General features: G+C 40.8%; 1 protein-coding gene and 1 pseudogene across 2 annotated transcripts; one reads left to right on the forward strand and one right to left on the reverse strand.

Moving 5' to 3' along the window:
* The first annotated feature begins 14,422 nt into the window (after positions 1-14,422).
* Positions 14,423-25,743, forward strand: LOC309601965 (pentatricopeptide repeat-containing protein 2, mitochondrial-like; annotated as a pseudogene). The gene is made up of 8 exons: positions 14,423-14,532; positions 17,224-17,355; positions 19,635-19,725; positions 20,382-20,486; positions 20,900-20,950; positions 23,636-23,710; positions 24,905-24,996; positions 25,738-25,743. The product of its transcript is annotated as a pentatricopeptide repeat-containing protein 2, mitochondrial-like (transcript).
* A 26,616-nt stretch (positions 25,744-52,359) lies between these two features.
* Positions 52,360-67,927, reverse strand: LOC309601905 (zinc finger protein 366-like). The gene is made up of 5 exons (XM_082335164.1): positions 67,858-67,927; positions 64,214-65,538; positions 61,900-62,091; positions 55,654-55,828; positions 52,360-53,093 (listed from the first exon to the last, which is right to left on the reverse strand). The coding sequence occupies exons 1-5, from the start codon at positions 67,880-67,882 to the stop codon at positions 52,576-52,578; spliced, it is 2,235 nt and encodes a 744-aa protein (XP_082191290.1). The 5' UTR covers positions 67,883-67,927; the 3' UTR covers positions 52,360-52,575.
* Between the last annotated feature and the right edge of the window lie 4,162 nt (positions 67,928-72,089).

Raw genomic sequence — 72,089 nt, forward strand, 5'->3', positions numbered from 1 at the left:
CCCCCTAAGGTTGATACATGTGTTCTGTTTGTAGAAGAATCTTTCTTTTCCCCTTGTTTTAAACATGAAAGGTTTTAAAAATCCAAATGCTTATCCCTTTAGTGTCGCCAACATGAAAAAAAAGATTAGTGTTGAAGGAAAGTCTTCCAGCTTTTTCTGCTTTTATATGCAGTGCCTAGAAAATTCTTGTCCAGTTTCTGCCAAGCTTAAAGGAAAGCTTATACAAAAGGACAGATGAACTATGAAAAGCAGATGACTGAAAAGATCTGTGTTACAAGAAGAGATCCTTCTGAATGCTTTTCAGTGTTATATTTTTATTGATGGTTCTCCCCCACTTGACAGAGCAGTTCCGCTGACTGAATACACCTACTTGAAATGAGAGATGGTTACAGGATTAGACTTGCTGAAATTTGGCTCTGGGTTCTGAAGTGTAGTTGCTAGTTATTTTCTCCAAAGATTCCTATAGCTCAGACTCTGACAAACCACGGACAGACAATGACAGCGGACAAACCATGAAAGATGATGGGGAGAGTAAGCATGTGTGCCCCTCTGTGCAGGAATGAGTGAATGCTGGAGCCAGAAGAGCAGTGGAGTCTGTAAGACCAGAACCCTTACACCTGACAGCACTGGCTTGGATAGTGACCAACAGTTCTTCCCATGAAGCAGCATCACACACTGGCCACCATAATGCAATGGCATTAAAAACAGGTATTTCTGTCATTCACTTGTTGTCCCAAAAGCAGGGTCATTCGCCTGGCGCGCAGACGCCAATTAACACACAGAGCAGTGGTATTTTATTTCATGTCTGCGCAGAGATGGGTGCTAGGTGGTAAATCCACAAAGCTAACACACCTTCGTACAAAACTACAGCATATTTATTTTATTACATGATTAGTATAATCCCGCCTAATTTTACACTTATTGGTTAGTGATTAACATTTCATACACTATTGGTTTATTATATTAAAATTAGCCTCACTTGCTATGCAAATTAGCATGCATGCTCTTTTCAGGTGTGTGGGGGAGCAAGTCTTTTTGGTCCTGAATTGAGTCGGTGGTTACCATCTCCCCTCGCCACATTTACCTTTCACCCAGTTACTGCAGGTTTATCAGACTTCATGTTTTTCTGGCCACCATCCAGTCTTTGGTGCCAAGCTGTTCCCTTTTATCAGTCCAGTAGCAATTCTTCAAGGGTATAGTCGTTGATTTTCCACGGTTCGTTAATTAAACAAATATTCTTATATCTTTTAGCTCCCTCCCAAATTCCTTTCCCAGAGCACATGTGGTTCGTAGTTTTGCTCAGTGGAAAATTTTCACTTTCTGTAGGATATCACACTTGCAAATCACTTGAACATTCTAATGAGGTAAACCTCTCTGGTGCTTCCCTTCCTTGTGTCTCCCATCCTGCCAAAGAGCAGCTCAGATCTTTTGCAAATGAAGTTATTTTTGATTGCTCAGCTGAGGCTGGTGTCCAGACTGGTAAAACATATCATTCTGGATACAAAGTATATTTTTCCCTCAGACGCTTCCACCACTTCTCAATATCATTTCAAAACATAACTTGAATAATAGGCAGGTATTTCTGACTCATTTATTTCCATATATCTATTTTTTCACCCACATATTTCTGTGGAGGGAGCAAAAGCCAAGACCTGATGAACTAATGAAGTCTATGTCAGCTACAGCCTTAGGACAATGAAAACACCTCAAAGGAAGAATTAAACATCTTGTAGTATTGTGTCTATGTTTCTTCTCCTTTTTCGATTTGTGCTGGAACAGGTTAATGGCATTCATTACATCTTGGAGATGTATATACAGAAACAAGGTATCTTATTAGTGGGAATGAATGACATGCATAGTATATTTCAGGAGTCAAAATTTTTTTTGGTCCATTGTGATCATTTATTATAAGCAATACTTCAGAGTAACTGAACGTTTTCAGACAATGTTAAACTGCTCGATTGGCATGAAAATATCAAAACCTGCAACTTCTGCACCTGAAAAACAGACATGCAGATATACAGTGCAGGTGAAACTTATTTTGCATGTGATGTTGGACTAACTACTGACACACTGGCATTGCAAGGAATAAGCATTATTTCATACATATGGAGACCGCTATAAAATCATAGAATGCTTTGGGATGGAAGGAACCTTTAAAGGTCATCTAGTCCAACCCCCCTGCAATGGGCAGGGACATCTACAACTAGATCAGGTTGCTCAGAGCCCCATCCAGCCTGGCCTTGAATGTTTCCAAGGATGGGGCATCTACCACCTCTCTGGGCAACCCGTTCCAGTGTCTCACCACCCTCATCGTAAAAAATTTTTTCATTGTGTTTAGTCTAAATCTACCCTCCTTTAGTTTAAAACCATTACCCCTTGTCCTGTCGCAGCAGGCCTTGCTAAAAAGACTATCCCCATCTTTCTTGTAGGCCCCCTTTAAGTATTGAAAGGCTGCAATAAGGTCTCCCCGCAGCCTTCTCTTCTCCAGGCTGAACAACCCCAGCTCTTTCAGCCTTTCCTCATAGGAGAGGTGTTCCAGCCCTCTGATCATTTTTGTGGCCCTCCTCTGGACCCAATCCAACAGGTCCATGTCCTTCCTGTGCTGAGGGCCCCAGAGCTGGACACAGTACTCTGGGTGGGGTCTCACCAGAGCAGAGTAGAGGGGCAGAACCACCTCCCTCGACCTGCTGGCCACGCTTCTTTTGATGCAGCCCAGGATACGGTTGGCTTTCTGGGCTGCGAGAGCACATTGCTGGCTCATGTCCAGATTTTCATCTACCAGTACCCCCAAGTCCTTCCCCTCAGGGCTGCTCTCTATCCCTTCATCCCCCAGCCTGTATTGAAACCGGGGATTGCCCTGACCCAGGTGCAGGACCTTGCACCTCATGAGGTTCACACAGGCCCACTTCTCAATAGTCCCAAAATGATTTAATGGCTGAAATCAGGCTTCAAAAATGTAACTTGCTGCCATGAAAGATATAACAGCATATCTAAGAAGAACTTCTAATAGTTTGATATTGTACCATTTTGTGATTACAATCAAGTACTGACCCCAGGCAATAAATACTGAAATCTGCAGAAATAACTCAATTTCCAACAAACAATTATCAATGAAAGAAAGGCAATGAAAAATTCCAGGTAGATTGTGCAAGAATTTGGAGAGCACATCCACACACAAACATTTACATTTTACAGACAGCGTGTATACTTTTTTCTACACTGTGGTCAGGGGTTTAATGCAATTAAAAAAACTTCCCGAGGAATCTCAAAATAAAACTTTCACAATAGCATTCAAACACATTGAAAATCTTTGTTGGCATAAAATCTACACACAGAATCAGCAGAGTTACCTCACCACAAAACCTCTCTCCATTATGCTACCGTTTCTATCATCCAAAAACCACCCTGACGTGAGAAGACATCTGAGTGAGACAGGACAAAGTAAGGCAAACTACAGGTCTTTGATCTGGTTGAAAGTGCTCTGCATTCTGATTAGAATTTCTGCTGGGATCCTAGGAGATGAAAGGACTTTTAAGTCTGACAGTTAAAAGGGGTGGAGGGGAGGTATTCAGAAGAGAACAAAAAGAGGAGCACTGAAAGCAGATGACATCATGCCTCAAAATGGCCTTTACCATCTTACTGACATGTTCTACAATGTAGCATAGCAGTTTCCACACAGCTGTTCTTGAGAGCTCAAGATACTCTGTGGAGACAGTATGGCTGGAGATCCACTGCTTTAAAAGCATGGAAAGTTGAAACAGGTCTAAATATAATAGGTATATTGTATTTTGGGGCTCTAAATAAATTATGGTAATGCTCCAGAATACTGCTTTTCAAAACTATGTTCTGCCTGACACAATACAAGGAAAGTCTTCAGTCTACAAAGCTTACAATTACAAGTTCTGGCACTCTCATCTTCAGGAAAAACCCACACAGCAAGCATGGAAATACCATTTATTTCCCTCCGATTCTTCCCACAGGCACAGTTTGCCCTTATGTATCAGGAACATCTTCCAACCTTGCAGGGGCCTTGGAAGTGACTGCCCTTCACCTCAGATTTCCAGAGGCACTCAACACTGGAGAGAGATATCATCTCCCCCTTATATTCTACAGGCAGTTAAGGAGAAAAACACAGGACTTTGGGAGCGTTCTGCTTATTTAAGTTCAGGCAAATGTACATACAGCCAACTTACCAGGCAATGCACATGCCATTTGTTCACAATGGATACCTTAGAAGATATAAAAAAGCTTTTCACTGATACTGCCTTTCTCTTTTTTAAAACCTTACTCTCCTTACATAAAGTAAGGGGACAATGGTACATCCAGCTCAGAGGTGTCACCAAGGTTAAGTCAGCCTACGCCCTGCATCAAAACCGCTTCCATAAAGAAAAAAAGATGGGTCATTGTCATAGGAGACTCTCTCCTGAGGGGAACAGAAGGCCCAATATGCAGACCAGACCCACTTCTTAGGGAAGTCTGCTGCCTCCCTGGGGCCCGGGTTAAAGATGTGAAGAGAAAGCTTCCTACCCTGGTACAGCCCTCGGATTATTATTCATTATTGGTTTTTCAGGTAGGCTGCCTTGGACTTCCAGAGGGCAGACTTTGGCCTGTTTAGGGGCCTGGTTGACAGAGTCCCTTGGGAGGCAGTCCCAAAGGGCAAAGGAGTCCAGGAAGGCTGGACATTCTTCAAGAAGGAAATCTTAAAGGTGCAGGAGCAGTCTGTCCACACGTGCCAAAAGATGAGCTGGCAGGAAAGACGACTGTCCTGGCTGAACAGAGAGCTTTGGCAGGAACTCAGGAATAAAAGGAGAGTTTATGACCTTTGGAAGAAGGGGCAGGCAACTCAGGAGGACTACAAGGATGTTGTGAGGCCATGCAGGGAGAAAATTAGGAGGGCCAAAGCCCAACTAGAACTTAGTCTGGCCACTGCTGTAAAAGACGATAAAAAATGTTTCTACAAATACATTAGCAACAAAAGGAGGGCTAAGGAGAATCTCCATTCTTTATTGGATGCGGGGGGAAACATAGTAACAAAGGACGAGGAAAAGGCTGAGGTACTTAATGCTGCCTTTGCCTCAGTCTTTAATAGTCAGACCAGTTGTTCTCAGGGTACCCAGCCCCCTGAGCTGGAAGACAGGGACAGGGAGCAGAATGAAGCCCCCATAATCCAAGGGGAAATGGATAGCAACCTGCTACGCCACGTAGACACACACAAGTCTATGGAGCTGGATGGGATCCATCCAAGGGTACTGAGGGAGCTGGTGGAAGTGCTCACCAAGCCACTTTCCATCATCTATCAGCAGTCCTGGCTAACCTGGGAGGTCCCAGTTGACTGGAGGTTAGCAAATGTGACGCCCATCTACAAGAAGGGCCGGAAGGAGGATCCAGGGAACTACAGGCCTGTCAGCCTGACCTCGGTGCTGGGGAAGGTTATGGAGCAGATCATCCTGAGCACCATCACGCGGCACGTATGGGACACCCAGGGGATTGGGCCCAGTCAGCATGGGTTTGTGAAAGGCAGGTCCTGCTTGACTAACCTGATCTCCTTCTATGACAAGGTGACCCGCTTAGTGGATGAGGGGAAGGCTGTGGATGTTGTCTACCTGGACTTTAGTAAAGCCTTTGACACCATTTCCCACAGCATTCTCCTGGAGAAACTGGCTGCTCATGGCTTGGACGGGCGTACGCTTTGCTGGGTTAAAAACTGGCTGGATGGCCAGGCCCAAAGAAAGAGTTGTGGTGAATGGAGTCAAATCCAGTTGGTGGACAGTCACAAGTGGTGTTCCCCAGGGCTCAGTAGTGGGGCCAGTTCTGTTTAATATCTTTATCAGTGATCTGGATGAGGGGATCGAGTGCACCCTCAGGAAGTTTGCAGACGACACCAAGTTGGGTGGGAGTGTTGATCTGTTGGAGGGTAGGAAGGCCCTACAGAGGGACCTGGACAGGCTGGATCGATGGGCCGGGGCCAACTGTATGAGATTCAACAAGGCTAAGTGTCAGGTCCTGCACTTGGGTCACAACAACCCCATGCAACGCTATAGGCTGGGGGAGGAGTGGCTGGAGAGCTGCCTGGTGGAAAAGGACCTGGGGGTGTTGATTGACAGCCAGCTGAATATGAGCTGGCAGTGTGCCCAGGTGGCCAAGAGGGCCAATGACATCCTGGCTTGTATCAGAAATAGTGTGGCCAGCAGGACTAGGGAAGCGATCATCCCCCCTGTACTCGGGGGGGATATACCTTAGAATAGAACCTCCATCCATGAAATCAAATTCTGGTTCCTTATTAATGTCTCACTCTGAGGTTGCATGAAAACAATACTTTCAATTATTGTTAAATATTTTAACAGAAAATAATACATGGAAAGGTTCTCGACACAATGATTTTAACTTATTAGTATAACTAATATAACTTATCTAAAAAACCTGAGCAGATGATGTCTTGAAAATTCACACTTGCTTTCGAGCTTAGCATATGCTGGACAGTGCTTTTAGTGTGGGTTTGTCCTTTATGTTACAGTAAAACAATGAGACACAGAAACAAGCAGTACCATACTGATAAACCCTATAGTCACAATCCAAAGAAATCCTGTTAATCAAACTGGGCACTGTGCCAGTACCTTATTAACTTTATAGTATTCTGCTCCAGCAGTCATATAACAATATTAATTTGACCATACAGGAACTTTAAGCTTCTGACTGTTGAACAGGTAGCGAAACATTGAATTTAATTAATTTAATTGGAAATTAAATGAATTTAATTTGGAATTTTAGTTTTGTACTGTTCCTGGAAAATAATGATGACTCAGGAAGAGTAAGCTGTTTATTCTATGTGTCAGCTGTTCGATTCTTACCTGAGACATGAACTGATGATATCCAATCTATAATATTTGGAGACTTCAATCATACTCTTTCTTTCTATTCTCCCGCATTTTCCAGGAGCAGGAATCCAACATATTCTCTCTGCATCACTAGCACCTCATTTCATCCTTTGCACCCCAAGACTCCAACTGTTACTAAACCAGCCTCTCCTTTGACATCTTTGGATCAGTCCCACTGGCCACGCTACAAGAGCTGATAGGTTGGTTCATTTTACAATTAATTTTCCAAAATGGTCATCCAGCCTCCACACCTGTCAATGAAATGTGAGGTGAGCACAACTTGCAGCACCACATCAGAATCGACTAAGCCTTCTACTCTGGCAAAGTTGGCAAGGACAGGAAGCAGCATTGCACCAGTAACATGCAATGTCTCCGAGGGATGCAGTCCATGTATGTTCTGCCCACAAAACAAGTGATATCACTATTCATCATTTTAAAAACATGCCTGTACTGCCAGTGAATACTGAGGGGTATAGAGTTCTAACAGCACAAATGGCATTCAATGCTACTCTGACCTTAAAGGTACTCTCTCAAATTAAAACACACACGCAAAGATTTTTGCTGCAGTGAAATGATAGAGCCTTGATTTGGAATAAAATGGTTGACTCATTTTGGATAATGCTGCTGTCCACAACATATCAGTATTTCACATTTATAGAACTGGTTTTGGCTGGGATAGAGATAATTTTCTTCATAGTAGCTAGTATGGGGCTATGCTTTGGATTTGTGACCAAAACAGTATTGATAATACAGGGGTGTTTTAGTTACTGCTGAGCAGTGCTTACACAGAGTCAAGGCCTTTTCTGCTCCTCACCCCACCCCACCAGTGAGCAGGCTGGGGCTGCACAAGAAGTTGGGAGGGGACACAGCTGGGACAGCTGACCCCAACTGACCAAAGGGCTATTCCATACCATATGACACCATGCTCAGTATATAAAGCTGGGGGAAGAAGAAGGAAGGGGGAGGACGTTCGGAGTGATGGCGTTTGTCTTCCCAAGTAACCGTTATGCGTGATGGAGCCCTGCTTTCCTGGAGATGGCTGAACACCTGCCTGCCAATGGGAAGTAGTGAATGAATTCCTTGCTTTGCTTTGCTTGCGTGCGCGGCTTTTGCTTTCCCTGTTAAACTGTCTTTATCTCAACCCATGAGTTTTCTAACTTATACTCTTCTGATTCTCTCCCCATCCCACCAGGAGGGAGGGAGGGAGCGGCTGTGTGGTGCTTAGTTGCTGGCTGATGTTAAACCACGACAGTCTTCCTTCCTGAGGCCCTTTAATGTGTTCTTCAAAACACAAACAGAGCATCTTTGACATGCAGTTATCTCTGGCTGAGGGAATGCAAGCATTTCATGACCATGAAAGCAAAGGGAAATCTGGAGCAAGGATGCTGAGGCAAGTACCAGCTTCTATGAAATACAATACAGGATGCTGAGATGATGTGGGCCACCAAGCCCATGCTATACCACATAACTACTAGAACAGCAGAACAACTTTTTTAATGATAAAGAAATTTCTGTGGGAATATCCTTACAAGAAGTGTCTGCATTTCACTCTTTACACTCCACTTTTCACTGGAGAGGGTACACCTCTCCAGCACTCATAAAGGTCATGATGGAGCACATAGGTAAAGACTTTGGGGGCATTCCCAGTAGTGCTAGAAGTTAGAGAGAACAGACTGTGCAGCCAAGTCAACTTGTCAGGAATCAAGAAATGGCTAGATCCTTGCCTAAACATGCTAAGCCAACTGTCAGCCAACATTCTTCATCTGCATTTTGAGATAGCTGAAAAAAAGTATTCACTCCGAAATCTGCTATGTTTGATGACACGGTAATGTGGACCTGAGACAGACAACTGCACAGGTTGGGAGTTCATTTATATACTCCAGAACTATTTGTGTTATGCATCTCCTTCAGAAAACTAGGTGATACCTAGGACCATTTTGGGCCATACTCAACCCCTGAGCTTGGCACTTCTTTTGTCTAGGTGCTCATGAAGATGAAGAGTCCATTTCAGGAAACAATGAGTACTTAAGTAGAATACAAACCAAATGAATACAATGCCATGAGTGCAAGATCTTAAGACTGTTAGCCATTTATACACAGGCCTCCTCTGGGAGAGTTCACATGCAGAATTTTAATGATTGACCTTTTATGCTGTCTACAAAGCTGGAATTCTCCATCAAAACTTTAGCATGGAAAGCAACATGAAGCACTTATCTATCAGCTCCAGTATAAGTCACAATAAAATGAAAGCTTATTAAACCTTAAAGAATAAGAGACAAATCAGGTTTATTGGAAATTTAGCTGTTTCCAGACAAATTGCAGTTTCTGCTGTAGTTTCTAGATATGAATAATTTGCAGTGAGCAATTTTTTCCTGGTTTGCTTTTTCTGAAGAGCACCTAAAAGCAGATTTTTTTTCTCAGATTCATGATTTGAAATAATTCAGCTACCTTTTGTGAACCAAGTTTACTCTCTAAGTTGCTATTCTATAATCAAGATTAAAGCTTGTTCCTAGTTAAAAACATCCTGACAGAAGTACTAGAATGCAAGAGCATGAATGCCCAAGTCTCCTAGCACCATTGGTAGTAAAACTTGAGCGCTAACATGGGTGTAGAAACCAAACAAATGTTTTAATGACCAAAGCAAAATTCTATGTACATTCTGACAGATATATGTTGCAAATGCTTTTACGCTATTTATCTGCTAGTCATTATCAAAGAGGACACTAGTATATATAATCCCTCATACACGTTGCCTAAAAATAAATTTCTACAAGATAAACTTTTACAAAACTTTAATTTCTCTACAAACATATTTTTGCATATTGAAGAGCATCATGGATTTAAACAAACTAACAAAACAAACCAACAAAACAAACCATAAGTCTGAGCTGAGGTCACTTAACTTTTGAACATGACTTCACAGTTGTCTCTAGAACATTAGTATCTAGGATTTCATGTTCACTTTTTTCTTCATTTGTTCATAGAAACTCAATTTCTTGCTTCCTGCAACAGGGTGATTCAGGACAATGACTGGGAAAATATTGTCCCTCACCTTCCAAGTCACTAGTTATGACATCTAATACCTGTTTGGTGGCCTAGGAAATCAATACAGTTTCAGTTTGATTCGCAGTGTGTACCTATCCACAGCATGTAGCCACTCCAACAAGTGGCGCATTTGGTCACCATGTAAGGTCACAGAATATGAACTCTTCTCTTATTCTTAGAAGTGGTCCATCCAGGACAGGGCTGATATCCAGTGATGGGACAGCAACGGGAAAGCGGGTACAACTGTGACCCAAAGTTTACTTGTCCTGGGAATGATGGGCAGAGCTAATACCTTAACTCACAAGCTAACACCTTAACTCACAAGCTAACATTTAGTTTTCTATTTACAGAAAACTTTGATTTATTTTAAAGAAACAATTAAAATATAAAGGAAAGCTGAGGCAAGTACTTTGCCTTACAAATTGATGTGTTTCACATTTCTCAGTATTTCCACAATCCTAGCAGCTTCTGGAGAGGACTACAGCTTTGTACCAAAGAACACTTTTGAGTGGAAATTATTCAAGTCTGCAAAGGCAGCACTGCCACCTGTTGTTGTGGATGAGCCATTTTGGGTACCATGAGTTTTTCTAACAAAAAAGACATTTCCTATCTCACTTGGATTTTGCCATCCCCTGGGATTTTGGTAATTGCTATTCTTCTCATCAAGATGCTTACTGTCACTTCATTTTACCCTTGGTGACAAACCAACTGAAACATTAGAGAATCTAAGTCCAGCCATGCCTCCCATTTCCTTGATATCTCATTTTTAATAAGTGGAGTCCAAATTACTTCTAAACAAGTATCTTCCTACCAGCAAGCAATTTGTAAATTCCAAATTAAGGCATTTTCTATCCTTACCTTTTTGAACAAATGTGCTTCTGTACACAGAATACAATCTTGTTCTTTCCCACACTTTTTTCAGTACTGAAGTTTGCTAAACTCACTCATGCTTGGAATGCTCAACTGAGACTGTGGAGAAGAGAATAAAACATATCTTATATGGACACGGTAAATGTGTTTGAGTCTGGGATGGCACCACATCACTGCAGCAGAGAAATGGAACTGACTTTAAATCAAAAATACTTTCATCTTTAAATCAAAAATACTTTTTTCTGTAAATGTACTCTCATGACATAGTTTTGCAGAATAACAGTTCTGAAACAGTGTTTGAAATACACAAATAAAAGAGCATCTCCTCAACACAAGGAATTCACTCTAGCTACAATCATCAGTTATTACACACAAGATTATATGTGCAACCATACAACCAACAGCTACAGAGCAGACATCTGTAGTGCTGTCTTCTCTTTGAAAATGCTAATACAGCTGACACTGTGTTAACTTGTTTTCTCTTTTCTGTGAACACAAAATGAAAATGCAAAGCAGTTCTTTGAAAAGCACGGAGCAGGAATCTGCTTTGGATCAAGATCTCCAGCAGAGCAGCAGCAAGAACTGTGCTTGCCAAAGAGTCACAAAAGGTCTTGCCAGGCCTGGGGAAAGCCAAACATAGACTGTACAAGCACTTGCACAACAGTGTTTTCTTCTACAATGGATTTCTATTGCCTATGACATTTGTCAAAATAAGAACCCTTTTCCATCTGGAGGTGACTGGTTCAAATGCATCCCAGGGCGCTAATCTGTGGCTCCAATCCAAAAAACACTGCATGAGCACTCCTGTTGACAGACCCTGTTACCTTTAGGGTAACCTTTAGGGTTACAAGGTATAATAGTCTCTGCAGGATCCAAGCTGCAGTCATGAGCACCCACCAGCTATTTCTGGCCCATATACAGTAAAACATGTTGACAATACCAACCTAGCTGTTTATAGGCAAATAACAGAAACAAATTAGTGCATAAAAAACATTACTTGTCATTTTGTTTGTCTTCCTGCCTGACAAAAGCCCTTGAATTTCACCTGCTGATTCTTCTTTCTGCCTCATAATCTGTGTTAAAATTAACAAATACAGTTCAGGGGCCCAGGAATGAAAAATGGAAGACAAATATTATTATGCATTAAGGGGTCTCTAAAACAGTTTCACTCATGGTACAAAATAATGCATATGTATCTTTAGCATAGAAAAAAGTTTTCCATGATGCTTTCCATTCAACATAGTCACCAAAAAGATGGTGGCATATCATTTGAAATATAATCTAGCCAAAGAATTTAGCTATGAAATTCCCATGAGAGATCTCAGTAACATATGCAGATATAGTTTAATGTACAACTCTGAAATAAAATGTTTAGTTTCATTTTTCCCCAAAAGAAAAATCTGAAATTTCTACAAGACATGTAAGTTTCCCTCCTGTAAAATTCTGAAAATATTCTTTTAAAAAAAACATTTTTAAACAGGAATGCCTTGTAATATTTATATAATAAGTCTTCTTTCGCACTGCATTACAACTGAAAAAATTTCAATGAAGAGAACACTCAGAGACAGTCTTAATTTTCAGACATAAAAATATGACATTCATAAAAGCTTTGGATTTTGTGAAAGAAAAAAATCAGCTTGTAGAAACCAAACATTAATTAAATGGGCAAATCCTGACTTGTTTCTGCATTATAGCTTTGAATATACATGACATTTTTAAAATGTTGGGCAGATTTTGACATAGTACCTCAGAAGCATTTTGCTCCACACATTTTCTTATTTTGAATTATTTATAGATGATGAGCTAGTCTAAAATGATTTCAGGTTGCAAATAATTAGTCAAAGTGCAGAAAATAAAGAAACTTTTCTCACTCAGGTTATGCTCCTTTTTTTGTATCTGAATAAGCTGTTACCTTGTCATTTTTAAAACAGAAGTTTTCCCCTAAAAGTTTTTTTCAGCATGAAACAAATTTTTCCAAAACTGAACTCTGTATTTAAGAAAATGATAAATTTGTAAAGGTAGAAAAAAACCCTAACAACAGTAAAGGACAGCTTCTTTGAGCACACACTTTTTTATCAAATGTTAGCATTTAGTTAAATGTAGGCATAAAAGCCTAAAAGATTAATATGCACAAAAAGGCTTTTTCTGTTGTTGTCTGGTTGTCTTTTACACCTCTACAGATTTGTCTCACTGGAATGAAAGGTGGATGCTCATTTGGAAATATTTCATGTTTCATCTCCTTTGTTTGCAGCTCCTGTGAACTGCAGAATTCGCTCAAAAGTTTGTGAAAGTTTTTTCCAAATACTCTTTGTACCACCTTTGAAATCTGCTCAAGATTCTGTTCTAGCTTTTGAAACAAAATAGAAAATGCTTCAGTTGGAAGAACACGGGCCATGTTCATGCATAACTGACAGATGATGAAGCCTTGAAGATGCATGAGGAACATCTGGATGAAATTTGTTGAAGGAAGATATAGAAATACATGCAGAAGGTTGCAGAAATTAATGTTAAGAAACATGAAATATTTTAAAAATAAACATTACCATGCTATACAGAATTCTTAGCAACTACCTTAAAGCCTTTACCTGAAAATCTATCTGCTACCACTAAAACATTTTTATTCTCGGGTGTGAAACAATTTTCCTCTTTATCATCCTTCTGACATACATTTATACATACATGTCCAGCTCTGAACATCTTTGCAAATTTTTGACAAAAAGACCTGGAACGATACTACTAGAAAACATGACAGTTTAAAGAACTATTTTCTATACTACAAGCAACTGTCTGTATGACAGTGCTTTGCTCAGGTAAGCTGGAAGTCAGGTTTGAGCTCTTCACTCTGGTTCGATTTTGAGCAGCTACAGAGCTAGAGGAAAAGGTGGCATTTTTGAGGTATTGGCATCTAGCTACCAGGAAGCAGTACAGAGAAATTTCTGCTCCAGTAAGTTGAAAAGGCACAATAAAGTTACCCGTCATCACCACACTTCAAGTAAACATTGCTGAGTTCAGTTCTTCCCAAAGGTCAGTTTTTTTGCAAAGGCAACTTTTCAAAAACATCAGTCTTGGTTGTGCTTTTGTCACCTGAGTTATTAGACAGGTTTTGCTAAACATTTACTGCCTCGGGTCTGGCAGCCTCAATACAACTTTGTATTAATTGACCCATAAAGCCAGGTCCTAAGATATTAAGCTATGAAGTCGGTAAGGTGGAAAGATCTATAAAAACAAATGAAGAATAGTTTTCCGCACTGCATGTTATTGATATGCCGTTTTCGGCGTTCTTTCCAATTTTATATATCTGTATAAAGGCGAAGTGAAAGTCTCCGCACAGCGCCCTGTCCCTGCGCACACTCCCCGCGGCGGCGGCCACCTCAGCCATCGGCCATCGGCCATCGGCAACCACGGCGATTCGAGGACTCGTCCCGCCAGAGCCTGTCCCCCGCCGCCACCGCCGCCCCGAGCCGCGCCATCCGCACGGCCGGCCACCGCCGTCCTTCAGCGCGCTTCCACCGCCCCGCCGCCGTAGTGAGCCCCGCTGCCGCCTGGCAACGGACCACCGACCTGCCGCAGCGCCGAGGGTCCTGCGACGCATCCTGCCCTTGGCCGCCGCCGCCAGGCCCGAGCGCAAGATGGCGGCGGTGCTCGCTGGCGTCTCCCAGCGGGTGATGTGGGAGGCAGTACGGCGCTCGGCGGTTCGCTCGCTCGCCCGCCCCGGGCTGTTGGGGCTGCGCGCCTGGAGGTACCGCGCCCTGCGCGGCGGGGGCCGGGGCCCTGGGCTGCCCGCTGGCTGGGGGGCTGACCGGAGTACTACAATTTCTGGTAGGCCTGGCGACCGCCGCCAGCCTTGTGCCTGCCGGGAGTTGTAGTTCCTGCGTGGATGCCCCTCTCGGCGCGGGAGGAATACGCCGAGGGGGGGCTCCCGGTGGGCTTCAAAGCAGGCCCGTCGGTGCGTTTGTGCTGTGGTGAGCAGGCCAAACTGGTGGGGGAGTGTTACCCCACGGAGAGGGTTGGCAGCAGCATTACTCGATTTATCCTGTGCTTGCTGGTGGTTGGATATGAGCCGCTAAAAAAAAATAATGCCGCTTCGTAAATGCATATTTATTCTGGGAGGATGACAACATTATCCAGACCCTGGACTGCACATGCTTTTTGTCACCAACTCCCTTGCCCAGAGAACAAAACAGGGGGCACATGGAAAGGAGGTGTTTGGCAGAGGGCTCCCTGGCATGGGCCCTGGTGTAGCTCTCTGTCCTTGCTGAGATTCTGGCCTGCTGTGCCAATGCCTGTGAAGGTTTTGCTCCTTTTACTGCTCTGTTAGACCCTTCTGAAACGTGAAGATCCCCCCTGCATGGTAGTCTGTCCACCACTCTTCACTGGCCTTCCTTTCTAGAGGGTTGTGGCATGTCTGAGGTAAAGTGGGTTGGTTAAATTCTCTGGGATGGCCTACATGTGCTGTAGGTGCCGGCCATTGTTTCAAGCTCCTTCCTTTTTCCTCAGAGGCCCTCTTATCTGGTTTTGCAATGGTTTGTTTTTATAACACTGTAAAGTATGAATTTAAGGAAGTGGTAGAATTCGGCAACTTGAATTCAAAAAGGGTAAAACTCTGCTGTCCCAAGCTCTCTGCTGACACTGCCTGTGACTGCTGAGTGTATGTGCAGTGTGGTGCACCTGTCCCACCCCAGGCACCGGCACGATTCCCGCATCAGCCCTGGAGAGGCCCAGGACAGCGATGGTCTTTCAGTGTTAGACCAGCCGAGAAGGTCTGTGGGAAGTAAATGGCAGGGTAATCCAGGCTAATTTCATGCTGGATAAAGTGTTTGTTTGCCCATTGTAACCGTTTCCATTAAATTTAATGGGTAAAGGTGCCACTTTATGGATTTTTTTCTTTTCTTCAGATTTTTTGAAGTGTATCATTAGTATGCTTCACTTGCATAGAAAACAAGCATTTTTATTTGCCTGTTACATTTTGCTAGGGAAATGCAAAAGGAGAATAAATAACTGTTACGAAAATTCCCTTCCCTAACTATTTGTACTGGTTTTGGCTGGGATAGAGTTAAATTTCTTCAGAGTAGCTAATATGGGGCTATGTTTTGGATTTGTGCTGGAAACAGTGTTGATAATACAGGGATGTTTTAGCTATTGCTGAGCAGTGCTTACACAGAGTCAAGGCCTTTTCTGCTTCTCACCCCACCCCACCAGCGAGCAGGCTGGGGCTGCACAAGAAGTTGGGAGGGGACGCAGCCAGGACAGATGACCCCAACCAACCAAAGGGCTATTCCATACCATATGACATCATGCTCAGCAATAAAAGCTGGGGAAAGAAGAAGGAAGGGGGGATGTTCGGAGTGATGGCGTTTGTCTTCCCAAGTAACCGTTATGTGTGATGGAGCCCTGCTTTCCTGGAGATGGCTGAACACCTGCCTGCCAATGGGAAGTAGTGAATGAATTCCTTGTTTTGCTTTGCTTGTGTGCGTGGCTTTTGCTTTCCCTGTTAAACTGTCTTTATCTCAACCCATGAGTTTTCTCACTTTTACTCTTCCGATTCTCTCCCCCATCCCACTGGGAGGGGGGAGTGAGTGAGTGGCTGTGTGGTGCTTAGTTGCTTGCTCTTGTCCCTTCATGATTAGAATCATTCTTTAACAAGCCAAAAACTTAAAAAATTAGGTTGTGACAATGTAAACTATTACAGTGATTTTTTGTTACAAAATCATTGGTTGCAAATAAAAATCTGCTACTAGAGAGCTGGTTTTGTGACAGCAAAAACTTCACAAATAGCATTCATGTGACACTTTTGTTAAAGGAGCTTACAAAACAATACAGTTGAGATCAGCACCCAAAGTTAATTTTGAGATTCTAGACTCAATGACTGTCTCTTCTCTGGTGTCTGTACTGGACCAGAACTTCACTAGGTCTCCTGAGTGTTACTACAATCCAAATAATAAGCTTTGCATTTTTTCCTTTTATCTTCCCACTGCGTTTGGAGCTTCCAGAATGATGCATTCTACAATAGTGGGGCATGTGAGCACATGTGAGGAAAGGAAGCTGTGCCACTTCTGGTGAACAAAGCGATTACAAGGCAAATCCTTATAAAAGCATGAAAGAAGAGAAAGATCTTAGTCTTGTGCAGAATCCTCTTGTATCTTGGCTAGGCAGAGAGGAATGGTGTCTCCAATTTTTCTTTTGCGCATCCAATAAATATATACTTCTTCATCCTTGTACATGTTAACACTAGAAAGCTGTGACATAATGCTTAGGTTCTTTTGTCAGTGACGTGAGCAACTGCAATTCTTGCAGTCTTTTAGTGTTGTGCTGCCAATGGTTTGGCATCACACAATAATTAACAGCAGTAATTTATAAATGCAAAGTTCAATACTATTAAAGCAGACAGTGTGACATAAAATTCAACCTTCCTCTTTTTTTCTTATGGTAGGGAAGCGGTATCTGCTAACAGAAGATGATGTAAAGTTGCAAGAATTTCAGTGGATGAAAGTGGCAATTAGAAATTAAGGTCATGGCAATAAAGGTATTTATTTCATAATCGCCATTCTCAATTTTAGCACGAGTATTAGGAAACAAGAAGACAGTCAAAGCTATTATAAGAAGACACAAAATTGACCCCATTTAAAGCAACAACTTGTATCTTCCTCTTGCAAATTGTTTGTAGCTAAAATTATTGGAAGACCTGAGGCTTTGTAGAATGAAACAATATTATTTATACTAATTAATTAATAACTAATAACTAATTATTATAATTAGTTAATTATTATTATTATTTAAAAATAACTAATTAATTAGTTATACTAATAAATACTGTTTCTGTCTACAAAACTTGCTTCAAATATATCTTCAGCAGAGAAATTTAATACAAAGCCTAATAGCTACTTAACTGTCCAGAGAAGGCCTATGCCAGTAATTCTCTTTTAATCTGCTTTGTAAATTTAGTTAGCTTATTCTTTTATCTTTTTCTTCCTTTTACCTAATAAAACTTCTCAATTGTACACCCAATTCCAGATGGTGTCTGTAAACTCCAAATATGAAAAACAAGTTCAGGTTTTCCAAACTAGCAAAAGAGCAAGATCGGTGGATTTTCCCTGATGGGGATTTTGTCATGATGGTTTAAAGTGCATACAAATTCTTTTCTTTAAGGAACATAAATATAAATATAAACATAAATCCACCCTTAAAATTTAAGTGAGGTTAGGTAAAACTTGACTTCCCTCACCTATTTAATCACGTGCAGGTGTTCTGGTGATACAAAACCTTTTACTTTAACCATCGTTCCAAAGGATGTAGTTATTTTTTAATTTTTTTTTTTTTTAGTGGCAAGGAAGAGACAAATATCAAATTTTATTTTATATAAACCAGTCTTCTGAGACAGAGAGGGAGGTAAAGTCAAAATGGCAGTTTTTCTATATTAAGTAATAGTAGAATTTAAATCTGGCAGTGGCAAGTCATAATGTTATTATATTTTTCAGTGATGATGATGTACTCATATTGGTGACAATTCATCCTGTACTTCAGATATATTGAATTTATTGCTCTGGGTCAATCACTCTTGCTAAAACAGGTTTGTAGAAGCCAAATATTTGGCTTTACAGGTCGCAGTTGACCTTTTTGTTGTTGTACAAATAGTAGCCTCTGAGAACTGATGAAAACAATGTGCTAACCACCTATTTGTGTGTATGCGTGCATGGTTTCTGTACTCAGTGTTTAGCCTAACACTTGAAAGATGGAAAAAAGTAATTAAGGCTAGTAATAAATTTTGGTTTAGAAATTGAAAAAGCAGTAATAACTACTCTGTTATACAGAATATATAATAGCTATTATTTATTATAGTTATAATTAAACTATACTATTAACTGTAACAGTTGTACTATTAACTACAACAGTTAAACAGTTAACTACAGTAGTTATAGTTATGATAACTATTATGTGTTCTTTACAAATACAGTTTGTATCCCAGGTGTTTTTAAACTTCTCTGCATCTTTGAACATATCACAAACATTATATATACATACTTATATACATACATTCTTCTGACTTCACAGGATTCAGCCCTGCATCTCAGTCTTGAGTAAGGACTCCTATTTGCATGTAGCAACAGATATGCATCCAATAATAGCTGAATATGTTGTTCTCTGGGGTGCTTGCTTTGCCCCTCTTGTAGAGGTTACTAGCTTGGAAACAGCAGTGACTCAGGAGCTGCTACATAAAAGTTCATTTCCCTGTCCAAGAGGGAGGGCAGCACCATTAGAGGAATGGGGCTGCCAGGTGGTACATGTGATTTTAATCTTGTGTATGTCTGAATCAGAGCCTTGAGATTACCGACTGAAGGACTGGTCTTTGTGCTTGCTTTGTCATAGGAAAACAGGCTGGATAGAGAAACCTCTTTTTTGGGGGGAAAGGGGAGCAACTCTAAATTTATGGCTATGTATAGAAATACATAGATTATGTATGAGACGCTGTGTTTGTATCAATTATGAAGGAGTTTAAATCTTTTGTACTAACAGTGTTGAGTAGAAGTTCTTATGCTAGTTCGAATGCCGAGTGGGGTTGTGTGTGTTTGTTTTTCAAAAAAAAAGAGCATAAGGCAGAAAATGTCACTTACAAAAGCTTCCTTCCTCTTTAAAATTTGTGTATTACCTGATATATTCCATCACATACACAATGGAATTAAGTTCACAATAAGCATCTTCTCAGTTTTTCAAGTCTGCTGTGACTTCATGGGGACACCTAGACATGCTCGTTTGTGGGAAACTTTATGCCTTTTTATTGGTGAAAAAACCAAGCTTTCTGCTGCATTGAATCTCCATGTTTCAGTTACTGAGTATACAACACAGATGATAATGGAATTTTACTGCATTTATGTCAGACTTCATCTGATGTGGAACTAGCCAGAAAAGTTATTTACAGGTTCTTTTAACAATCCAGGTAACACTGTTTTCTGTCTTTATTTTTTTGCTTTTATCAGATCATCTCAGGTTATGTCTGCAATTGAGGGTTTGCCCTAATTCAGTGGCTATCTGCATAGTTCATCTCTTAAAATTACTTTGGATCTTCCAACCCTTCAGAAACTCTCAGATCAAAGGAGAGTCAAGCTACAGGAGCGAACTGGCGTCCTACTGTATGCAGAATGAACGGTGAGCCATATAGAAACTTCAGCTGTCAGCTGAGAGATAGTGATACGTTCAGTTGTTTGGGTTTTTTAGTGTAAGAGGGAAAAAGTTGATGTATTTTAGCAGGTACTGCTGCTAAAATAGACCACTGTGACTTCCTGTGCTATTGCTCTGTGAATCAAAGATAACGTAGCTGGGAATTTTGGTGACAGAGACCCATTCTATTACTAATCTGATGCAGATTATTTTAGTGGAAATAGAAGAGATTACATATTGCTAGTTATTTTTTTTATTAGTTCAATCAAAACAATATTTTTCCATAAAATTGATCTACTGTTATCTAAATGTCATTGACTGGTGCAGATAGAGAAGTGTGCCTCTGTCATCGTGCATACAGATCTTGCTGTCTATTTAAAGCTGTTTTCCCTTGATGAATTCCATGCCTTGTGATTAACTTTTTTGAATGGGCAGAATGGAATCACAGCCTTACATAATTTTAAATTTGGGCCCCTCTTTATGAGGCTATGTTATGAGCTGGACCTTGAAACACCTGCAGTAGAACTTATCAAAGATCAGGTAACTTCCCCTATATATTTTGAAAATATCATTGTTACTATTAGTCCAATATGAGTAATTGGTATGCTACACATGAGCCTTGTATGAGCTCAGTGACTTGAAGTATATCTGTTGCAAGGATGTCTATAATATTAATGTAAGGATACAGATTACATGTTTTTTATTTTAAAAGCAGTGAAACGGCAATTAAAAGAAAATTAAATGCTAGTTTGACTGATGAATTTATTATTATATTTCTGTATAATTGCATCATTTGAATAAAAAGTATTGATTAAAAAATAATTCCTCAAATGAACACAGCTGATGCATGTTTTCCTGCATCCTGTGTTGCATTAGATCATTCCTGGAAATGAACACTTCTGAGTTTTTATGTAACAGTCCTCTGAAATCCCTTGGATTATTTGCACCAACAGATTTATCATGTTACTCTATACTTCAGACTCCCTCTGAACCCTGTAGAGGTGGTGTGATATTCATCAGCTCTGGAACTTGGCCGGTTTAGTGTTGAAGAAACTTAAGGACTTGTTTTTGAACATCTGTAAAATGTTGTGTGTGCTATTATCTCAAGATATTAATCATGCCCAGTGTATAATATGAGAAACTGACTGCTCACGGCTTGGATAAGTGCACTCTACACTGGGTTAAAAACTGGCTGGACAGCCAAGCCCAGAGAGTGGTGGTGAATGGAGTCAAATCCAGTTGGTGGACAGTCACGAGTGGTGTTCCCCAGGGCTCAGTATTGGGGCCGGTCCTGTTCAATATCTTTATTGATGATCTGGATGGAGGGGATCAAGTGCACCCTCAGTAAGTTTGCAGATGACACCAAGCTGGGTGGAAGTGTCGATCTGCTGGAGGGTAGGAAGGCCCTATAGAGGGACCTGGACAGGCTGGATCGATGGGCCGGGGCCAACTGTATGAGATTCAACAAGGCTCAGTGCCGGGTCCTGCACTTGGGTCACAACAACCCCATGCAACGCTACAGGCTGGGGGAGGAGTGGCTGGAGAGCTGCTTGGCGGAAAAGGCCCTGGGGGTGTTGGTTGACAGCCGCCTGAACATGAGCCAGCAGTGTGCCCAGGTGGCCAAGAGGGCCAATGGCATCCTGGCTTGTATCAAGAATAGTGTGGCCAGCAGGCCCAGGGAGGTGATAGTGCCCCTGTACTCGGCAGTGGTGAGGCCGCACCTTGAGTACTGTGTTCATTTTTGGGCCCCTCACTACAAGAAGGCCATCGAGGTGCTGGAGAGTGTCCAAAGAAGGGCAACGGAGCTGGTGAAGGGTCTAGAGCACAAGTCTTATGAGGAGCGGCTGATGGAACTGGGGTTGTTTAGCCTGGAGAAAAGGAGGCTGAGGGGAAACCTTATCGCTCTCTACAACTGCCTGAAAGGAGGTTGTAGCGAGGTGGGGGTCAGTCTCTTGTCCCAAGTAACAAGCGATAGGACAAGAGGAAATGGCCTCAAGCTGTGCTAGGGGAGGTTTAGGTTGGATATTAGGAAAAACTTCTTCACTGAAAGGGTGGTCAAGCATTGGAACAGGCTGCCCAGGGAAGTGGTTGAGTCCCCATCCCTGGAGGTATTTAAAATACGTGTAGATGTGGTGCTTGAGGACATGGTTTAGTGGTGGACTTGGCAGTGTTAGGTTAACAGTTGGAGTTGATGATCTTAAGGGTCTTTTTCAACCTTAACGATTCTATGATTCTATGTGTCCTGGTTTCAGCTGGGATAGAGTTGTTTTTTTCTTCCTAGTAGCTGGTATAGTGCTGTGTTTTGGATTTAGGATGAGAATAATGTTGATAACATACTGATGTTTTAGTTGTTGCTAAGGAGTGCTTACACCAGTCAAGCTTTTCAGCTTCCCATGCTCTGCCAGGTGCAGAAGAAGCTGGGAGGGGGCACAGCCAGGACAGCTGACCCAGACTGGCCAAAGGGCTATTCCATACCGTATGACATCATGCTCAGTATATAAACTGGGAGGAGTTGGCCAGGGGGGCAGCGATTGCTGGTCGGGAATGGGCTGGGCATCAGTCAGTGGGTGGTGAGCAATTGTATAGTGTATCACTTGCTTTGTATATTATTATTGTATATTATTATTATTATTACTACTACTACTACTATTACTATTCTATTTCATTTTACTTCAATTATTAAACTGTTCTTATCTCAACCCACGAGTTTTCTGAGTTTCACCCTTCCAATTCTCTCCCCCATCCCACTGGGGTGGGGGGAGTGAGTGAGCGGCTGTGTGGTGCTTAGTTGCCAGCTGGGGTTAAACCACGACACTATGATTCTATGATAATAAGTAAAAAAGATTCTGTGCAATAATGTTGTGTCTTCAAAACTCTCTGTGGGCCAGTGGAACGTCATCTTTATGATGTTAATTCATTAAGGCATGGGATATGCCTAGCCAAAAATGGGAGAAATATCGCTTGGGCTACTGTTCTTAAATTAGGCATGTGTAAGAGTGTGTGTGGGTTTTGTTTTGTTTTTTTGATTGAGATCTGTGCCACTGAGACAGGACCTGTAGTACTTGCAGGACTTAGTAACTAATGGATAGCAATGTACAGTACCACTTCTTCAGACTCTGCTGCAGAAATTCAGACTCAATACCTCTGGCATTTTATTTGGCTATTCCCAACACACAGTGTGATTGAAGTAGAATGTAAAACATACTTGTTCTTTCTTCTGCTACTCTGTTTGTCATAGCTCAAGCCCTTGTGCTGATCTGTTCATTGTTTGATATCAGAGAAGTCTTTCCGTTTCATGGTGATGGTACTTTACCCCAAAGATATTTTTAATATCTTTTATTGTTAATAAAAGCTGCAGGCTGTATTTCTGCTAAGCTTTTGGAGTTGCCATTAGTCAGTGACTTCTGCTTGCATTAACTTAGAGGTCACAATCTGTCATTAAAAAAAAAATCATTCGAATTTCTGGGAAATTTCTGTTTAATTTTTAAGTGAGCTTTTGACCATACTGAGTCACTGGTATGTTAGAGGTTACTTGACAGAGGGACAGTTGGAACCCAGAAAGTTAAATGTTGAACTTGAGAAGATGGGGCTTATTCCAGTAGGAAGACCTGCTAAATGCTGTACACAGTAAGAATGCTCACTGTCCTAACTTTCTTTAAACTCGCTCTGTTTGTATGTTTCTTCTCCAGAATTTGCGTGTTTTTTTCTGAGTACATCGTTCCATATTTTGATGACTATGTTGTTTAAAAAGGGCCATTATGAAAGTAAGTAAGTAAGTACTGCATTTGCTAAGGCAAATGCATTTTGAGGAGGATGCTTCCCACTGTAAGTGTGTGCGTGTGTATAAATATATATATTTTAATGAATATTGCTGATTGGTTAATGGTTTTAGAGAGCCAAACATGATATAAATCAGTGTAGATGCTAATGAGCTGCACTGTAGTGTGTAATAAAAATGGAAGGCTTTATCCGTTTCATATTTGCAATGGTATTCTTACCATCCTCAGTTGCACAGAATTGTGATTATACAGGGGGGCTTTTTTCCTAAACCCTCTTCTCTGAAGGCTTAACTTCTCTTTGGTTTGCAATTTCCCATAGATTTTTGTTTTCCATATTCAAAGTTTGTTTTACATGTTTTTTGGAATAGGAAGTTCTTCAATGAATTTGTTTGGCAGTTCTGCATTTGTGTCAGAGCAGGGACCCTTTTTCCTTTGATAAGAAAGCAGGCTGGAGTCTTCTCTTGGTTTGTCTTACTAGTGTACACACACAGAGTGGCTACTGCAATATTAAGTCAAATGCTTCAAATCAGTTTGGCCCTTTGTCAGGATAAGGGAGAATCATCTGACCTGACTGAAAAGACTTTCTATGAGAAAATCTAAAATTTAGTATGGAGTAAGGTTTTCAAGCAAATCCCTTTATTTGAAATTTGTTGAACGTGCAGCGCTTGGTCTCTTGACATTTGACACATCTAAGTCCAGTGATTGTCCTAAAAGTTGAGACTGAGACATTGTAAAAATAACTAGATCAGAGCCTGGATGCAGTGTTGTGGTGTAGTGGAGCATGTGCGTTAGTGAGGAGCTTTTAGATAGTTTGCCTAAAATGATGGAAGGTTTGGTCGTGTGTTTAAAAGACTTGCTTGCTTTCTGGGCAGTTAGAAAGAATGAGAGTGGCTTTGTCAAGTATCCAGAATTTAGTTTTAGATTTGTATGAAAATAATAGAACAGTAAGACTAGATGCTAATGTAGATTGAAAGCCTTCTTGCTGGGAAGCAATATTTACATCCAACTGACCCTAAGTTAAAGTTTTTGAAATTTATTATTTTTTTAAAAAATTAACAGGTTTCAGTTTACATTCTTATTTTGAAATAGACTTACTGAGCTCATACCACAATGAATTTTAAATTTTTTTAAAATGTACAGCCTTACGTTTTTGAAGTAACACTACTGTATTTTTGGTAGGTGCTTTGGAAGTTCTGGTAGAAATGAAAAAACAAGGTATACCTTTCAACAAAGAAACCTATCTACTTGCATTTGCAATATGCTACAAGCTGGTAAGTGTTTTCAATTTACATGATGAAGAAGTACTTGAAATGCCTTTTCTATGTCTTCCCTTTTGGGGACTGTAAAATTTCCATATATTCCCAGGCATGATTTCTTATCTAATGCAAATACTTTAGACATATTTAAGTCATAAATTTTTTCATTGTACATGATATGGTGCACATATATAGCTTCCCATACAAACTAATGTCACAAAGCACATCTCTCAAAAAATTACATGGACATAAGCACTAAGGAACAAATTTGATACAGCCTTTGTTTATCTGATAGCATTCTTTCTCTGGGATCTGTGCATCTCTTCAGAGTATACTCTGTGCTTGAGCCACAATATTGGTTTTATGGTCTGGCTTCCTTAAGAGACAGGGCATATATGATATTTTCTGTTTGTCAGACATCTCCCATCCATTTCTCCCCTCCCCCTCCAAGTAACTCTTGAACCCAAATAATTGCACCCAAATTTGACAAGGGTTAGAGTTCTCAAAGGTAATATGTTCCTACATGCCTGATGAAAATGGGCAGCTGAGCGGAGAAAAGAAACCTAAATGAATGCCTTCAGTGAGAGACAGGTTGCCCCTTGAGCTTAACTAACTGTATTTTTAGCTCAGAGAAAAAGAGCATGAACACAGTAAGAAACTAGGCTACATAGGTTCTACAACTGTTTCCCTAGAACAGTTTCCCTTTTGTAGCAAAGTGAGGTCCCCAAACTTTTTTCTTTTGATCTTCCTCTCCAGATTTGAATCAGTTCTGCAATTTGAAATATTAACATAGGCCCTTCCCAAACTCAGTTGGAAACTCTTCTTCAATTTCCCCATGTTTTTAGGTAGAAAGACACTGGCTGAAGAAAAATTATACCATTAGACTAAACTTCCTCAGATTTCTCAGTTAACCCTACAATGAAACTGAGTGCATATGTGATAAAAAAAGAGTTGGCCTAAAATGGTAGCTTAGCAGTAATTTATGTGGCGCTTCTGAAATTCTCAGTTCTAATGAATCAGGGCTGCCTTTAGGTCAGGGGAAATAGAAATCATGTGGCTTTGGTGTTTGGTGAGTGGGGCAGTAGACAGAGCTCAAAAAGAGCTGTGGAAACTGTCTGCTGTTAAAAACAGCTGGAGATTAATGGTTACAGTCTGTTTAGGGATGTTACCAGTTCTACCTAGAAGGTGCCTTTTTTTTAGGGAGTTATGAATGTACTAAGACTCTGACACTATGCTACAACCCAAGTTTTATAAGCTTGTGTTTGCTACTAGCATCCGCTGAGGCAATATTTACCACTTCAAGGTTACTCCTTGATCTACACTCTGCCCATTCAGGTAAAGGCTTTCACAGAAACCCACTGTGTTTTTCTGAGGTATCCTTTACTCCCTCTACTGTAGCTTCTCATCATCCCTAAAATCTTTACATGGTTCTTTCCATGGCCTGCTGTCAGAGGGCTTGGATCCATGGCATATGGAAGAGGAAGAGATTCCTGAGACTTTTGTTTTCTACTACTTCTGGCTCTACCTGTGTTTTCAATAGAGAATCTGGCCCATCATTACTTGTTTAGCAAATTGATAAGAATAGAGGGGAAATGATTCTAAACTGTCACCCAGTTGTTTTAACAGTCACAATAAATTTGTGGATTTTTTCATTAAGATAAAATACTATCAATAAGGGAATAAGCTGTAGTAACCCTTTATGCACTAAAGAGGATTAGGTGGAGCTCTTTCAAAAGCTTAATCTGTTGATTCAGCTGTTAGTGGTAGGAGGAGAAACCATGAAGCTCAAAAGTGTTTTTGCTCGTGATGCAACATAAGAAACTTCAGAAAAAATCTTGAAGGGAAATATCTTCAAGATGCACTACTTGAATGCTGGAAATAATGGTGCTGGTATCATTAACAGCAGGGCTGAATTTTTGCCAGCTTAATTCTTGGTTTCTTTTGGATAACCATGCCAGAGACCAATACAGAAAAATGTAAAAGGCTTAAAGCTCAGATTATTGCTAGTGGATAAACAAAGGAATTAATGTTTAATCTTTGTACAGAAGAGTTTTTGAGGTCAATTGTTGGGATGTTTTAAACCATTGTAAGGCACTGCTGTCCTCTAAGGTAAACAGATGGTCCTTCTTTTAGTGCAGGAAAGGGCTATAGGCCTTTTGATGACAATAAAATGTTTATGTAAGTAGTCAATCTTCTGGTGGTCAGAATGTTTCTAAATTTTCAAAGAACATGTGAGGTTTCTCATGTGGTTCAAAAGGTGTTTTCACAAGCTGTGCAGACCATTCAGCAGTGGAGTGGAAAAGCATCCCTTAAACACTCAAAGGATGACCATATCCCTTAAATCATGGATGGTATTTTGCAGGAAAGGCACTTTGAACAGTAGGAACATAAATCAACACCAAATACTAGGAAGGAACATAAAGGCTCTTATCCAGATCAGTGGTTTAAGTTGTTTGTGTGAAACTGCATTTTAAATATAGATCGTGTAGCTTCCATGTTTGAATTTTGATGCTAAAAATCATGACGGTGGGTATTTGTGTTTTGTTCAGAAATGGAGTGATCAGAAGGGTTTGAAGTTTTTCCTCAAGCACTTAAATCAGGATTTTCCTATACTGTCCTGATGGAAGTGAACAAAATAGTATGTGTTTTTGACCTGACTTCTGTGGTTCATGAGAAGAAAATTCAGTGATGTTCTGACTAAAAGGATAGATGCAGTCCAGAGCCTAGACAAAACAGTATCCAAGTGCATTAACTGTTCTGTACATCTCAAGAGAATCATAGAGGAAAGCAAGTTGCCCTTTAATATAATTTTCTTCAGAAGCAATATGTTATTATGTTTTTTCTTATTGAATGGGATCATGGAAATGCTATGGGAGGTAGCATGGTAACCAACTGTTTGTTTTCTCACTTGAAGGAGATTCCTGAACAAAAGTCCTCTCAGAGTGAGTGGCCCCACGTATTGCTTCCTTGAAATTTTCTGATATTAAGCCTCCCTTGATTAGCAGATCTTGATGCAAATTTGCAATTAAGTCCTAACAAGTTGCTTAGAGCAAGTATCACTTTTTAGAGTAGAATTACATCTCATCTGTGTAATTCACTCATACTTAGAGCAAGTGATCATAAAAACAGTACAAAGAAGCTTCATGTTGACCCAGCTTTAATGACTCCAGGCCAAATGTGGTTGGTTCTAGTACTAAAAGCTGCTTTGTGACTATGAGTCCTATATAATCAAAAATCTTTTCTCATTCACCCTCCAGAATAGAAGGAATTGGAAACAGCTGTACCTTGGTTTGCAGCCAGGTACTTTAGGTTTACTTGTGCATATGGAATAATGAGCCTGTTGATACAAAACTTAGCAGTCCTGTGAGCACAAGAATGGGTGGAGTCCAGCTTGGTACTCTCCAAGTTGGGCTGCCTTCTCTCTCCTGTGGCTTCTGTTCTTTTTTATTTTTATTATTTTTATTCTCACACGCACAATTGTAAAGTAATACCTGATCAAGCAAATGTCAGAACTAAAAGGATTCTTTCTGTGGATGGATCTGTGCATGCTATATGAAACTTTGTTGAAGCCAGTGAGTCACTATGAAGAAACAAGAACCCATCCATGCAGAAACACATATTTAGCCATTAAAGCAAGCGTGGCTAAAGCAGGTCAGAGGTTTCCTTCTGAGGCTCTGACACTGTAACTCATTTCTGTCACTGATGTGTCTTGTTAATACTAAAATGCACAAAACTGTTACACAGTGGATGGAATTTCATGCATGTGTAAGTGAAGAATAATTTGAAGTTCGTATCCTATTTTTGTGAAATGTGTGCACACTTTTTATGAGTGATTGTGTAGGTTAAAGTACTACATACATTAGTCTAAGAACACAGCTAACTTTTTAAATACTTGTTCTGTAATTTTGTGTAACACATAATTTCACATGTAATTCAGGAGTACAGATTTTTAACAGTTCTCTTTGCCCTCAACTGGAAATTCTTTCAACACTTCCAATACAATATGGACCCTTAAGTAGCTCCCAATCTTTTCTCCATAAATAAATTTGATACAGGATTTGTAAAGGCTGCTTGTGATGTGGCAAGTTTTAATTTCAGAAAAATGAAAGGAATTAACTACTCTTGAATTTATTCAGGTGGTTGATACTATAAGGAAAACCGATATAAAACTACTTTTTTATAGACAATAGAAGATAGTTTGACCCATTTAACCTGTTACATTGCAAATATATAGAATCATAGAATCATAGAACCGTTAAGGTCGGAAAAGACCCTTAAGATCATCAAGTCCAACCGTTAACCTAGCACTGCCAAGTCCACCACTAAACCATGTCCTCAAGCACCACGTCTACCCATCTTTTAAATACCTCCAGGGATGGAGACTCAACCACTTCCCTGGGCAGCCTGTTCCAATGCCTGACTACCCTTTCAATAGTCAATTGAAGCCTACCTTTCAAGGTCAATACTGTTTAATTTCTTTATTTGACACTTTCAAAGATGTATTACTTGCAAGAAGCTGGTTCATCCTAGGACTAAGATGTGCAAGTTTGTTTTTTTAATCTGAATTGGTTAGGCCCCCGACTCTAGGCTGTATCTTACCTGCAACTGAAGTAATGATAACTTCTATTACAATTCACTGTCAATATAGGTGTTTTCTATTCTTTGTTCTCTTGACTACTGGTTTTCTTGAGATTGATTTACTCAAGCTAACTATTAAGTCAATAATTTGTTTTAAAGAAACTCCATTTCTTTCTCTTGAGAGAGAGAAGGGAGATGCCCTTCTTAAATAATCAACAACACTTCAGTGGAAAGAGAAAGCAGGGACTCAAAAAGGATTAAAGGGTAAGTTCAAAGAAACACAGACAAAATTCAGACAATTAAATATTAGAATATTGAAGGTTGCTCTGGAAGTGTTGTAGAAGACTGGTAACATCCTCCCTTAGGAAAAAAGGCGGGAGAAAAGAGCAACTTGTAATATTTATGCAGCTGATTTCAAACAAAGTCTAGTTTGTTTCATACAAGTTGCACAGCGGCATGTTAATCTGGAAAGCTTGGATTTGTATGTGTGTGTTTGTTTATAAATTTAGCTTTTGGTGCCTCAAGGTCCTGAGCACTCTGGCTTTTGTGCAGAAGAGTCTTTAGCCATGTGCTTTATTTAGTGTATTTAGGTGTGGCTGGCTTCTGGTTTCCCAGCGCCCAAGCTCAGGAAACCAAACATATCTAAAGTTAAGCAAATACTTAAGGGTTTTGCTAGATCAGAGTGCCTGGAATGTCAAGGGCTGAGTTACTAGAGAGCACCTCTTGGAGACAGCCTCAGGGAATAGGATGCGCACTATAATATTGTAGCCAGTGGAATAATTATACTTTGTTTATATGCAGTTTTAATTAAGGATGAACCTTGAAATTAAAGAGAAGCCAAGACTGTGGAATTCAATTAATAGAAGTTTTTTGTGAACAATCTGGAAAAAACAAGGCATTTGCATTTTAAAGTGAATTCCTGCATTTTTTTTCTAGGTTTCAGTGCAAGAAACTTCTGTAGGAAATGCTGCTTAAAGCTCTTTGTAGTTAGTTGCTCAGATGAGGATCTGAGGGCTCGTTTGGGTACTGTTATGTGAGAAGGGATTGCTGTTTATCACAGTCAAATATTCTTCCTGCAGTAAAACTAAACATGAGTTTTGTGCAGGTCCTTGCACTCCAGCAGCTTTTTTTGGAACAGTGATCTGGGAGACAGCAGGTGCCGTTTCTTGATCATACTTTCCTACCAACGCTACTTCCAGGGACAGCTTTCACCTGCAGTGTCAGTTATGTAAAGGCAGGGCAGAATGAACTTTGTGCCCTATATTTAATGCATGCCACCTTAAAACGGAAAATCCAGGCATTAGTCAGCAGCCTCTACTAGTTGGTAATGGGCATAGACCACAAACCTAGAGATATACACCTTTTAATTTGAAACACTTCTTGCTACTGCCATAAAAGACAATAAAAAATGTTTCTACAAATATATTAGCAACAAAAGGAGGGCTAAGGAGAATCTCCATTCTTTATTGGATGCGGGGGGAAACATAGTAACAAAGGACGAGGAAAAGGCTGAGGTACTTAATGCTGCCTTTGCCTCAGTCTTTAATAGTCAGACCAGTTGTTCTCAGGGTACCCAGCCCCCTGAGCTGGAAGACAGGGACAGGGAGCAGAATGAAGCCCCCATAATCCAAGGGGAAATGGATAGCAACCTGCTACGCCACGTAGACACACACAAGTCTATGGAGCTGGATGGGATCCATCCAAGGGTACTGAGGGAGCTGGTGGAAGTGCTCACCAAGCCACTTTCCATCATCTATCAGCAATCCTGGCTAACCGGGGAGGTCCCAGTTGACTGGAGGTTAGCAAATGTGATGCCCATCTACAAGAAGGGCCAAAAGGAGGATCCGGGGAACTACAGGCCTGTCAGCCTGACCTCGGTGCTGGGGAAGGTTATGGAGCAGATCATCTTGAGTACCATCACGCGGCACGTATGGGACACCCAGGGGATTGGGCCCAGTCAGCATGGGTTTGTGAAAGGCAGGTCCTGCTTGACTAACCTGATCTCCTTCTATGACAAGGTGACCCGCTTAGTGGATGAGGGGAAGGCTGTGGATGTTGTCTACCTGGACTTTAGTAAAGCCTTTGACACCGTTTCCCACAGCATTCTCCTGGAGAAACTGGCTGCTCATGGCTTGGACGGGCGTACGCTTTGCTGGGTTAAAAACTGGCTGGATGGCCAGGCCCAAAGAAAAAGAGTTGTGGTGAATGGAGTCAAATCCAGTTGGTGGACAGTCACAAGTGGTGTTCCCCAGGGCTCAGTAGTGGGGCCAGTTCTGTTTAATATCTTTATCAGTGATCTGGACGAGGGGATCGAGTGCACCCTCAGGAAGTTTGCAGACGACACCAAGTTGAGTGGGAGTGTTGATCTGTTGGAGGGTAGGAAGGCCCTACAGAGGGACCTGGACAGGCTGGATCGATGGGCCGGGGCCAACTGTATGAGATTCAGCAAGGCTCAGTGCCGGGTCCTGCACTTGGGTCACAACAACCCCAGGCAATGCTACAGTCTTGGGGAAGAGTGGCTGGAGAGCTGCCTGGCGGAAAAGGACCTGGGGGTGTTGGTTGACAGCCGCCTGAATATGAGCCAGCAATGTGCCCATGTGGCCAAGAAGGCCAACAGCACCCTGGCTTGTATCAGAAATAGTGTGGCCAGCAGGACTAGGGAAGTGATCATCCCCTTGTACTCAGCACTGGTAAGGCCGCACCTCAAATGCTGTGTTCATTTTTGGGCCCCTCGCTACAAGAAAGAGATTGAGGTGCTGGAGCGTGTCCAAAGAAGGGCAACGAAGCTAGTGAAGGGTCTAGAGCACAAGTCTTATGAGGGGTGGCTGAGGGAGCTGGAGTTGTTTAGCCTGGAGAAGAGGAGGCTGAGGGGAGACCTTATTGCTCTCTACAACTACCTGAAAGGAGGTTGTAGCGAGGTGGGGGTCGGTCTCTTCTCCCAAGTAACAAGTGATAAGATGAGAGGAAACGGCCTCAAGTTGCGCTAGGGGAGGTAGTTAGATTGAATATTGTTAGGTTAGATTGGATATTAGGAAGAATTTCTTCATGGAAAGGGTGGTCAGACACTGGAACAGGCTGCCCAGGGAAGTGGTTGAGTCCCCATCCCTGGAGGTATTTAAAAGACGTGTAGATGTGGTGCTTAGGGTCATGGTTTAGTGGTGGACTTGGCAGTGTTAGGTTAACGGTTGGACTTGATGATCTTAAAGGTCTTTTCCAACCTAAACGATTCCATGATTCTATGACTGTATATTAATATTACACTGACCAGCCATATTTCATTTTCATGGATGTCATGAAAGGAGTCAGGGAGGTAATATTTATGTTTTAGACTTACAAGGTGACCCTCAAGGATGTGAAATCAAATTAATTTTAAAGTAGATTAGGTAAACTGCATTTAATTCCTTTTTGTATACTGTTTTTCAGAATTAAATTTTTTGTAGCTTAATTCAAATTCATAGGGAATTTAATCAAATCAAATCAAATTCAGGCTACCTTAGTACCTAACAATCTAAAGCTGTAAGAATGCTCCACTTTAAATGCACACCTTTATATAAATGAGATTCATCTTCTCAATTCTGATAATGTTGTCAACCTGCCAGTTGAATTCCTGCATATCCTAACTTGTTTTCTTATAAATACAACACTTCTAGGCTGGAGGATATTGGTAGCTGCCAGGGCTCATAACTTTGATATATTGGTGATCTCAAACTTAAGTATAGGTGGCTAGTAGACTTTCATATAACCTCACTGAGAAAATAATTGAATATCCTTTTGTTTAGCAACAAATGAAACAGTAGAAACTGCTACCCAATTCACAGACCAGCAAGGTCCTAAGGAAAGCCTGGACTCTACCAGTCAAAAAGCTTTCTCTGGGACATTTTGCAAATGCAGACGATGGGTTCAGTCTAGATCATAAAGGTGCATATGTGTGAGTGAGAAGTGAACCTGACAAAAACGCAGTCAAAAAAAGCCAGGGCCAGCCAAGGAAATACCAGCAGCATGGCCCTGGAAGAAAGCCAAAGATGGAGAGAAAGTTTGGCAGTGTGCTCCCCCTGTACCCTCCTGCCGCCCCTCCCTACACTTGACCTTTTCCCATAACCCTGCTCAAGTAATAATCACCAGTGGCAGTTGTGATGGATGCATCCAGCTCAAAGTGGATTCGGGGGAGACAGATAACAACGCAACAGCCAAGGGCTAATTTATGGCAATGTGTCTACCTAACCACAGTGCTGGTCAGTGTCCAACTCAAGCTAGATTTGGAAGAAACTAACATACGGAGTTGGTATGTAAATACGACTATGAGTCAATCATCTAACCCCCATAAATAGCGAGTAGCCCAAGAGTCCTTTGAGCTCTCCTGCACGGCAGCGGGCTGCATGCCAGGATCTCCCCTTGAGTAGGGACACCTCTCAAGGTTACTCCTCGAGGCTGAGAGATTCCTTGCTGCAACAGATCCTCGGTAAGTGACTAATAGCATGCTAAACTTTGAAATCTTAGCTAAGTGATATAAAGGATTGATTGCGCATATATAATCCTTTAGATATAAACCATTGACCAAGTTTGGGACTAGGATTGGATACAGCCTTACCTAGACTCCTCTTTGAGAAGGAGTTTAGAAAGCAAGGGGATCCTCTCTGAACCTCGTGACTCAACGGGAGGGTCTCCCTGACAGTTTTGTCTGACCCTGTCCCCTATGCAGTAAATAACTGAGTGTATCTTGCCATCAAATCTCATTAAACCACTGTCGCATTTATTATCAAACTTTGTTATCAATAAATATATTGCTCTTACAAGTGCACTCTCACTCCATCTGCGACAGAAAGTTCTAATTTTGGACAGAATGCTGGCTTAAAACAGATTTGATTTTCTGAACAAAGAAACTGCCTCCTGTTGTTTGTCTCTACTGTATTCAAGGAGACAGAATTCTGTGTACATTCTTTGTAAATAGAGAGCAACACACCCCAAAATCCCAAACTCTCCACATGTAACTTATTTTACATCAAGAGTCTTGGCTCAACACAGAACTATATGCCTGGGTACTTGACATCCAGTTCATAGCTACTGTTTTTCTAAAATCTGCTGTCTTTGTTAACTCTACTCAGCTTCTTTTGCACAGATACAAGTATTGATCTTTGGCAGAAAAAATGGTCAATTCAAGAATCTAAACGCTACTAGTTTTTTCTTCTTGCATACTGTGCATTGATGTAAATAGCAGAACAAGTCACCATATCTTTCTCTCCCTGTACCGCTCACTGGCGATGTGGAGCACCTCTCCAGAAAGGCATGGTTAGCACAAGGTCCTCATTCCTGGGGGAAGCTCCCCAGGTGCTGGCCTCTGTGACCTGGGCTGTTTTCATCCAGTGTGAACCAACATACTCCTCTGTGACACAGCAGCTTTGTGAAAATGTTCCTTGCCTGAGTTCACCTCTCAGTCTTCTGAGAAACTAGTGGAAATGATCAGCAAGAGGTGAAAGATGCTCATGGGGACCTGATTTAAAAACGCCACAGTCACAATGATGAAGCAGCTTGAAGGGGAAGTTATTCTGTCTGAAGCATGATATTCTTCTATGAATACTTTTACATTTTTCCTGCTGTAGATTTCTTATCTCTCTAGCTTAGAAAAATACTCTGTACACCACAGAGCCTATGATTGGGTAGCAATGAAGTTCCAATGCTTTTAATTTCCCTAAGCACTTCTACTAGGTCTTATCACTGATTTTGATTCCCAGTTACTGAACTGAACAGTATGGTAGATCTCCAATGCCTGCCACCTTGCTTTCAGGGTTGGAGTGTAAACCAGTCCCACAGCTACACTCATGATACAGTGGTGTAACAAACAGTGAGAATGAGTAAAAAATATGAGAGTGTGAGGGTATAAGGGGTCACAGAACATCCTTGTTTCAGTTGGAAACTAAAATATAGGCTTCCCATTTCTTTCTTCCTGCTGCTCCAAACCTGTCCTGCCCCTTCAGATAATGAGCTAAGGAGAGATTTATACAAACACGTGGCTTGTATCTGTGCCTTGGTGTTTTTAGATGGGACAGATAATTCTTCTAACTTTCTGTCCTCCAGGAAGAATATTGTGCATCAGCTCAAGTGATCAGACTAATGAAACCCATTGCAGGCTGTGTAGCCTTTTTTTATAGGATGACGACTTTCCATGAGGACAGAAAGGGAGAGGAAGAAAGTTATCTTGCATAACCAGTTTAACCCTCAGATGATGAAGCCCTTTCTAATAGGTTAGCATTCTTGATTGATAGTAAGATGAATGTAATCAAACTCTGCAGTGGCATCTTGAATTCTGATTTAGATTGCCACCTCCAGTGACCCATTTTATTTACCAATGATTTCCAGATCACTCATTTGCACCTGAATATGGGGTAAGTGCTGCTATAAGAGCTGTAATAGCAATTCTCTATTGCAAGAAGAACTGCTTTCTGTGTTTCCAGGATTTGCCATGGGTAATTATGTTTTTTGCTGCTGGGTAGCGCAATGAAGCTGAAATACAGCCTTGGGTCAAGACCCATATCTTTACAGGGTCAAATTGTTCTTTATCTAACACAGCATCTTTGACTGCTTGTACTGCTGCTCAGGCAGAAGAAGAAAATTTGCATGTCAGGAAGATTGCTTCCTATTGCAGCATGAATAACCCAACTGGTAGCAAGTTGGCTATGTGCCATTCAAAATTGAACAGCCAAGTCAAACTGGATCAGAGTTGCGCTTTACTGGGGTAATGCTGTCTAGTCAGACACTGGCGCAGGAGCATTTTCAGATTAGTCTGCTCAGCCATGGGAGGAAGAAGAGAGAGCAAAGGAAGTTTGGCTGTCAGAAACCTTGTTTTATCTTCTATTGTAAATAGCCAACTGGCAGTTGGTCAGGCATTCAAAGTTGAAAGGTCTAGTGACACCTGTTTTAGGTACATCTCTTCCTCAGTTAATGGGCTGAAAGCGTAAGCATCAGGCAGCAGCCTGAACTGATAGCTAAAGCCACTTTCCATTTCAGCTGTGCGGTGGACTATGTTGATCTGTAAGTTCTGCGTGTATTCCTTGCCTATGGGCACATAGGTCAGGTTGATATTGTCGTCGCCAGTGGATGAGGCAACTGCTGTTCGTGCTGTCAGGCCCAATCCGCTGCTCCGTTAAAGACAGGGAACAGACCTGGGCTGCTGTTTATGCATGCTGAACTGTCTCCATGAAGTCCTTTTTACTCTCATATGTGTTACAATTGGTTTGTGGTAAAGTGAAAGTCAATTCTGAAAAACTTTCCTGTGGATCATGGTTTTAAAATGTACCCTTTTAAAAAAAACATCCCAGAGATGGCTAAAGATAAGAGAATTAAAACTTTAAATTAAAGGTGGAAAGTGCAATCGCATCCACCATAAATACGAACCTACTATTATTTTCTTGCACGGTAAACTTTAACATGTGCTTCAGCTGCACAGTTAGGGCAGCATGCAGTTTTGCTCTATATTTTTGTTTGGCTTTATAGTCTGACTTACATAACTACCTACTGCTTCCTGCCTGAAGAGAGGATGTTGCAGTTGCATCTGTCTAGAGGAAAGAAGAATAAACAAGCAGAGTGAAGAAAGGGCAGAAGGAAAAAAAAGATTGCTGGAAAAGGCATAGAGCACAATATGATGGTACTTTTGAGGCGAGTGATGCTATTCCTCCTCTCACAAAGGAGAGCTCTGTAATAACAAAATGTATACCCTAACAGGACATTATTCAGGTTGCAAAGTCAAACATCCAAAGGTTAGCAGAAAAAAAAGTAAAGATGGTGTGGTGAGGTGGGTTCTGACCAGGCGAGGAATGGGTTCAAGCACCTCTATCAGCATGGAAACCAAGCGCCTGCATGAGCTCACCCACCCAGTGAGATTCATCAGTGGGAGCAGCGAGGTGGAGAGAGGCAGTAAGGTGGTCTGCAGGGAAGAAGTACTGTTTCTCTAGTGCTTGGAGGGAAAACTGAGGTTTTGATATGTAACTTTGCTTTAAAGGTGTTGGAAATCTGTAATGAAAAATGAGAAGAGGAGCGTAAGGACTGGCTATCCTTGTCAGAATGGTTTGCAGAGGTGCTATGAGAAGGGCTTGTACCCTGCAGTAGTGAAGGACCTCAGAAAATGGAGGTAGGGCTAAGTGCAGGGAGAAGCTAGAAGAAGTGAAAGACACAACTGCGTCTCAGTTTATGACTGCGTTTTTCTCCCCTGATCAGCTCTGGACCTGGTATTCAACAGAGCTGGCTGGTCCTGAGAGTACTTGTGCTCTCCTGAAAGGTGCATTTCTTAAAATAATTCCTGCCAATGCAGAGAGCAGGTTGAAATGAGACCCTCTCTCTTGCATCCACCCAGACTGAGCTTTATGGGAGAAAGAACAATCGGTTACTCGCAGTAGCAGTGATGCACAGACGTAGTGTAGTGCCTTTTTGTACACCTTTTGCATCCCTTTCTCCCACCAGTGGGAGGCTGACTCCAGTGCCCCAGCCCTGCCGTGGGCCACCCTGGCAGCTGTGGTGCGGCTGCTTCAGCCCTGGGAGGCGGTGGGTCCATTCAGAGCTTGTCAATCCTCTAACACAGTGAGGAAAAGCCTCACATCTCTTCTGCAAAACTGATTGCAATGACTTGCACCCCAAGACCAAGCTAGAAAGCTTTTGCTCAGTAACCAGTTTGCAAAATGCACCAGTCAGGAGGTATCGGCTGAGGAAACACCTTGGGTGGAGAGGACAGGGCTGCAGGGAGAGGGAGGTGTGGTTGCACTGCTGGCTTTGCCTCCGGGCATACTCCTGCATAACTGCTTCAGAAAGCTGCAGGAGGGTCAGTAATGTGAATGTACAATACAACAAAAAAACTACAGAGTAAGGCCTGAAAAACTACATATTTAATGAAATGGTTTTGGAGAGTTTGCAGGTTGGAACAGTGTAGGATAGCTTTCTACTTGCTGGGCAACTAGGCCTTGTCTTCATGTTAACATCATAAAGAAGATGTGAAATGAAAGAAATTTTAGGGATGTTTAATAAACAGATTGGAAGGTGTTTAATATTGGTAAGATGACCTATGTTTTTATCAACCTAGATCTCCAAAATGGTTATGCTGTCTTCCCCCCCTCAACTTTCTTTGTATGACTCATGGCAATTCAGGTTGAGATTTTAAGGTCAAAAGTTGAAGACAGTTGAAAACACAAAATTAAAAAGGGGAAAAGCTTCCGATGTACAAACAAATGCTCCTCTCATTTTGACAACACTGTAATTGAGATGCTTGAGCTGCAGAAAAGAGAAGGTGACAGATTCTTTTTGGCAAAGGGAGCTTTAACTGTGCAGTTGCAAACCTGCATTTGCACGAAAAGAGCAAGTCTAGGTTTTCTGACTGTGCTGCTTTATGAAGCTGTTGTTTCAGGATGAAATGAACTGGATAAGACCACCCTTTATATCTTGATTGGCAGGATTTTTTGGTTGCTGTCAATCCAAAGGGATTTTTTTCATGTGTCTGAAAAAACTCATATATGGAAACAGCTGCATTGTAAATATACTCTGGCTGACTAGACTGTTAATTCATGGGATGTAAACATATAAAGATAAAAGGGAGATTAACAATCTTTGTCCACTATGAGTGAATCTATATGTTCCCACTGCCTGCTATTACTAACATATTCAGTCCGTAATCTGAAAAAAAAGCACAAACCCCAAAACACTAAAATAGTTTTTTAAAATTCATCTAAAAATGTTTAAATCTGCATCTTGCTTAGAAGTGAGGACTAATGTGCTGTACTCATGGTACTGGCTCTTGGAAATGATACTAAGTGCACCTGGGTCTGCCATTCTGTCTGCTTGTCTATCTTACGGGGTATTCTTTTTTCTTTCAAGCATTTCATAAGAAAAGGATGGAAATGTCACTGCAGCAGTGGTCTCAGAGTAGATCACCCTGAACACTTAGGGTACCCTTTAGAAAGCTGATCAGTGGTCTGTGCACTAGGCTCCCAAAGAGTTAATCAGAGAAAGTAAAATGGAAAAAGAGGAAATTTTTTTTTAAATACAAAATAAAAAAGCAGAAGCATAAGAAAATATAATTTGCTAGTTTGCCACCATCTGTCAAAAATGCATGCAAGTAATCACTTGCACTTACTCTCCTCAGGATGCATGATAAGATCTACACAAAAATTGGTTCTATGTGGAAGCCTAAAAATGCAGAACCAAAGCCTTGGAAAAATAAACCTGGAAGCATGTGATTATAAGAAACTGAGGAAGCAGGTCAAACCATCTGCAAGGTTATTAGACTCCCACAATGAGACTACTGCAGCAATGGAAATGAAAAAGTCCTATATTATCCAACAGAGTATGAGTAGTTGGGTGGGTTCATGCTGCACAGGAGTTGGATCTGCTAATACAGTTCAGATAGATAGAAGGACTACTGACCTCACTGCTGAAATCAGGCATGTGAGTAGATGTCCTCATCAGGTGTTCATTAGTAAAATGAGTGCAGCCACTTAAAATGTATTTGTCCCACAGCTGCTTGTTAAAGAGGAGTAGGTGGAACAGGCTGCATGAGCATGCCTCATCCCCTTCAGCATGAAATTAGACAGGTTTGCTTAACCTGAGGAGGATATAATTAAAATGGACTAACTTCACTGGAGTGGGTGACACTTGCACAATCCATTGTCATGATCCATTCTGCTGGTTGGCTGTGGGGTGGCTGCCTCCCACAGAGTGATGGTAACAAGCATGTATGAGCTACTGTTATCATAAGCAACCCCGGCCATTTCTGCATGAAATATTTGTGTGGTGTTAGTTTTGCTGGTGTCTAGTCCCAACTGATTGCTCATGTGAAGTCTGCCTCATACAACCTTGTAGAACTTGCAATGTAGTTAATCTCAGTTTAATAAAAACTCTCATTAGGGGAAAGCTTTTAATTTTTTTTCCCCTTAAGTAAGATCACATGTCTTTCCAAGCTCCCAGGCAGTGTTTGCATGTTGTCCTGGTTTCAGCTGGGATAGAGTTAGTTTTCTTCCCAGTAGCTGGTATAGTGCTGTGTTTTGGATTTAGGATGAGAATAATGTTGATGATAACACACTGATGTTTTGGTTGTTGCTAAGTAGTGCTTACACTAGTCAAGGACTTGTCAGCTTCCCATGCTTTGCCAGGTGCACAAGAAGCTGGGAGGGAGCACAGCCAGGACAGCTGACCCAGACTGGCCAAAGGGCTATTCCATACCATATGACATCATGGTCAGTATATAAGCTGGGGGAAGAAGAAGGAAGGGGGGCACGTTTGGCATGATGGCGTTTGTCTTCCCAAGTAACCGTTACGTGTGATGGAGCCCTGCTTTCCTGGGGATGGCCGAACACCTGCCTGCCTATGGGAAGTAGTGAATGAATTCCTTGCTTTGCTTTGCTTGTGCGCGCGGCTTTTTCTTTACCTATTAAACTGTCTTTATCTCAACCCACGAGTTTTCTCACTTTTACTCTTCCGATTCTCTCCCCCATCCCACTGGGGGGGAGTGAGCGAGCGGCTGTGTGGTGCTTAGTTGCTGGCTGGGGTTAAACCACGACAATGTGCACTTATCAGACCTATATCATCTTGGACCTTGCTAGTCTTGGTGCTGCTCTCATAGAATTCCAAGATAGATTGTACTAGGTCCTGTTTCAATTTTAGTGTAACTTTCTTCACAGCAGGATTTTACCACTGTTGTCAGTTTTCATTGTATTTATGTGGCTGTATGGAGGGCTGATTCTCTCTCATGAAAATGCTTTGTATACTGATTTTTAAAAAATCATCTTGGCCTATGAAACAAATAAAAAACATCAAGAGTTATGTGCTTCTAGAAAAGTCCTATAACTTGTAGTAGAAAATGGCAAGGTCTGTGAAGAAGTAACCAGCTTGCAGAATTCCCTGGCAAGATATCACTCTATTGATAGATATTTTCCTGGGTTTATGTCTGCCACTTGCTAAACTATATTTCTTTTAGAGTAATTTCTGTGATACCTTGTCTATCATCTTTATACTGTTCTCATCTTCATTAATTTATATAGTAGCTTTCCATAGGGTAGAAACACATTTCTTGTTTTCATACAACTGCATCATTCTCATTTTACTGCACCCCATCTTTTAGTAGGCTAATTAGTGTCTCAGTCATAATTTATTCTTTAATGATTTTCCATTGAGAACTGTAAGGGTACTTAAGTACTGAAAAAAGTACAGTATAAACAAACAATCCCAGCTCCAAAAAAACAGGCCAACATTCTCCACTGATGTAAATTGACAGAGGTCTGTTGAACAAAAATACTCACGCTACAAGAGATTTTTCAATCCAGGAAGTAACATATAATGCATATATATACACACATATACATATATTACATCATATATTACATATAATTACAACGGACACTGGAGCAGTGTGAGGAGCAGCAGCGGTGGTAGCATGGTGACCACCCAGCAAAAAGCCATGTCCTCTGCTGCTCCTGAGCTTCTAGCACCTGGTAGAACCAATGCAACCACACAGACAGAGCTCCTGTAAGAGCATGCGACCACCCAAGTTTCAGGCTGCAGGATGTGCATGGGGCTACTCCCAGAGATGGAGGGCAGTAGCAGTGGGAGGTGTGCCCAGGTAGATGAACTGCTCTGCCTGGTGGCTGAGCTTCAGGAGGAGGCGGGCAGACTGAGGAGCATCTGAGAGTCTGAGAAGGAGATAGGCCAATGGAGCTGTGCTCTGCCATCTCTGGTACACACAAGCCAGCTCACTATGGCGACTGCTGAGGTAGGTCCAGTATCTGCTTTGTGCCAGGAGGAAGGCAGCGTTACAAGGGATAGGGACGGGTGGAAGCAAGTTACTGCATGGAGTTGTCAGAGGAACCCCTCCTTACCCTCTCAGCTACCTTTACAGAATAGGTATGAGGCTCTGGGTATGGTAGATGAAGGACACAATGAGACAGAAGAGGAGGAATCTGTGCAAGCACTCTCACCAAGGTCAAATAAACCAACCCCTCGCATCAAGACCTGCATTAAGACCAGCACCGAGAAGAAATAACGGCGAGTTATGGTCATAGGTGACGCCCTCCTGAGCGGAATGGAGGCACCCATCTGCAGACCAGACCCTCTTTTCAGGGAAGTTGGCTGCCTCCCCAGGGCCCAAATCAGGGATGTCACCAGACAACTGATGAGCTTAGTACAGCCTTTGGACTATTACCCACTCCTGCTCTTTCACATGGGTACTAATGACTTTGCAACAAAAAGTCTGAGGTCAATCAAAAGAGATTTCAGGGTCCTGGGAAGAATGCTAAAAAATTTGGGAGCATGGGTAGTGTCTTCCTCAATCCTCCCATTAATGGGGAGAGACATTGGAAGAAACAGGCGAGCCCAAGACATCAATACCTGGCTCCAGGACTGGTGCCTCCATCAGAACTTTGGGTTTTATAACCATGGAAGAGTCTTCGAGGCACGAGGTATGCTGAGGTCTGACGGGATCCACCTGTCCTGATGGGGAAAACGCATCTTTGCTTGTAAGCTGGCAGGACTGATTGAGAGGGCTTTAAACTAGGATCGATGGGGGAAGGGGATACCAACAGGAGAGCTGACAGTAAGCCAAGGGTTGGCATGGCACCGCCTGAGGGTGGCAATGCTAACAGGAGCATTTACGCTGCTCCAGAGAGCACGGAGGGCTCAGGAGCACATCTGAAATGCTTGTACACCAACACATGCAGTATGAGAAACAAACAGGATGAACTGGAAGCGTTGGTCAGTTCCCAGAGCTACGATATCATTGGTATTAGCGAGACTTGGTGGAATGAGTCCCATGATTGGAGTGCTGGGATGGAGGGCTACAGGCTGTTCAGGAGGGATAGGCAGGGCAGGTGAGGTGGAGGTGTCGCGCTATATGTAAGGGAGAGGCTTGACTGCACAGCCCTTACAGTTAGCAATGATGTGGTTGAGAGCCTCTGGGTGAGGATTAGGGGGGTGGAAAACAAAGGAGATGTTGTAGTGGGTGTCTACTATCGATTGCCCAGCCAGGATGATAGCACTGATGAGTTATTCTATAGGCAATTAGGAGAAATCTCTGGATCAGTAGCCCTTGTCCTTATGGGAGATTTCAACTTCCCAGACATCAGCTGGGAATGCCATACTGCTGTGATGAGCAGGTCTTGGAAATTCTTGAAGATTGGAGGATATATAACTTCTTGTCACAAGTACTCGGTGAGCCAACTAGGAAAGATGCCCTCCTAGACTTGTTATTACTGAATAGAGAAGGACTTGTGGGAGATGTGATGGTAGGTGGCTGTCTTGGCCACAGTGACTGTGAAATGGTAGAGTTTAAAATTTTTTGGTGTAATGAGAAAAAAGGTCAGCAGACTTGCTAGCCTGGATTTCAAGAGAGCAAACTTTAAGCTACTCAGGGAGCTAGTTAGCAGTGTCCCCTGGGAATCTGCTTTTGAGGGCTTAGGAGTCCATGAGAGCTGGTCGGTTTTTAAGAACCACCTTTTAGAAGCACAGGAGCAGGCAATTCCACTGTGTCGAAAGTTAAGCAAGCGGGGCAGAAGACCAGCTTGGCTGAAGAGGGAACTCCTCTAGGAACTCAGGAGGAAAAAGAAATTGTATGATCTCTGGAAGCAAGGTCAGGCTTTGCAGGAAGATTACAGAGCTGTGGTCTGCATATGCAGGAAGAAGACACGAAAGGCCAAAGCTCAACTAGAGTTGAAACTGGCCAGTGTTGTGTCAGACAACAAAAAAGCTTTTTAAAGTACATTAATAGCAAGAGGAGGTCTAAAGAAAACATTGGACCAATACTTGTTGAAGATGGTCACCTGACTACTAGGGATGAAGAGAAAGTGAAGGCATTCAATGCTTTTTTTGCCTCAGTCTTTAATAATACTGATAGACCTTGGGGTGCCTGGTCCCCTGAGTCAGAGGAGTGTGGGAACAGTGACTTTCCATTTGTGGACACTGAAATTGTAAATGATTGGCTGTATCAGCTGAATGTTCACAAGTCCATGGGGCCTGATGGGATTCATCCCAGAGTACTGAAGGAGCTAGCGGATGTTACGGCAGGACCCCTCTCCATCGTCTACCAAAGGTCTTGGGAGTCTGGGGAGGTCCCCGCTGACTGGAAGCTAGCCAGTGTTATTCCAGTCTACAAGAAGGGCGTGAGGGAAGACCCAGGAAACTACAGACCTGTTAGTCTAACCTCAGTACCTGGAAAAATTATGGGGAAGATCATACTGGGTGCTATTGAAAGGCATTTAAAGGACAGTGCAAGCACCAGGCACAGTCAACATGGGTTCACGAAGGTAAAGTTCTGTCGAACTAATTTGATATCCTTCTATGACCAGGGAGGTGATAGTGCCCCTGTACTCGGCACTGGTGAGGCCGCACCTCGAGTACTGTGTTCAGTTTTGGGCCCCTCACTACAAGAAGGACATCGAGGTGCTGGAGCGTGTCCAAAGAAGGGCAATGAAGCTGGTGAAGGGTCTAGAGCACAAGTCTTATGAGGAGAGGCTGAGGGAACGGGGGTTGTTTAGCCTGGAGAAGAGGAGGCTGAGGGGAGACCTTATTGCTCTCTACAACTGCCTGAAAGGAGGTTGTAGCGAGGTGGGGGTCAGTCTCTTCTCCCTAGTAACAAGCGATAGGATGAGAGGAAACGGCCTCAAGCTGCGCCAGGGGAGGTTTAGGTTAGGTATTAGGAAAAACTTCTTCACCGAGAGGGTGGTCAAGCATTGGAACAGGCTGCCCAGGGAAGTGGTTGAGTCTCCATCCCTGGAGGTATTTAAAGAACGGATAGATACGGTGCTTGAAGACATGGTATAGATGGACTTGGCAGTGATAGGTTAACGGTTGGACTTGATGATCTCAAGGGTCTTTTCCAACCTTGACGATTCTATGATTCTATGATTCTATGATAAGGTCACCTGCCTGGTGGATGAAGGGAAGGTGGTGGATGCAGTTTTTCTGGATTTTAGTAAGGCTTTTGATACTGTCCCTCACAGCATCCTTCTGGACAAGCTGTCCAACTGTGGGATGAGCAGGTACACGGTGCGCTGGGTGAAGAACTGGCTGAAGGGCAGAGCTCAAAGGGTTGTAGTGAATGGGGCTACATCTGGCTGGCAACCGGTCACCAGCGGTGTTCCTCAGGGCTCAATTCTAGGGCCAGATCTGTTCAATATGTTTATCAATGATCTGGAGGCAGGAGTTGAATGCACCATTAGCAAGTTTGCTGATGATACCAAACTGGGAGGTGCTGTTGACTCTCTCGAGGGACAAGAGGCCTTGCAGAGGGATCTGGATAGATTGGAGCATTGGGCAATCATCACTGGCATGAAATTTAACAAGAACAAATGCCAGATTCTGCACCTGGGACAGAGTAACGCCAGGCACAAGTATAGACTGGGAGAGTGGCTGGAGAGCAGCCCTGCAGAAACGGATCTGGGGGTGCTGGTTGACAGTAGGCTCAATATGAGTAGGCATGTCCTATGAGGAGTGGCTAAGGACTCTGGGTTTGTCTAGTATGGAGAAAAGGAGGCTGAGGGGCGACCTCATTGCTCTCTACAGCTTCCTGAGGAGGGGAAGTGAAGAGGGAGGTGCTGATCTCTTCTCCCTGGGATCCAGTGACAGGGCACATGGGAATGGTTCAAAGCTGCATCAGGGGAGGTTCAGACTGGACATTAGGAAGCATTTCTTTACCAAGAGGGTGGTCAAACCCTGGAACAGGCTTCCTAGAGAGGTGGTCGATGCCCCAAGCCTGTCAGTGTTTAAGAGGCATTTGGACAATGCCCTTAATAATATGCTTTAACTTTTGGTCAGCCCTGAATTGGTCAGGCAGTTGGACTAGATGATCGTTGTAGTTCCCTTCCAACTGAAAATATTCTATGCTATGCTATGCTATGCTATGCTATGCTATTCTATTCTATACTATTCTATTCTATTCTATATCTGGGAACAGCATTAGCAGTGATCCTTATTTAGTGTTTCATCATTTCCAGGTGCTGAAATGACTGACACCCTGCATGTGTTTTTAGATCAGATCTTTGCATCATGAACCAGTGGGCAAACATATTTAGTTGTATCACACTACACAAGCCATAGAGTGTATTAATGGGACAAATTTGGCAAGGGGTTGTGTATGCAGCCTTGTTACTTAAACTGGGATTTTGATCTGTTGAAGGTCTAATACACTGCAACTTGACAGTGACTTCCTCTTGTCGGAGATATCCCATCTCATTTGCATCTAACTAAGGTTGTTTTTCCTTTCTGTCACTTTTTGTTGTAACATCTGTATTAATTTTGCTGTCTCCATGACAATACTTTAGATATACTACGCCTTTCCCCACATCTCACTACAGGCATAGACATGCCCCCTGTGAACATCCAAGAGACTCTCTCTTCTACTTCCTTTCTGCTTGTTTGAAAACATAAGTGAGCATACCTCAGTTTTCAACAAAAATTAAAAGGACCAAACATATGTTTTTCTAAATTATATTTTTGTAGCTAGCAAAGAGGAAACTTTGATTATCATTGACACTGAGTCACATGGAAATGAACTAGGTCACTCCCCAGCTAAAGAAACATATCCACCTCCTCATGTAGAACTAGCTTATAATCTTCATAGGGGTTTTACCTGCAATCAAAACAGAAGGAAAAAAGAAGGAAATAAGAAAACAAAAAAGCAAAAAAGGCTTAATTCTGTTTCATTTAGCTTCTTACATGTATTTCTAGTATTTGTATAAGCCTTCTTGCACTTTTTAAGGTATATACCTCTGAGAATTAGAAACTGAATATCTCTATTTTATTACGTGAGTTATTTTATAGCTAGCATTCCAGTTGCTTTGTCTCTGTGTTCAAAAACTTAAAAGCTTAAAATTGTCTCTGTGAAGTCTGATGATGCCAATTTCATCAGGATCTCATTAAAACAAACAAACAAACAAATCCAAGAGTTTACTCATCACTTAGAAGTGATGCTTTCCATTAGAAAAAGAAACTCTGAGTTCAGAGTCTTCTGCTTATTCCTTAAATTATAAAGGTATTCCTACTTTCTTAACTTCAATTTTATAACACATCTGGTTGTTTTTTTCTTCTCTTTTTGCAGGATGCAGATCTTTGAAACGTGTTTAAGATAAGGATTACATCTTTCTTTTTTAGCTTATCTGAGACTAAAAGTTAACAAATACCATAATCATTCCAGAGTGTTCTTTATGCCCTCCCTGCAGTCTATAATAATAAAGCGATCTTTCTGTCTCAGAGGACCTGAAGGCCTTCTGCCTTTGTCTCCTAACTAGTCCTCTTTCATTCATTTAGGCTTCCCTTTACAAGGACCACTCTTCAGTGGTGCTGAGTGAAGTATGACCTTGTCAGACCAGCCCCATGCATTTACTATATAAAATAGCTAGGGTGCCAAGAACTCCAGATCTGTTTCAATACAAAGGACAGCAGCATCTCCAGTATATATTTATTTACTTAAATTAATACAATACATCATACATGCTTTTACTATTGAGATAGAAAACCAGAAACTAAATATTCACAGATAGTTGGTCCATTTTTTGAGTTGGGGCTTTAAATAGGAACCCAGTGTTCTGTGTGAAATAAATATACACATCATTTGCAAAATCTGTTAGGAGTACAAAATGTTAACTCTGTTACATCTTGTTCAGCTAAGCAGACATGACATTTTCAAAACTGTTAATAATTATAAAAAACTTCTTGGAATAATAAATATAGTACTTATATTACTTCTTAACTGTACACTCATAATAGCAGAGTACAGCAGCACCGTATGAAGAGACAAATCAGAGAATAGCCACTAAACTAATACAGAGTTGTAAAAATGTGAGTGTGGTAGCTTTCCGGTAACTTTCTAAGAACATGTTTTATAGGACACAGCACAGGATAAACTTACTTCTATTCTAATATTATCATAAAGTGTTTTATCCTTTGAGCTGCTGAGCACATAGCACCTGTCTTTGCCTTCACAGACTGGAGGCTGTCCAGCAGCCAGGAGAACTCAGGTTCACAAGGAGATGGCTGAGTCCTGGTGGCCAGACTCAAAACAGCTCAGTCCAAGATTACCTACAACTTCACTTTCTCAGTAAATACATCGTATTTCTTTACCCTCAAATTTTATTAACCCAACTTTTGACTTTTCATTCACCTACTCTGTTCTGTACAGTGTCTTGCAGAATTCTCCCTGCTGCCCTTTACAGTAGAAAAGCCTCTAATTTAACAAACCATGTGCCTTCACTTGCCCAGACTCATTATAGTGTTGCCAATTTACCATTCCTCAGCAAGGCTTCTTGAGCATCTGGTTTGGAAAGCATCTCAGTTGTATGAGTTTGTGGTCACTCTTATTTGTTCTGATGCTCTCCAAGAGGATGAAGTTAGGCTTCATATAATAATGCAGGGAAATGGTATGGATGTGATTTAATATAGACGTGATGAAGACTGGTCTTTAATTTAATGTGTTATCACAAACTGAAAACCCAAATAGCAGAGAAGAGTCAGATAGATACTTTTATTTTCCACAGCATTGCAAGAAAAAGGTAGATGATAGACTCAGATTAGGAAGGAGGAAAAAAGAAAATGAGTGTCTCAAGGTCCAGGACACAGGTAAAGTCTCTACAGGACTTCTGGGCCTCTGTTCAAAGGAAAATAAGGAAGCTAATCCTTTGAAAATGGGAAATAACTTGGTTATGAGAGCAAATTTCTGTAAAGCATTTTCAAAGCTGTTAAAAAAACAAAGGCTGTTACTGTCTGTTCCCAAAATGGTGCCAATGTAAATAGTGTGAAAATAACTTATGTTTGAAAAGCAAGGTGCTTCACAATGGAGCCTGTTATTTCAATTTTAATTTGTCCCTTGGGGCCTCTTTATAAGTGTCTTAGGCCCAGCTGCATTATGTTCTGCAGTAGGGAGGACTATCATCTAATCCTTTTGCTTGGGTCACTTAGCACTGCCTCCTTATCTCAGTAATAGTTTTGTTTGCAATTCCTCTGACTGGTCACTTACAGTTTTAGATGAGTTCTTTACTACTCTAACATGAATCAGCTGTGGGTGCTTGTGAATTAGCTTAGTGTGACTATGTGACCGGGCACAGTCTCAAGGCCTCATTGTAATGAAATATTCTCCACTTTCTAGGAAGAATGCAAGAAAAGGGATTTACATTACAAATTATTCCCAAATAGCATTGCCATTCTGGGGACCTCTACTCCTTTCTACCTGGCTGTATGTTGTTGATAGTTGCTTTTGCTCCAATAAGAAGTGGGATTGTAGAAGTGGATAAATTGGCTGCAGTGAAGGTGTGGTTGAAAGTGTTTGGGTTAACCATTCAGATAACCCAGAATTGTTTGCAGTGAGTTCCTTTCCTGAGGAAACCTCTGATGCTTTCCCTTATGAGGTCTGTATGGGAATTCTAGACTGCATACTTCCAGTAGATGTCATTTTCATGGTTATGATGTTATCTGCTGGGAGTTGAGCTCTGCTGAAAATGTCTCCTTTGTTCCATTTGCCTGGAATGCTCTTGATATATAACCATTTGTCTCTTTCTTGATAAGGATTGTCTAGCTGTCCTGTAACACTTTCCAATTTATAGACAACAGGGCTATACAAGAGCTGCATGCCTTTCTGTTCTACCCACTGCAGAAGTGAAGTGACTTGCTAAGTTCAACTCATCTGCATGACCACCATTATAGAAATTGCAACCAGGTTCGACTTTTATTATAGGAACTTATATGGCTGCAAAGGTGGAGTGGACTGATCTTGAATGGCGCACAGCTGGGAACTGGGAACTCACCTTGAGGGAGACATTTCTGAGAGTCAGTGGCTCCCAGCTCTTGGCTGTATACGTTCTAAAATAGGAGCTTTTGTCAGGCAGAGGCAATATATTGCCAAGAAGGTAACTGAAGGACTTGTTCCCATTTCTAAAAGACAGTCTCCTAGACTGAATTAATGATGAATTTCTACCTGATCATTTCCCTTCTAGACTGAGAAAGCATACAGTTGTACACGTTATTCCTGAAAGTTTTCTGATTCTTCTGCTTGACCATGTTTTCCTTGAAAGATGGCTCCTTTTTCAAGAGGAGTTATCTTGCAGTGGAAGCAAGGAAGTTGAATGTATATAATAAAACAGTTCACTGAAAAAGCATGGCTATGTACCTCTGAAATACACATTTTGAAAGACATCATTCATTCTAGTCCTAAAGAAGTGACCTACATTCCACATCAACTTGGTATATCCTTTTTATTTTAAAAAAGTATGTACATCAGCTGTAGAGTTAATTACATTTAGAAGAGTGACCTGTACATTAAAGCTTCTTATATCAATAGCTTTCTCTGCTCTTCATTCAGAATCTTTATTATGCTGTGTTTGAGCCCTGAAAAATGAAACCATCTTCTGCAATCTTGGACTACACAAACCCAGTTTTATATGATGAATAAGGACTACTGCCCTGTGAATGCTGATTAACTGGTAGGTGTGAGAATTACTTCTGTAAGGCAAGAGGTTTCTTATAATGGCAGAGAGCTGCAGCTACAGGCCTCTAGCCTTAGCAAGCCATAAGTATATGACTTAATATTTGATTATAACTTGCTATATATTGAGCATGATGATAACAAGGTATTTCAAATCAAGATCTTGGCAGGTAAGTGAAGAACGAAGTAATATTTGGAAATGATGTACCATATATATAAAAGTTTTAACCTTTTGAGCTGGGATGTCAAAATGACATAGGAATAATTAAACTACTTATTAAATCTTTATTTCCTTAAAAGCAACAGGATGGCTTGGGGCTCTTTGTCGTATATCTTGAAGATGCAGGAATTAAGGTGCTGGTCAAACTATTCATGCAATCAATGGAATGTGCTTTTATGAACACATAATTGTGTATATATATTTGTTATGAACATATAATTGTATGGGAATCAGAGGATGAAAAGTTGGGAATGACTCATTAAAAACTGCATTAATAGAATTCTTCTGAAAGGCCTGGAGCTTACTGGTCAAGCCATGTTAATAAGGGAAATTTCTAACTCAGATGATAAGAGGAAATCGAAAAACAGTTTTCCTCTGTGAAGTACTGCTTGCCCTGTAAGGGCTCTTTTTTGGCATCTCTTCTAAAATAAAATCTGATCGGACCTGGGAATTTCAAAATCATCCTTGCTAGCCAAGATAAACTGAACAGATAAACAGCAAAATTACATCATTTTCTCAATGAAATTACTCTTATTGCTTTATGTGTAATTACAGCAAGACTTGCAAATGCTACACGCTGCTTCTGCTGATGATTAAATGTGTTGGTCTGAGCAGACAGTAGAACAAAATGTCAATGCAGTCCATGCTATTTCACTTGAAGAATTGCTGAATACTCCCATACTGACTGAAACATAGCAAAACATGAACATTCCTTGTGCCAGAGGAAAAGCTTCTGTGACCATAAATTCCAGTCCTTTCAAAGCCTTGCAGAGTTGCACTTCACTGTCTCACAAGACATTAGCATTTCTACTTAATTTGTTTCCCATTTCTCATTGTAAGTGGTTGAACTAAAACAGTAACTTTAGTAAATGAAAGTATTTGGATTGTGTTAGTTCTGAGAGTGACAGAACTTTCACGCACACCATATTTAATAGTACTCTTGCTTATACTGTGAAATACTTAGCATTTTCAGATTTTTTGAGACCTATGGTTAGAAATGTTCATATATATTTAGTCAGATAATAAATCACACACTAAAGTATGTTGCTTTTTGATAACTAGAAAATTGTGTATAAGTCTCTACCACCCCAGATAAAGGAAAATAAACTTCTGTACCCACCCCATTGTCTGCTTTTACATCAATTGAATAAGTATAAAAATGTTAGTGTTCGATATCTATTGCATTTCTTGGTGACCTTGGACTGCTTCATTTTTTTAATGTATGTGTTTTACCTTAAATTATTTTTATTCATTTGGCTTGTTTATTTCTAAAGACTACTACAAACTTCCAGGCTTTGGTAAATTACAGTTCATGCTGAAAAGCTATCTGGTTCTAATTTTCCAGCTGTTTTAAAATGTCCATTTAAATGCCTATAAGCATTGTTTGGTTTTCCATTTTTCTTTCCAGTAATTCTTTCAAACTCTTGTCCCTGTGTTTGAAATACAAGTAATCAGAGAGAGAATGGCCAAGTCTGGCCTTTTCAAAGGATCTAAAGCTGAGGTGTTCTTTGTTGTTTGCAAGGTCTCTCTCTCCTTGGCTCTCCTGTTTGTCTGAATTTCCTATTCTCTTCTCCAGTCCTCCCTTACTTAGCATTTTTTCCTTCTCATTGCAGTCCTTCGTCATGCACTCAGGTTTGCCAGACAGATCTTGAGCCATGTACAGCTTGTTGTTGTCGTGATGGTAAATGCTAGGGCTGTAATGCTCTGTCTCATAGCAGTTGTCGTCGTCTTCTTCCTGGCATGAGCTTCCCTTGGCACTCTTGCCATCCAAATGAAATGAGATTCCCTTCCCTTGGCTTTTCTGGGAAAGATCAAAGGGTTCTTCCTGTTCCAAGCTTTTCAAGGCATTTGTCTGGGACAGAGAAATTCTTCTTCCAAAACCTTGTAGTGGTTTGAGGAGGGGGGAAAGGAACAATTTATATATAGCAAATTTTACTATGTGACACATGGTTAAAAAACGTGAGATGGCCTTCTGTTTAATATTTTACCTTTGTCTTCTACCTAGCTATCTCCAACTACTTTTCTGTTTACATCTCATGGCATCTCCTTTGAGATGCTGTTAAAAGTACTATTGTATCCACTTCACAGTCAGGTCAGGACACACAAAACATTGTGCTGTACATGCCAGACACTTGATGAGAGAGCTAGGAATAAAAGTGAAGTGTCCTGGCCTCTTGTAAACTATTTTTGCCAGTGAACCTACCCACTTCCTCCTTCCTATTTTTTTTAAATGAACACTTTGATCTAAACCATCACATGCCATACTCAAAGTCCCAGATTTTGTACATTTTTTTCCAGAGGAGTGGAAGAGATTAAAAACATGTTAACATATTTGTTCTATGGACCCTCTGGTTCAAAGTTACTACTTTAAAAATGAAAACACAATCATGTCTTGTCAGTCTACGACCTCCACTCTCCTTGATTTTTCCTCTCTCATCTAGTGCCACTGAAAAGCTATATGCACTAGATAGTGCTTCAGCTTGAAGAAACCACTATAATCAAATGATGATTTTGAGTTGTGCAGTATAAATCTGAGTGTGGTCCTGGATCTAGTTTGTCTTAATATTTGTCAGAGCGTCTCATTTCTGTTCCTCTTGCTGGAAACCCAGACGTTACCCAGGAGGCATCTGTGGACTTAAATGTGCTCTGACCATCAGGATGCACAGAAGAAGATTCAGACACTGCAGGCAGAGTCCATCTTAATTAAAAGAAAGATGACAGTACTGTGGTGAGGATTTCACCCAATAGCAAAAATCTATGAGAGCCACTATTTTACTTGATTAGTTTGGGTTTGTTTTTTTTTCCTCAGTAACTGAATCCAGTTTCTGCAGGATTTATGCAGCCTCACTAGATACAGCTGCTACTTTGCAACAGGTTATATTTGTTAAAATGGTTCATGAGCAGGTGGCAACCCTCACAAATTGTCTTATATCTGATAAGCCTCAAGGGCTGAAGAATCTCTGTACACTGAAAAGCACTTAGGCTGTCTTCAATTACAAGTAATTGTGTAACTAGCATGGTGATGTAGGAGATTTACAGGAAAAAAAGAGCCATTTATATTAATATTTGTTAGGATCTTTGTAAATTTTATCCCAAATGTCATTAGAGTATGTGTTTTCCATATGTGCTAGGCTGCCCTAAAGTCTGAATTTGAGGAACACCAAGAAATCTTACCCATGAAGGAGTTAGTTAGTTATTTATCCAGAAAGTCTTAACAAACAAAATATCTTGGATACTCAAACTCTCAAAACAATCCCCCCTAATTCCCCCACTTCTTTAGATAGCATTGGCATGTGTGCACACGAGGCTGATTTTAGGAAGTGTATGTATGTGGTGGGTGGGAGGTAGGAAATGCTTTGCAGGATGCACTGAGTGGTCAAAAATCCATATACTTTGAGATGAGGGAGGAGCATCTCTTCCTGTCCACATGCTTCTTTGTAAACTGGGTCTGAGCTTATGGCCTTTATCTAACATCAACTATGTCAACACATCACAGAATAAACATATCTTAAGCAGAAAGGCTCTTGGATGTAGAGCCATTCGGGCTTCCATTCCCATTCCAGACTAGAATCAAATAAGCAGTGAACAAGACCCGTGAAATCTTCTAGATTTTTTGCTTCTGTCAACTTTGAATGTATTTACGATTTATCCCCATTTTTAAAACCATGGGGATGTGCCTCAAACATGAGAGAAAAACTATAAACTCCCAACCAGATGTGTCTGGGGAAAAACGTCTGCTTGTTCATGGCTGCTAGGCTGTGGTCTGTCAGCATCTAGGAATCACCCCCCTTCCCCCCAAACTGTAAAATTTATTAAAAAATAATGGAACTACACCCTCAGTCAGGAAGATCAATGCAATTTCAGCCATATCCTCCAATCATTCCCCTGGCCAACTACATGTGCCTAAGTCTCACTAAGGCTCCACCAGCTCACTCCCATTTGTGTCTCAGGGGTACCCACATGCTGGGAGAAGCTCTGTGGTGCTGTGGATATTGCACCTTCCCCACAGTAATGGGCAGCCCTGGGCTTAAGTACAAGAACATTTGGTATGGCTTGATAAATCCTCTGCTCTAACACTACTGACTATATTTTCCCTAACACTTGACAACAGCAACTTAATGCGCTAAAATTATTTCTTTTGTGCTCACAAATACTGTCTCATTTTGTCTCCATCTACTACTCCGTCTCAGTCTGTACCTCTTTGTCATCAGATATCTAGTCTGAAAGGTCTATGAGACAAGGGTCACTACCTTGGGGATCTCTGAACTATAGCACTGGAGTAATATAGATAGTTAATAACAACTTCCCAGGCTTATGGGATTCAATCTCTTCCAATCACATTGGATCTATGGTACAAGATCGTAGATCTGTGGTACAAAGCCCATTTGGGTTTACTGATATGCACCTTCAAACCTCTCAGAGAATAACTGAAAAATATTACCTTGAGAATGAAATCCTCTTTCCATGACGCTGTGTTTGACTTTCATGTGTCTGGTTAGGTTCCCCTTCAAGGTGAATTTACTGGGACAGTAGAGGCACTTGAAAGGCTTACTGTCTGAGTGCAAGTGCATGTGTCCCATTAAATTGTGCATTCTGTTAAATTCCTTTCCACAAAGCTGTCAAAAACAGTAAAAATTAAAATTATTTGTTCGTAGGGGTACTTCCAAGGAGAACATTTTAACAGGGAATAGAACCTATCCTTCTCAACTTGAACCCTGGCAGCTTCTGGCTGCAATTTGTTTTTCAAAGATACAGGCAAAAAACCTGCAGACAAAAATACGTGTTTGAGTTTGATCTATCTAGGGCCTTCTGCACTGCTGCCATTTTTTTAAAATTTGGTGACTAGGAGAGACACACAGTCAAGGATTCCCCAAAATCAGGGAATGTTGTTGTAAGGAGGAGAGAAGTTTAAGTACGTAACCTGAAAGACTCTTAACTTGAATGTAATTCAAAGTATAACTTTCTGCCCTGGTGAGCCATTTCATTTGTATTTTCTAAATCTGTTTACCAGCTTCTGTGTTTCAGTGTCTCTGGTGAGTAAGCTGGAATTTAAACAGTCATGGGCTGCAAGAATGGCTCAGCTTTCCCTGAAGTGTGTTCCTGACAGCTCGAATCATTGATATTTCCATTTGATGAAACAATAAGGTTTTTTTTTCATTGTTGCTGTTTATCTAGATGGGTCCTTTTGTAGTCTGGACCCTTATAAATCAAATATATTCTCGCATCCAAAGAAGGGCAACGAAGCTGGTGAAGGGTCTAGAGAACAAGTCTTATGAGGAGCAGCTGAGGGAACTGGGGTTGTTTAGCCTGGAGAAGAGGAGGCTGAGGGGAGACCTTATTGCTCTCTACAACTACCTGAAAGGAGGTTGTAGCGAGGTGGGGGTCAGCCTCTTCTCCCTAGTAACAAGTGATAGGACTAGAGGAAATGGCCTCAAGTTGCACTAGGGGAGGTTTAGATTGGATATTAGGAAAAACTTCTTCACTGAAAGGGTTGTCAAGCATTGGAATGGGCTGCCCAGGGAAGTGGTTGAGTCCCCATCCCTGGAGGTATTTAAAAGACGTGTAGATGTGGTGCTTAGGGACATGGTGTGGTGGTGGACTTGGCAGTGTTTCCTGGTTTCAGCTGGGATAGAGTTAATTTTCTCCCTAGTAGCTGGTATAGTGCTGTGTTTTGGATTTAGGATGAGAATAATGTTGATGATAACACACTGATGTTTTAGTTCTTGCTGAGCAGAGTTTACACTAGTCAAGGACTTTTCAGCTTCCCATGCTCTGCCAGGTGCAGAAGAAGCTGGGAGGGAGCATAGCCAGGACAGCTGACCCAGACTGGCCAAAGGGCTATTCCATACCATATGACGTCATGCCCAGTGTATAAACTGGGGGGAGTTGGCCAGGGGGCAACAATTGCTGCTCGTGGACTGGCTTGGCATCAGTTGGTGGGTGGTGAGCAGTTGCATCACTTGTTTTTCCTGGGTTTTGATCCTCTCTTTGTTGTTGTTGTTTTCCTTTTCACTACAATTTTTTTTTCCAATTATTAAACTGTTCTTATCTCAACTCACGAGTTTTCTTACTTTTGCCCTTCCAATTCTCTCCTCCATCCCACCGGGAAGGGGAGCGAATAGCTGTGTGGTGCTCAGTTGCCGGCTGGGGTTAAACCACGAAACAGTGTTAGGTTTACAGTTGGACGTGATGATCTTAAGGGTCTTTTCCAACCTAAATGATTCTATGATTCAAGACATGAGAGTTTGACATCACTATTACAAACTTCTAGTCTTACTTGTCTTCTGGTCATACCCTATCAGGATTTATAATTTTATTCACATTCAGGTGGCTATTTCCATCCTATGCAAACTTCTGTGTTTGCTTTCTACTTAAGCTCTTTTTTTGGAATGTTTTTAGACAAATGCTTTTACCATCAGATTTTTTTTTTTATGATCTTTATTACTATATGAGCCAGAATCACCATTACTGAGTAATTGAAACTTATAGCAAGCAGTGTACTCATCTGGAATAAAATGATTAAAAAGCAATTACTGAGATTCCACCAAATTTTTGGTCCAATCTGATTTCTGATTTAATTTATTTTGGTAGTACAGAAGGTCTGCTACAGTATTTTTTGATTCAAATTCACAAAGCCATCACCTGGAATAGCTGGATGAAATGTAGGTAGTGGAATGATCCTCGGTGAAGTAGTACTTCACTACTCCTTTGCTTTTTAAACCATCTCTTGAGGGAAAATGGAAGCAGTTCACTAATATAAAAATTTGCAGTGGTATTGTTTTTAAAGAAAGACTAGAGCTGAGTCAATGTTGCAAAAAGGACAAGTCTGGAAATATTCACTTGCTTTTAAAAAAATATTCACTTCAGCTACATTAGTGCTCTTCTGTGATTTGCTCTCTGTGATTTTGCTAAAATGAACATTATAGCAAATAAATTTATCAGCAAAGTGAAAAAAATAAAAAAAGAATAGCCACTGAAAATGAGTTATTAATTTGTAAAAGTAAGATATATTCCAAGGGTCATACAGCAACTTAGGAAAGAGAACTGTCTCTCTTTTGCATTCAAAGAAAGCTAATCTGCCGGATGACTTATATTCAGTGAAATGAATGCACCAAAAACATTCTGAAAGTGCCGGGAGGAAAGAAAGAGGAGAAGAAGCACTGATGAGCACAGAAAAATCACAAGGAAGAACACCAGCTTAATATATCTTGACAGCTGCTGGAATGATCTATGATATGTCAATATTTCTCTGGCTGTAAGAATGCCAATAATAATACCTCTCTAATACCTCTTAGCAGAAGGCTTCTGGTTATCTGCTTGGCTGACCTGTGTTCTCACTCACTTTTGCTTTCTGATAGCTAGGTCTTTATTTCTCTATCTAAACTGGTAATCAAGGAAAATCAGGCTAAACAGGTGAATGGCTAGAGTACTTCATGCAAATCTATATCTTTATAAGGTATTGAGTAGTAAAATGGGTCTGGTAGGAGCATTTTTTTTTCTGTCAAGGCAACATTTCTCTTTCTTCATAATGAAAAGAGAAGGGACTTCCTAAAGGATACTTCCTTACAGCATAAACGTTTTGTGTTTCTGAATAAAGGGGGTAGGTTTTCCATTTCCCAAAGCCATGCACAGTCTTAGGGATGTGTAATGTGTTCCTGTCCTGAAATCTCCTCTGGGGACATGAGGAAAAGGTACCAGAGTGGAGAGGTGTGGCAGGAAAGTGAAAGAAATGCAGATATGAAAATTGTTTTTTCAGAACCATGGCTCTGTGTGGCATGGTATCTGGGTAAGATGTCTCTTTCAAAAGGCACAAGACAAGTTTCAGATGAATGTCCATGATTCAGAGGGCGAAGGGAGCAGGTTTCAGGCTCACGTGCTGAAAGATGGCAACTCAGAGCTAGCTGGGGTTCACAGCTAGTGCTTAAACAACAGCCTGAGTCTGCAGACCAAACTAGGAAGGTGTACAAGATTTTCTTCCTTTGTGACAGGACAGGGGTGTGAGCACTGATGAGCAGAGTGTGAAAGATGACCCAGAGCCAGTTGCATGGGAGGGAGCTCCAGCAGAAGTCACCACAGAGCACCTTAGCACTCAGGGAGATGCAAAGCTCATGCAAGAGATCTTGGGATAGCAGGAATGACTTGTGGGCCTTTTGTTAGGCTCTCTAGACAAAATAAAATTCAAGCCCTGAAGAGAAAGACCTCAGCTGCAAGTCTGCTGAACACACTTTGATGCACTGGCTGGTGAAATGGACTTCAGTACAGTTTGCTAGAAAAGCTGAATTAGTTCAACACTAGATTTTGTCTTCCTAAGCCACTGCATGAAGTATCACCCTTCTAGATTTGTCAGTCTGTTTTGTTTCTTCCCAAAGTGCTTATCTCCCACATTTTCTTTGGTTTTGACTCCTGATCTAAACCCATGATTTTAGATGGGAAAAAGTGGAGTTCAAAACATCTGCTGCAAAGTGCATTTCGCTAGGCTGGAGAAAACTTCATTGCATTCTTTATTACAAGTCTAAAACATTATTGACTTCAGCACTAAAAGCAACTTTAAATTTCATAGGAGCTTCCTCTGCAAATCAGAATTAGCACTATTGCACCAGTTGGTGCAACTCCTTCAGAACTCTTCAGTGTTTTTGTTTAAAACAGAAATAAACAAGGAAACATGGGCTCAGGCCTTGAAAAGCTACAGAGAAGTTCACTCCAGAGAAAAATCAAACACAGATCCAGGCTGCAGCTGGATGAGGAAACAACTGCTACTCCCTCACTTCAGATAGTCTGTACTTAGCTGTGATTAGACACATAGGAAAGCCTCATGGGTTTTTTTGTTGTGTGAAAAAGGTAAAGAAAACCACTGCATGTGATGAAGTAGAAAGGCTACTGCTGTGCTCTTTCCCTTGCATTCTTCTTCTTTTTTCTTTTTTTTTTCTTCATAAGAAGGGTGTTCCTTTCCTCAAAGAGAGAAGGAGAGGGAGAAAGACTGTAAACTGTCCAAAAGGACCGTGAGAAAACAGGAAGCTTTGAAAAGTACAAGAGAAAGCAAGATGAAATCTATTTGCAGGTGTTCCCGGGGGACATGTGAGCCATTGTTAAGCAGGCTGTTCATACAGCTATATCCTTCCTTCTGCTGAGGAGGAGCTTGGTGCCAAAAGGCTGCTATCTGGTCATTGCCTTAACCCTCTGAATACCAGCCAGAAATACTTGCTCAAGTCTTTCAAGGGTTCTGCCAGAGAGGCAAGGGATGTTCCTAATGCCAAAGAGCAATTCCTGATTCTCCCTTTGCTTATAGTTAGGATCTCCACTCTGTTCAGGGGCATTGATGTTGATTCATACCCCTTCAGCCATAGGAGAAACTGGTTCACTGTGCTTACTTGTTTCTTTCCTCCTAGGAACATTGAGTGGGGACAGAAAAGTAAGAAAAAAATAAGAAAAACAGGTGTTCCTGTAGAGCTTTTGTTACTGGCTGGAAAACATACTGTCGTTACTCCAGTTCCCGGCTGGCTTTGCTTTTATTTTTTTCAAAGTTATCAAAGCAAAATGAGGAAGTAAAAAAGATTAATTTTGACATTTTCCTATTAAAATTATCACTGAAAGCCATATTTTCCTATGACATTTTTAAGTTCTACATTTTTCAAGAGAAAATAATTCCATTTAAAATTTTTCATCCAGCTTTGCTTCTCGATGAAAGACTCCTTTTAAGAAAATCTTTAATTCCATAAAGATGTTGGATGAAAGAGTTCTAGAAATTGCTTCCAGATCAATCTTCAGTTACTTAGGCATAAACTGGATAATATGCTCCACTCCATATTTATAGCCCTCTTAGAGCAGATCAAAGTGGTAATAAAACCTACAGCCTTTGACTACACAAGGTATGACTACAATAATGAACCAGATAGGCAGCAAAAGGAACAGATGTAGTGTCCAATACTGAATAAGAATATAAACATTCATAAGGAAGAAATTAGAGGTGAGCACAGTCAAGAAAGCCAAAGCCTCAAAAGTTTATGGGGAGGGGGGAGAAGAGGGGATGGAAAGGGAATGTCAGCCTCCAGTGTGCTGGAGGGAGGTAGCAAACTGGAATTCCCAGAGGATCCTAAAAAGGCCAGATGGTCTCAGAGGCTGTTTCGTTAGGATACTGATGTCCTGCCCTGAATTTCAGTCTGGTAATTACATTTGGTCTATTCAAATCCCTTCTGCAGTTCAGTTTTGCTGTGGCTTTCTTTGAGTCCTTCCCTGATCTGTTGCATAACATCACTGTGTGAAGTCGTGGCTGCTGCTTTTCCATGGTCCTCTGCAGGGTGCATGAGTTGATCTATGTGTTTAGTCAGTGTTTCAAGCTATTAAGCACTTACTTAGACTTCTGTTTGGATGGCTGTACTAAGCAAATATCAGGTATGTTTATTGTCCTCAAACCACAGTGGCATTTAAATGCTCACTAAGTGGAAAAAATATTTGAGGATGAAAGTTACTGATATTGAAGGGGAAGGGAGTAAATCACAGATATTTACCTCCATTATTTTGTGCTACCTAAGCAGAACTCGGATCAAGAAAGGAAACTAGACTGTTTTATGCTAATTTAAGTACAACTGTAGAATGTGTTAGCAACTCCCGTTTTTCTAATTCTACCATATCACCAGGTGATAACATCACAGTGGGTTTATGCCTCTGCCACCAAAGGAGATATACTTACCTTGCATTTAAAGGGTTTAACATCAGAGTGAACAATCATGTGGGCCTTGAGAGTCTGCTTTTGCACAAAGCTCTTGAAGCACAAATGGCATTGATAGGCTCTGATATTGGTGTGGATCAGGACATGTCGTTTCATGTTGGCCAGCAGAGTAAATTCCCGGCCACAAATTCCACATTTGTGCTCTTTCACACCCTGTAAGAAAAGAAAAAAATCAGAAAATTCTGTAGATGGAATATTTTCTAGATAATCTCATCTTCAGTACAGCAATATATGAATTATTCATTCTGCAATAGCAAAGCAGGTAATAAATGATTTTGCTTTTAACATCATTTGCTAAAGTAATAGATACTTGTGTATTTTTTCTTGGCAAATTCTTACAAGAATCTGAGAAGCAGAGAGGGAAAACAAAATGTAAGCTTAATGTAATAACGAGTTTTGTTTCCATCAGTAAGTTTACAAATCAGTGAGACATAGTAGCAGAGCTTCTCTGTCCTACTCTGCTGCTAATGTAAAATATTGATCAAATGTGTACACTTATTGACCAAGAATAAAAGCTAACCAGTTAAGAGACTAAAGTAGTGCCTGCCTACAGTAATTGAGCATCATTGGCTTCTAAAAAAGACCTGTCCCTGTTTTGAAGAAAGCTATAGAAAATAATCTGAAATAACCAAGAAGTATTCAAGCAATGCCACCAAATAAGGACGTACATGTTACATTCAAGGAAGAGAAATAACTACTTACTCTTAGTGGGACTTGCACTAACTCTAATGGAGTGACCCCATTTTATCTGGTGTGTACAGAGCATTTCTAGCACCCTGTAGGCCATCTGGTCAATTTACTAATGCATAATTCAATATTCTTGGTCACACCCATGTGGTCTAACTGCCAGCTCCTCAAAAAGACATTTAGATGCTATGAAAATCAATGAATTTACCACTAAACGCTATAAGAGTTTGAATATAACTTGCTGAAGGTAATGAGGATTTACTATTGAAGTTCCAAGAGCAATTACTCCTCCTGCAGGCCCCCATTACAAGGATTACTTGAAAAAAATCTCTACTTTTGTACCAGTAAGTGGTTTTCATAGTTAATTGCAAAGCTAAAACTGTGAACACCAACAGCAACTTTAAGTGTCTGCTTATCTGATGTGAAGCTATATTTGGGCAGCTAAGTACTGTTAATTATGTTCACAGCTGCAGCTGTGGGCAAAGAAGCAGAAGCTCTCTAAAGGCTCAAGGGCATTGCATTTCCTATGACAAAAAACTATCAAGTTTTGAATTAGTAGAATTTTACATGGTAAATCCAAAGACCAGGGAATCTCCAGAAAGAGCAGAAATTATAATAGTGTAGTAGGGAAGAACAAGCAAATGTGGAAGTAGAGGTTGTTGTTTTTTAAAAGAAAATGTGTCTATTAGACTAAAATGCTGTAGCTTTCTGGTTTTCATATAAAAGCCAAAATTCAAGTGTTAAAGGAAAAAATGTGCAAGACTGGAAGCAAATTTTTATAAAATGTGGGGTTTTTTTGACTTGTCTTAATAACATTGTTGTAAAGGTAGATAAACTAATTTCAGACATTGTTGAATGGAACACTTTTTAAAGTGATCCTTTTGGATGTGTTCCAAAGCCTGCTCCTAGTCAAAACTGACACTGCTGTCATTACTGACAGTAGTGGCAAGACTGCCACTTGATACGAATTGGCTGGGATTATGGTCCTGCTTGTCCACTTTTATTAACTGTCATTCTGGATAACTTATGCACAAAGGGGAATTTTTCTTAGGTTGTTTTTTTCCCTAAATGTCTCATTATAATGATTCTTCAAATTCTGATGAGTAATAATATACTTTCTTTTGCTGCATACATACAGCCTACTGCATATCCACCTACTTCCCAGTTAAGTGAAGCAAAGCAATAGATCTGTTTTTCAGTAGAAAATTTCTGTTAAAATTTCAGGGGGGTTAGACAGCTCTACAAAATTATATTATTTTACAGAAGGTCATTCTGAAGATAAAACCCAGAAACAGAGAGATGTGAATACAATTTTGGGAAATAATACAGGTGGTGTAATTTAACTCCTGTTTGTAACAAAACATTTTTGCATGTACTTTCTTAAGACTGGCAGAGACATCTAGCTTCTAGTATTGCCAGTGCTGCTGGGGCTTTTGCTCTGCATAAAATTCTTCCACTGGCAAAGAGCCAGCATGAGGCTCTATAGACTGATTACCTTCTTTCCAAGGAGGTTCATGTATCTTTAGTAGTCTGTAATCCTTGTGCTACCTTCCGATGCAAGGTGACAGTGCAACTTGTGATGGCTTACCTTGTGAGTTAGGGAGTGTTGTTTGAGATGGTGAGGCTGCACAAACTCCATGCCACATTCAGTGCAGATATACGGACGGATGTCTTTGTGCTTCATCATGTGGTTTTGCAGCTGACTCGGGTACTGGAAGGTCTTATCACATTCAGTGCAACTGTACTGTATAGGGCCACGGTGGGTTGTTAAGTGTCTCTTCAGCTGGGCCAAGGTTGGGAAGTCCAGACCACACTCCACACAAATGTTCTCTCGGCCACTCTTGTGCTTAGACTCGTGTGCTTTCAGCTCGCTGGGATAGGCAAAACCTCTGCCACAGATCCTGCAGTTGTAAGGCTTGATGTCACTGTGTTGCATCATGTGTCTCTTAAGGTGACTGGTTTGAGTGAAAGCCTTGTGGCACACCTGGCACTTATGTGGTCTAGTGCCCTGGTGTGTCAACATATGCGTGTGCAAGTGGCTCATCTGCTTGAAAAGTTTGCCACATCGGGTGCAAGCATGTGGCTTAATGCCGCTGTGCCCCAAGATATGGGTGACCAAATTGTACTTGGATGTATAAGACTTCTCACACATGGGACATTGCCAGCGTTTCTGTTCACCCCCCACATCAACATAGTAGCTGTCGTCTATCTGAAGGTTGACATCTACTCTTTCCACTTTCTGTTTATTTTCACCACTTCCTCTTACTTCAACCCTCCTGAAGGGTGGCTCTGGAGTCCTTTTCATTTGAAAGGGGTTCCTGGAATGAAAGTTTGGGGGCACAATAAAAGGAAACATTAAGCCAGGATAGACTTTAGGATAATAAGGGTAAGGAGCCTGCATGAATGCTGGGCTACTGGGCCATGCCATGTTAGGCTTCACTGGTTCTTGCTTAATGGGCTTGGCTCCAAAGTGCTTCAGAGTTCTGTAGAACTGAAAACCAAAGTTGCAGAGGTCGATCATCTGGGAACTGTATTCGGGCTGTGCTGGCTGTTGAAACACCAAGGGGAGACTGGAAGAGCCTATATCACTGTGATCTTCAGGTCTGTCTGGTGGTGATGAGGAACCCTCAAGAGCGATACAAGGAGGCATTTTTGTTGGCACGCTCTTGCGTTTCCGAGACCCTCCTTCCAAGGACCCCTGGAAAGTTTCCATGTCTCCAAGAGGAGGAGGGCCATAGTGGAAATGTGAGAGGTGTGATCTGAATTCTTCACCAAATGGAGTCGTTCTGTGTGGCTTTGTAACAGGGCTCAGCAGCTGCAGGCAGCAGGAAAAGGGAGAGGCTCGTGTACTGTCCACATTAAAACTTGTTTCTTCATTCTTCATCATATTTAATTTCTGCGTTGCCCAAATTCCTTAAAACAAACAAAAAAAACCTCAAATCTCTTTTTTTCTTCCTGTTCTCCTGGGGTTAACATTTTATTGTCTAGTTTATTGGTTTGGAGGTTGTTGGTTTTTTAATTAAATGCAACTAAGGATGTCTTAGGCCCATATAAGACAAATTCCTTTTAAAGCAGAATTAAATTGGCTAGTGGAGAACAAAGAAGCTTTGGCCTTCCTGTGGTAGAATTGGTGGTTTAAATCAAGTTTGACTTATACAACATCTTTACAACATAAACATGCTGTACCGTGACACACTACTTACTTAGCAGATGAATCTGTATGGCAATGTTTCTGCTTAATTTAATTTAGCCAGGCTATTTGTGGGCAAAATCCTGTCCTTGGTTGTGCATGCACAGGCTCTAGAAATTGGTGGTGCATCTAAAGGATATGGCAATACAAACAATAATGTGCACATTTATTATGGCTGTGACATGAAAAGTCAAAACCAAAAAATTTTAAACTTGTTTGTATCAACATGCTGCTGTGAGAGAAAACAATGGCCAAGTGATCTAAGGACACTGTGTACCATCAGGTTTTGTGCCGTGTTTCTTGGCTTCTCTCACTTTGTATTGTAATAAGAAGGCAGAGATTAATTAATTTTCTTTGTTTTAATCTCAGAGATATTTACCTGGCAGATTTGGGGGAGGAAAGTCCTTTGACCACTCTCTGAATTACTTTCAGTTTTATAGACATAATCTAGGGGTTTTTTTGTTTGTTTCTAAACAGGTGGGTAAAACCCCCACTTGAAAATTAAATATAGAATTAATGTCAACAACCCCTCAGGTCTCCAGAGTAATTGGCACCTAAGAATGCTCCAATCTTTTCTATGGTACAGTGTGACAAGGCAGATTAATAATTGTCCTCTGGCAAAATTTTATATTCCACTGATTCTACAGGGAGCTGCTTCTGAATTTGGGGTTCATCTAAAATATTGATTATAAATTTTGGTTCATCTTAAATAAGGCTTCTACCTTTTGCCTTGGCTCTCTAGGGATGTGCTTATCTGAAAGAGTGTGTGTGTGTATGTCTGCGTACATGCATCTGTCCAACCAGGCAGAGGTTAGGTTGGAAAACTAGACATATTTTCCCTCTGTTACCTCTGACATGTTGATACTATTTATAAAACCATTCTTGGAAACATTGGGTGGAGAGCATGAAAGTGGTTACAGTACTAAAGACACTACTGTTTCGTTTCAGGAAGCTCCGTGCTGGACAAATCTGCCTCTAAAGATAGATAAAAGCACATCTCTCTGACCTAGTTAGGCTGTGGACAAGAGAAGGCATCTTAAAAACCTGCTTGCAAACAGATTACTTCCTTCTAATAGGGTAGATGATTGTGGAATTATCTTTGAGATACTGTGTGAAGCTAAAGGCTCAGTGACAAAACTTTAAGATGGAAACTTTAGACAAAGGGATCAATCAATGCACAAAGAAGGACTAGTAATTGAAGTGAAAATTGTAGGATCTCTAAAATGATGATTCTAAAAACACCTGTGATAGGGCAAAAGCCTAAAAAAAATTGCTTAAAACTGGGATAAGTATCTAATAATTATACCAGGATGTGACTTTCAGTCCCTAGCTCATTGATTGGCAGTAGTGTATATACACACACAAAAAAAATATATACGAATATATATGTGTGTGTATATACATATAAAATATATATAACCATGTGTGTGTGTTCCATCAGAGAGGATTGTTAGGGAGTATGCATTTTGTTATGTTTCCTTGTCACCCTAACTCCCTGGGCAAAATAAGGAACAGTTAGATCTTGAAGACTCTTTGGGTACAAAGGATTGACATTAAAAAGGGAGAAGGGGAAGGGAATCCTCTGAATACCAAAAAAGACTCCACTTCTTTCCAAAAGGGAAAAAAAGTTTTTCAAAATTCATCTTGAGCAATGTTAAACTCACACAATTTTAACATAAAATATGCCTGTAGACCAAAATCTCCCCTTCAAAGTATGGACCTGTCCTTCAAATGTCTTTCATCTTGTGTATCTGATTCTTTCCAGCAAAATGAGTATAAAATGCTTCAGAAAGCCCATAGCAATTGAGAATCCAGCTATGTTATTTACTGGTTTTGTTAGATTATTGAAATGCTGCAAAAAATACACAGAAGTGACAGTGAGTTGTGTCTAATTGCTCTCTTGTCTTTTAGCTGCCAGTTCCTCCCTTCTTCCACAGCCTGTTTTATGCAAAATTTCAGTCTATTTGGAACACGGAGTTATGGCAGACGCTGTAGAACTGCTTGAAATTACTAGAAATAAATAATTTCCTTGCACTACTAACCTTTGGTTGCTTTCACTGAGCGCATGGTTTTATTCCACTGTCCATGGTTACACACATCATGGGACCAAGCCTACAAGGGAAAGTGTTTAAACAGTCAGTGACCGGCTCAGTCAGAGAGGTGCTGTATAATCTGACAAAAGAGCACCTAAAAGAGGAGGGAAAGTACAGATTTACAGTCTAAATATGGATCACCTTGCTGCTTTTTTTTCCCTTCAAACTGCCAAGCACCATTGTTACCGCAAACCGGTCCAAAAACTTTCTAACGCCAATTTGGCATTTAGAAAGTAGGCATTCTTTATTGCAGCGCTGGATGCACAGGGGATATCTCCACCTAGTGTGTATGCCATAGGTCATGCCAGCAAGGTATTTATCAAACTTAAACATACATATTCATTAATTTTCCAAGAAAAGTCATTAATATTACAATTATTTCCCAGAAATCATTAACATATTTCCCCTCCCACCGGAGCACACGCTGTTTAATTCTGGGGATTCTTTCGGGGGTCCTTGGTGGTCATTATCCTCAAATTCGAGCTGTCGCTTGTTGACCTCGTTGATTTTTTCCACCTAATCATGCTGATTTGGCTGTTTTCTTTTGTTAAGAACACAGCTGACGCTCCTCAATGTCCAGGGATGTTCTTGTTTTATGTTCAGACTCCCTTTTTCTTCTGAGTTCACTCTTTCATTCAGAGATTCCTTCTTATCTAACAGGCCTCTCCTCTGTCCTTGGTTTCTGTCGGTTGTTGGTGATTAACTTCTTCCTAGCTCTACTCTGTCCTTGGTAGCTGTCAATCGTTGGTGATTAACTTCTTCTAAGCAGTCTTTGGTAATTAACTTCTTGAAGCAGTCCTTGGTGATTAATGTTTTTCTGAATCCCACATGTAACACCATGATGTAGAAATTCATTGAGGAAAGATTAAATCTAGCCTCTCTTCTCATCTCCTTTCATGTTGGTAGCAAACCCTTGCTAATTTGAATGGAGGCATGATCTTCACATTAATCAGAACTTAATTCCATAAAAATGTGAGTCCTGAGGAAACCATAGAAGAGACTACAGATTTGACCACCATGCGAGAAATAGTTAAGGAGCAGTCCCTTCTTTAAATAACTTCAGTAGATAACTTTAAAGTTTTTAATAGCACAGTTCCCCATTAATTTTGTTCTATCTGACTCTGGAGTAGCTGATCTCATTTTAGTACTCAACAATAAATAAGGGGGGATGAAGTTAAGGATTTTTGTATTAAATATCTCCTAGGGATCTTGTGTCTTTCCTATATAAGCACTTTAAAACTTTTCTTTCTCCGGCACCTAGTTATTTAAGATGGAATGCTATCTAGTGCAGCGGTGTGTGATTCTAAACATTTAGTTTAAACCTGGATAGACATTAAAAATTCTAGCTTTTATCAGCAGTATTTCAGCTTTTCAGTTTTGAAAACTTGGCCTGGAAACCTCACTGAGACAGATGTTTCTATTCTATGTTGGCACTTAAACATAAAAAACCCCTAAACCTAGCACTCCAGAGCTTATAAAAAAGTTAATTTCTTTAGAACAGACAAGCATCCTCACAGTTTCTTTCTTTATGTAAATAAGTATATTTGGAAATACACTATTTTGAAAAATAGAACCACAAATAATCTCTCTCCCCGCCCCTTTAAAAAAGAAAAGCTACAGTGAGTTCAGATAGTTGTTGAGGTATTTCCAAAATAGAATATCTATGCAGCAGCTAATAATGTTGTTAACTTCCATGAAAGGGGAAGAGAGTTTAACACAGAATATGAATCACCATTTACTTTCTCATTTCCACTCATCGTATTTCTACAGACATAAGGATTTAAAAAAAAGTACATAAATTACGCTATTCACTCTACAAGCATACACATTGTTATAGTCCCCAGTTAGTTAATATTCCATACTCATGTCAACAGCAAAATTTCTTTAGACTTCAATAGAATCAAGGTTCTGCTTCCAGTATGAAAGTGCCTTCTATCTATAGAATAAATATAAGCTCAGCAATAAAAATGGGAGGTTATGAAGTTGCTCCAGCTTAAATACTGACTACTGCTGTCCTGATTTTGCTCTTGGGCAACACAGTGGTAAAAACTGAAATGAGGCCAAGATGAGTGAAAGTGATATGTACCCTCTGAAAAACAGGCTGCTTTATTATGAGGTTTGCACATGTGTTTTCTATTTCAAAAGAAGATGAAACAGAGGAAAGTGTAGGAAGGCTAAAGGTGGCTGAATAGGCTGAACAGCTGCTCTTAGCTGGAAGAGAAATTCCATGTTTAAATGAACATATATGACTGTAGAAACTGTGCACTCTAAGAGTACATTTCTGTTCTCCTCTTGAGGCCTGAAATATTGGCATCTATAAGGAAAGAATGAAATCTAACAGCTGTTTCTGCATAGGATGTGGTGAGGATCAGTGACAAATGACACACTATTACATTTCTTCAGCTAAAGTTGAGCAGTTGGAGAGCTCCAGCCTTATTGAACAACCAGCTGTTTTTTCAGTCGCTGACTTTTGTAAACTCTTATTATAGAGGTGGTTATGCTTGTCTTAATAGGTTTAATGGGATCTCCTTCATTCAGTTCACCCTTCAGTATAGATTTTGGTTTTAAATGTATTCAGTCATACAGCTGTTGAACTAAACACCAAAGTCTTTACTTAGTCTCTATTTATGCAAAACTTGCATCAGTCTCAGGATCTGACCAAAGAGGCTTCACTATGCCGAATTCATCTCATTTCAGCAGCAAAGCAGTGTTCCCTACTGAATCTACACTGCTTCGAGGTATTTTTCAGACTTTGAAAATGCCAGGAATACCTGTACAAACATGAATGTATCCATCACTGGTAACCAAGTATTTTCAGTTAATACACATCTGATCAATTTTCCCTGCTAGTTTCCTTCAGTGGCAACATGAGCCCTCCATAAGCCTCTTTTCTCTTTCTCTTCTGCTTGTTTTCATGTCTTCTTTCATGCTGCCTCCTGTGTGTGAGTGAAGTCCCACAATAATGTTGCCATTCCCCATTTCCTTTTCTATTGAGAGTTTCATAATTTCAGAGAGTTGGAAAATAATCAAGTGGATTTTTTTTTCACCTCTAGTTTTCAAGTGTATCATCTTGTCTGTTTTGCTGGTTTTATGGCCTGTCTTGAGTAACAAGTTGGACTAGATGATGATAATGTTCCATATCTGTAAAATCCATGCATCTGCTTGTCATTTGTACAGTCAGATTTTTGTTTGTAGGTGCTGCCTTGGTGAATTATGCAGAAGCTGTAAAAATGCTCAAAAGATTTAGAGTTATTTCAATACTAGGCTCTCTAGATATTAGTTCAAGCTGCCATTGTTATTCAATAATGGGTTATTTATACAGTTTTTATCAAATTAAGGCATTTTATTTACTCTAGGCTTGAGTGACTATAGTCATTAGAGGAGGGCAGGAGGTAAAAGATCATGTTCAAATCCATACCAGAACTTCTCTAAAATCAGTGTCAACCCTACTCTCTTATTCTTTAGAGAAGTCTGTGCAAGGTGTGTTTTCCATCCATGTTCTCCAGGCATCAATAGCCACATTTCAAGCACACAAATTTGAAAAATGGACTCCATTAATGTATACTGAGTGTATGTTAATATACTCAAGCTGAGTATATAAACTGAGTATATGTTATATATAAACTAAGTATATGTTAATATACCCAAATCAGCCTTGAAGTCTTTATGCTACACTATTTGAAGCAAACCTAAAAGATGATTTACATTTTAAATGAAGAAAGCACTTTTTCTGCTACAGTGTGGAGCTGGGAGAAGGCAGAAATTTGGGCTACCTTGCAAAAATAAACATGGATTTAGGGAAAGTATCCAAAAATCAATGAGTGCGGATACTGATTAGGGAGACACAAATGTTGGGGAGGCTTTAAAAAAACAGACCTAAGCTGGGAATAATAGACTGTGGAGTTTAATCAGATCTTTTCCAATACCACTTCTACAAACATTTGTTTTCTCTCTCTCTCACATGCATGTAGACCTTGTGTCAAATGAAGTCCATGATTTAATCATCAGCTTAACTGTCTTCTTCTGAGATAAGACTTCTTGTCCCATACCTTTTATGAGACAGATATGTCTGCTGAAATGGAGAATGCTATCACGATAAAGGTAGTTCTCTTCCCCTTTTGGATTACCATCATTAACAGAATTGGAATTGGAAACAAGTAAACAATTGTTCATGAAAATGA

Source organism: Platalea leucorodia, assembly GCF_965183815.1.
Source record: "Platalea leucorodia genome assembly, chromosome: W".
Taxonomy (NCBI): Eukaryota; Metazoa; Chordata; class Aves; order Pelecaniformes; family Threskiornithidae; genus Platalea; species Platalea leucorodia.

Excerpts from the sequence above, each read along its gene's own strand:
- LOC309601905 (XM_082335164.1), bottom strand. The coding sequence starts at position 67,882 with ATGCGCTCAGTGAAAGCAACCAAAG. Across the intron at positions 55,829-61,899 it reads TTAAACCCTTTAAATGCAAG|CTTTGTGGAAAGGAATTTAA; the intron begins GTAAGTATATCT and ends TGTTTTTGACAG. Across the intron at positions 53,094-55,653 it reads AAGAGGATTTCATTCTCAAG|GTTTTGGAAGAAGAATTTCT; the intron begins GTAATATTTTTC and ends AACCACTACAAG.